Below are 72,089 nucleotides of genomic sequence, written 5' to 3'. Positions count from 1 at the left end.
TAATATCTTAAAAACATATAAGATATTATTATTATTACTAGGCTCGACTTTTAGGGATTTGAACTTTGAATTTCATGGTTTACACAATACTTCATAATGCTACGATTGTCAATTGAACTATTCTCATCAACTCTATAAAACAATTGTTGCTTTCAAAAAAATTGCAAATTGAATATGAAATGAAAAAATTAATTCCCTTGCATAAATTGTGGCTGGTGCTAACCATTAGGAAGTCTGCACATTTACATTTTTACTCCTACTTGTTAAAGGGTTGAAAAACACATAAATAATGGTGGACAATAACTCTTGGTAAGTATATTTTTATTTATATATTGTCCCTATAACTAATTGTAAATATGTTATTTATGTGAGTATGAGTTGTTTTCAAGTATTTTAATTTTCAGAAGTTTAATATTGAAAAACAATTGCTCAAATATCTAAAAAACATGGCATAAATATTGTAATTGTATTAAAAAATTACAACAGAAAAATTCGAGGCAGTTATCTGCATAATATTGTATTGTACAAAGGCTACGATAAGACCTTCAAGTCATGGTCCAATTAAATGTTTGAAAAATAAAATTTTCAATAATGTTGAAAAATAAATATTGGTTTTCAATGTTAAATATTATAACTTGCATTGGTGAAATCTAAACTAATAATAATCTAGAAATAAATAGATTGTTAGAATTCTACCTTAATAAGAATTAATAATATATTAAAAATAATTATAAATAAATAAATAAAATAATTATGTATTTATTATAATTAGGCCGATAGGCCTTTCTTTTGAATCAATGCACCTCTCGTTTTTTCTACACTTCTACTCTCCATTTGACATTTCGCACACATTTTTATGCCCACTCTTCTCCTCTCAGCTTGACACCTTTTGCTTATAATTTGACATCTGTTTCACTACGTTACCGTTCGTTTATTGAAATTTGAGATAAGTACAACGAATTGAGAGTTAGTTTTCTGAAATATACGAAAGGTGTTGACTTATGGGGGCCTAACCCAGGTTCAACGTTAGTTAACCAGACAAATCCCTACACTACTGGCCCTTTCGGCATCAGCCTACGAAGCGTGGGTTGAAGTCTCACCTGAAGCAGTGTGGGGGGATGTTGGAACCAAGTTTCCGCACCCTTGAGATGGTGGTAATGTCGGTTTATTCCAACTATACCTGCCTTCGCGCAGGTTGCTTCGCGCTCTGTTCCACCCTTCAGTACCTTCGTGAAGTGTTATAATCAAATTTTGCGCAACCCTAACCAGGGGCTGGAGTCCTATAGCGCTGTTGGGGCAGCAAACTGTGCTATTTCCCAAACTAAACTAAGTATCTTACTTATCTTATTGACATCTCTTAATTATCTTCGCGTAAACAAATGTTCTCACTTACGTTCACTTAACCAATACAGTTATACACATTCGCACATCATATAAGCATTAGAAGTGAAATTCATATCCAGTATAACAGATGCATAAACAGGAAATAAAGATGCAGAAATGATAGAAACTTCTCTTTATTAATACTTCCAGATGATTATAGACTCGACTCGCCCTGCGCACTCAGCTGCAGACTACTAGGCCTCTGCGCACTCAGCTGCGAACTACTAGGTCTCTGCGCACTCAACTGCAGAGCCTCTACCTACACTATAACCCAAAACTTTTACTTACACTTTAGAGCTATCTCTCATGCATCATATCTTCGTCATGTTGTGTCTTAGATGCCTTTGACTACTTAGAGCTTTGCTCTATTTATACAATCCCATGGGGACCATGGGTAGATCTTCTACAGCCAACATTACATTATCAAAATAAGGGTGGACAACCCTATGACTCTTTAAAAACTACGTGCTCCACGCCCACAAAATGCGGAGTCTTTACATTGGATCAAAATCTGGGCTCTAAGCCCCAAAACTGCCCTTGGGGGATCTCGCGCCCAACATAAGGTGTCGTGATGAGAAGTCATATATAAGTTTAGGAAATCAAATTCAAGCAATGTCTTTGTTTCCGTTCAAGGAAATTTCCATGACTCCGTTGGCACCTTCAGCGAATATTTTCCCCTCTTCTAGTTTAAAGAAACTGTGCTTGTACAAATCGTCATGTCAAGGGTTCGATCCCCGAAATTTTAATAAAAAACATGTTGATGCTAGTCGTTTATTAGAGGTCGGGACTAAAACTTGCACTGGCTAAAACAAACCCTTTAATGTTTTGCAATTTTTGGCGCGACGTCGGAAGAACCTGTGGTTTCCAAGCATTCGGGGTTGTTGTTCGAGAAAAGGTTGGGTGAAAAATACAGTGTGGTATGTCGTGGATTCGAAACTTAGTGTTGAGTACGATCTATTTTATTTTGTTCGGGCATTTGCTAGGGTTAAAACGTGCCTGCAATCTATGTTTTCTTGTTTCTTGTTACTTTGTTAGGAAACCCTAAACATACTGTTATGTTGGTATAAGTTTAGTTAGTTTTGTGTATGTTGTGCGGATCATGAAAATATTCAGATTGGGATTATGCTGCTAGCTCTTCAAATGTTTGCTAAGTAGGCTTCTTTACAGAGATGGATTAAACTTTACAGCTCTCAAATATCTCGCTAGCTATTTTTAAAGTGTTTGCGCATGTTTTTATTCTAAATTAAATAGGTTAAAATAGATTTACAATCGTTTTTGATAAGATATATTAATTGTTGGATTGATTTTACAGTGTATGCTTCTAAGCTTAAAATTAAGCAACTATAACCAAAATTCACAGTGTTAGATTTTGATTTTCCTATGGCGAAGCTAAGGGTTCAAATGTAACTATGTACCTCCATATTCTCATTAAGGCCAAGAGGTCTAAACTGGGGGTTTACGAATTTTCAGTTGTTGCAGTTTGCCTGCTATGAATTCAGGCATAGAAGGTCCAAGGACCCAGGGCACTCTCCAAACTATGGTGAACTCTTAAAGATCTATCTTAAATTGTCATGAAGAATCGGTTTTAAGAAGTGATATTATGCTTTACAGCTATATTTTGCCACATTTGACCTAATTTAGTTTAAATTCACTTGCCAAATAGTCTAATAGAAACCATGTTGAAGTAAATTTTGCCACCTAACGACCGTTTTACATTGCTTGGATATGGGGCACTCTCCCAAATCACCTTTCTCCTACGAGGGGTGAATATTTAAACTCCCATATTAAAGAGTTCTAATGATATCTTGAAATGCCATGTCATCTATTTTAAGAAATTCTATTCTGCTTTACTTTGATATATTCTTCACAAATTGCCTTATTTTAGTTTAAATTCACTCATGAAGCAGCCCAAGATAATATTAATTAATGCAAGTTAAAGCACGTTGAAGAAAAAAAATTCTTGAAATGCTTTGTAGATGAACATTTCAACTCAACGGTTGTTTTACATCAATGGGAAGTTGAGAGTGGGCCAAATTAAAGTAAAGTTGGCAAAATGATTTTTTTTGTTGGTTTCCCAAGTTATAAGGGAAAACCCCAAAGTAATTCCCATCATTTCAAGGATGGTACAAGGCACAAGGTCAATCAACAACAAGGTTCAAAGCCATTACAACAATATACGTGTTAACAATTCAACATGTCACTTGTGGGAATTGAACATGAGGGGGGATAAAAACCATTCCTCCTAACCATTTGAAATAAACCCAATTAACAAAGTTTGCATGATATGCTATAGTAATGCTCTTTACTAGTCTTATTGGACTTTAGCCTTAAGAAATTATATTATCAGAATACCTTAAGCATGTTAATATAATTAATAATTATATAACACGATCTTTCGAAAATGTTATACTCCAGGCCTGTATCAGCTACCTTGGGTAGTAGGTGCTAATTTGATATCAATATGTGAATATTTCTTCTACCGATTCACAAATGTGATTGTTGGTGTAGGATTTAATAGATGAAACTTGATTGTAGGTGGTTTGTATGGAAGATTTAGAGAGAGTGACCCTTAATTTAGCCCAATGTTCTTTGCTATACAATATCTGAATGAGAGTTGGTTTGAATGGATGTTTATTTTGTCAAGAAAATGGTACATGTGTTGTCACCAGAGAATCAATTTCAATAGATGACTTAGTCCTTGTCAAAACACCAAAGGTATGTCTGTCGCACAACATTGCTTACAATTTTATGTAAGATTTTTAAGGTATGGGAGTTCTTCCTACATCTTGCTATTGAAGTTGGAACTAACAATCTGTTTGATATATGAAGGGAAATTGTGCTTTTATGTGTGTTTGTTTGTACAGGTAATAAAGTTGAGGCCATTACAAGCTGCCAGTATTCTTGGAACGCTTGGTCTATTTTAGAATGTAGGTTTGCCTTCACCTTACAAAATAATTTATTTTAGGTCAGTGATTTTAAAGAAAAGACATTTTACAATGTTATTCTTTGAGCTTTCTTATATTATTTATGGCATCTTTGACTTGATCTAAATTTCGTAAGTGGTGAAAGTCTTCAGTATTTGTACTAAAAGTGATGTTGTATTCAATGCCAATTTTTTGTATTTGTATTTCCATTTGTACATGGAGAGGAAATGGAGCAAGAGTGTAAAATATTTTTTGTTTGTTGGTTATAGGAATGGGATGCTGTAATGTTGTCTAACTATGCTTTGGACAACAACTGCATACAACAAGACAAGAACTTAGTTATGCATTGTATTAGGTACTTACCTAGCATAGTTTAATTGATTTAGTGTTGATTGATTATGTTGATATGAAATATTGTAGCCTTTATGGAAAAACCATTGAATATGGAAAAATGAGTGCACTATTAACTTGTACTGTCGAGTACTATTTGTATTTTCTTAGCCGCTTTCCTGACAAAAAATAACATTTTTTGAATTGCATCAACACACAGGTGCCAATTAATATTGTAAGGTTAGTATTGTTGTATAAGATTGACATGTTGCACATATCATATAAAACAGTTTATAAAATTATGCATCTTAAGTAATAAATAGATAGAGAAACTATTATGTAGCAATTCAAGAACATACCAGCGAATAAAGATGAGATTATGATGAATGGTTTAATTGGGAATTATTTATGCTTCTCATCATGTAAGTGATAGTACAATCCCTTGTAGTAATTGTTTCTTAGTAAGTGTTAAGTGTATGATCGCGACATGTATGTAATTGTTTCTTAGGCATCTAAATAATTTTTTAACATTCAATTAAGAATCATAATAGTATATTTCGACATAGTGGGTAGCTTCCCACTATTTGAAAAAGCCTATCACTTCTCATGTGGTACAAGTTTCTTCTAGTTAATGGAAATTTGTATTTTTCTAGTATATTTCATTCCCATTCAAGTGAATTTCCCTTGATTCTCATCTTGTTCTTATCTCAGCTCATATTGTTTGGCATTTTAGCTTAGTGTTGTTGGGAGCGTCCTCTTGGGGCTGCTCCCACTCTAGAACCATGCTCTGAGGGTAACGTCTAGGGAGTACCCTTGGGAGCATGCTCCTTAAAATCCGGATCACACTTTAAGGATCCTTGGCTTGCTCCACAACTTTATCAAGGGCCTTGGTTGATCCCCTATTGAGAAGCTGAAATATACTTTTCTTCCCCACACATTGCGAATAATTCTAAATTTGCAGAAGACACAGAATGTGATTGGATATAAAAGTTCACCAGATAGAGAATACTAGAGGATTTCATCACAATTTAACCCTTCATTCTAATAATTTATTCTTAGTCTGAATGGAAAATATCATGAAGGAAAATTGAAATGAAGCATAGAGACATGATTTTAAGCATACTAACCTTTGTGGGAGCTCCATTCCCTCGTATGACAACATCAAAATTGTCAATCTCTTTTCCAAACTTTGTTTTTAAAAGTTCGCCTGAATTACCAATCACTGCACAACGTCCATACTGCCGTGGGATATAAGGTGGTATATCTAGGAGTACCAATGCAAGCTTCTCCATACAAAGCATTTTGTTTTGACATTTATTACTGCAATATAGTTGAAATATAAAACATTAAGATCAAAACCAACACGTACACAGAAACACTTCAATATAACATCTGAAAAAGAACAAAGATGCCAAGTAGCAAATCCTCATGCCAGGTATCTTTCCTTTGTACATTCCCAAGTCACAGTTCAATTTTCCTCACTCAAGACTCTCAGAATTTTGATAATATATTATTTTTAAAGCTAATCTAGGTTTGATTTTCAGAGTACAAAGGATACATTGCATCTGGTTAGTTCACTGCAACTTCTTCAGCTGAACTTATTAGGAAGTCCAAGTAGATCACTCGACTATTTGGCATGCCATGAGTGAAAGCATGTTCTGGTATCTTTTACATAGATATTGTTATTAGGAACTAATATATTGTCTGGAATTGATATATGCTTCTTCAAAGAAATAAATTTCATGATATTTTGCAAGTGGGTTGTATGGGGAAATGAGTGAGAAGACAATGTACAGAAGAAGCAAATGGCTATACGACACCAAATTTGATTTCTTGTATGTCGAGGAGATCGACCAATTCCAGAGTATGGCAGGTATCATACATTACTATACATTTGTTGTTAAAAAAGGTGGGGGAGAACCTGGATGAAACTATTGTAAAGCAAAGATTTTTCACTAGGCCATTCATTGGTTTAAATCTTTTCAGTTCTGGTTTAACACTCAAGAGGTAGAAAATTGCTAAAAGGCTACTTATTAGCTTAAATATTTAACTTTTTGATCTGAACTGCTGTTGTAAACTTCTTCTATGGCAGTGAGTCATTAAGAGAATTCATTGAGTACTGGTAAGGAACATAAGTATATTTATGGCTATGTTTTTTTATTTGCGAGTAGTCTGTTATTTTTGACATCTGAATTCTCTTAGCAACGAATGTAAAACATTGTTTTGTTGCTTCTTGCGGCAAATTTCTCACAAATTTGTCTAAAGATGACTTGGCCATTGTGTATTTTTACATGAACATTTAACTGTCTACTAAGACAAGATTTTGAATTTTTTTGCTAGAGATATGACAAAGGCATTATGCTTTCTTGTGTAAGGATTCATTGAAACATTTTTTTTTTAAAATAAAATGTAGACTTTGGAAATTTCAAATTATCTTTTTAGTTATGTTGCATGTGTGCCTTTTTGGTTGGCTGGTCCACCATGCATATAATTACCAAACAAAACAAGAAACAACACTAAAATAATAAATTTAATATGACGATTATTATTCAAAACCAAAGTAAAATTTTTCCAATTTAGTAACCCTATCGGCCTCTCTTTGCACCTTTTGGAGCAATTTCTAGAAAATACATGTCTATATTATTTAGATTCACATTGCATTTTAATATTTCAAGAAAAAACAAAATTAGTGTTAGTTGTTTAGATATTATTATATTAGTGGTGATAGTCCTATAATATTTAAATTCAAAATATTTTTGTATAAGAATAAGATTTAAAATTTCGTTTAATTGTGTAGATCTTGTTATATTTGTGGGATAGTGTATATAACAATTCATTTAATCTTATTGATTTATCTTTCCAAAAAATAAACCATACTCTTAATTTTACAATGCTTCCTAGGGTTTGGTGCAGGCTGGATTGGAGGAGCTTACCATTTGCCGTGTGCATGTGAGAAGATTAAAGTTACCCAATAAAACTTAAGTTGAATGAATTCAATGGAATTTTTGATAGATGTAGAATGACACTACCATGAATTGACACCAATACTTTCATTACAGAGTGAAGTGTTTTTGTAGCGCAGCGCTACGAAATGTTTTCGTAATGCTTAAAAAAATTAAAATCAGTTTTCAACCCTTTAATCCCATTATTTTGAGCGCTCAAGTGTCGATTCATAAAGTATTAGTCTTCCTCCTTCATGATGTGACAACTTGCAGTGTTTTTATGCCCAATAGAGTTGTTAAAGAACTAACCCTAATTTTCCCTATTTTCCCTAAAACAAACTTTTCCAGCAAACCCAAATTTATAGTATTCACGTGTAGGAAGGTTGTTGAGTGTCTTGCAACCTTATATTAGAGTATTTCACGATTAGTGAAAGTGTTTGCAGGCCGGAGAGCTTTGCAAGATGGGTCAGTTTGGCCATGTAAAGCGATTTGAGCCCGATGGGATGTATTTTGAAGTGTTCAACATAAACTAATATTAGAAGAGGAGGAGGCAAAACATAACATGTTATGAAGAAGAAAGAAAAAACCCTAAAAGATGACAAAAGTCCACAAAAACCTACTAGAAGGGTGACAACGAGTGAGAACAAGCTAGACATCCTTGCTTAGGTTGTAGAAGACGTGAAGGAATGATCAATTACTTCATGGGGTAGAGTATTACACAAACCCTAATGGTCCCTCAACAGTTTGTCCTACTCAGTTTAATCTTTAAACAATAAATTATTTTTTGATATAATGTGGTCATGTATCAGAGGTTTTTGTGGTTGAGGAAGTGAAAAGAATACAATTCAACATAAGAGGGAACATGTTTACCAACTAAAGGAGAGAAGTGATTTAAGAAGAAATGACAACACTCAGTTTGTTCTTGTTTTACTAACCTTGTTCAAACAGATATTCCCAGCAAGTGGTAATGAATTTAAAAAGAACAAAAAGCATTTTTCTAGGGAATGGGCTGATTTCAAAAAGCCTCTTTCAGATTTATCTAGACCTCATGGTTTAGAAACTACAGAGGAATGTTTGAGGCCTAGTTTTTAGATTTTTAGATTTTAGATTTTCCTATTTTAGTTACTATTTTCAAAAGCAGTTCCAAATAGATGGAGATGAATTTTGGAAAACCATAAGAGGTTTTTGGAGATACTGGATGAATTAACAAAACCTCCCTACATTTTCTAAAAAGTGTCATGTTTTGGAAGATATAAATGCACCTTTGGACCCTATTTTTAGGAATTTGCCAGCTTTTTTGAAATTATGTTTCCTATAAAAAGGCCAAGTCAACAGATGAAGGCCACCTCATTAAATTTGACTTAAAGAGAAGACTGAACATGGGTATTCAGATCCATTTATTTTATATCTTGATGGTTATTGTAATTAATACTTTCCGAAAATTTTGGATCTGAATCTCTCTTGAATTTTCCTATATATTACATGAAAAATATGGAGAAAGGGTTGGTCTTCTGAAAATATATAGTGATATGAAGTTGGATTTTTAAGTAATTTCTTCCTCTTTTCCAAAATCAAATAAACAAAACTTAGGATAGTGTCAATTTTTTTGCAAGTTTAAAAATTGGGTCTTATAATAACAAGTTTATTCATTATCTCTTCAAATCATGAAATAGTCTCCATACGTAGTTGAACATAACACACATAATCCATGAAAGCATAAACAAGAGCAAGATAAAGGTTTGTTGACGAAGTTCACCCCTCCTAGGCTACATCTCTGGGCTTGTCAACATGACTAGACCACTCATATATTTAACATCAATGAAATACATGAACAATTGTTGCATATAAATAAGTGACTATTACCCCTACAAGGTAATGTTCTCCTACAAAGGGCTCTCAAAACAACAACAACTCAAAACATCTCTTTCAAAGATGACATAATTCAACTGAAATGAGTTAAAAACATCATGTGCATGCTTCAATTCCACATTGAAACATATAATCAAAACTTCATGATAAGAGAATTTAAATTTGAGATGAACCCTGCTAGTTACAATTGTTGTAGTATCCTTCTCGAATTGAGAATACCCCCTCCATGCCCAAAAACTTCCCAGAACTGCTTCCAATCCAGACTGATACATACACCTTTAGTCTCAAACCTGCAAAAATATCCTATAGATATGCTCAAATAAGAAAATAGATGTTATCAGTGGATTTAGAACATCCAAAAACCCCTAAGCAGCCTATTTCTAAGCTTAATTTGGAAAAAACTCCAAAAGTTATGAGCTTCTAAGCTCTCTCGTGAATTTTTCTATTAACCATCCTACAATTCGACCTAACCTTAGCTTGAGCGCCCCAAATTTGAAACTGGTGCGCAAATCTGGCCTACAATCTCGCCCGACGAGTGAATTTATCAGACAGTTAATATGTCCTCTAACGCTCAATTATGAAAAAGTAGGGTCACATGGAGGCCACGTGCCCAGTGGTCGGGGCTAACCACTTGCCCCCGCCAGCCGAGCCCCTAGTGGTTGACGCGTGGTCATTTGGATGCACATAAAACCGTGTTTAGCGCCTAAAATTCCGCGTTGAGGGCATAACTCCCGCACTCTCCTTTCTGCTAGCGATGTGATCACATAGCAGACCATGTGGCCTGGGGATGGCCCCCAATTGGTTGGCCCCCCTCCGTTCTTCATTCACCTGGGCATATGTTAGGTCATGTGATCCCGGTGTTGGCCCCTTACCATTCTCTGTCATCGATTATGAGGTTTGGTGCTTGTGTCGTGGGCGGTGACCACGGGGCTAGGGCTAAGCCCTGGCCCACGGTCCTGCCCTGTGATCCTCATGGGCATGGTGACCAGGGCTGGGGCTTAGCCCTGACCCTACCCTCAAAGATGCCAACGTTTAAACTTTAAATAAAATTCGAAACATATGAATGTTAAGTGGCATGGCAGTGGCACAGTGGTTCGGGCATGTGGTTGCTTTATGCTAGGTCGCGGCTTTGTCTTCGGTGGGGTGCTTTAGCTCTCACTCATAACAAATTTTTTCTCCAATCCCTAGAGGCGATGTGGCTCTCCCACATTGGTCCAAGTCAACGAACCTTGCAGCCAATAAAATTGCACCATTTAAGAGCCAATAAGAACAAGACACTTGGCGAAAACCCATTGGTCAATAAAAAATCCGAATTTTTGGACCAATCCGAGAGGCCATGTGGAAGCCTCCCACTGGCCCAAAATGTCCAGTCACTTGTCAATTTTAGACAAATTTTACCAGTTTGGGAATTCGATTAGAACATGATATCAGGAGCATAAGATATTGGTTTTGAATGAAACGAGTTGCATTGGATTCATATCGCTGAGATATACGTACTAGTACAGGTTTCGATCATTTTTGAACAATTTGAATTTTGAGCATAAATTTGATCACCTTATCATATAGTCAATGTTTGTGTGTTTTGAATGCTTTATTCATTTCATTTGCCAATTTCAGTAGATTCTGACCAATGATATAAAGATCCATGCGATAGTGGGTTCTAGTATGTACCCTCTCTATTTTTTTTTTTTTTTAATTTTTTTTTTTTTTCAGTTTCTCCTTTATAATCTCATGAATGTATTCCTTCTGAATGTTTGGAAAATATTATTTGATTTAGAATTCATCTTTATGTTGATGCTCTGAGTTAAGTTTTTCAAAGGTTCCCATTTTGATCCTCTAAAGCTACCATAGGATTCATTGTATATGCCCTATTATAGTGGATTGTTCTTCTTTTTCTTCATCCATCTACAATGAATGGCAAAGGTCTAGGATCTGTTATCCACCTTGCCTTTATCAATCCTAATCAAGCAACCAGTTATCTTGGTAAACCTATATGAACCCTAACTATTTGATTCCATCACCCAATGAGCTATTGATTTCAGGCCCAACCAAACTGTACATTAATGCAACCTATCTAAAGATCTAGCCACAATGTAAAGGTCAGAGAGAGCCCTCTCTGGATTGAAGGGGCTAGCCTTCAATCTATAAGTTGGATTGCAGTAGTTACCTTGGAAATTTATCTCCTACAACCAAGAGAATATTTTTTAGTGATAACAGGTGGGTTGGGTTGAGTTGTATAGTAGTCATTGTTATTTTTATTAATTACATCTGTACACAAGTAATGATGACAAAATAAGAGTTATAAGAATTGAACCAATAACATTTTAAATAAATAAATTTAAACAATATGAAAAAATAATAAAATTCAATTGGTAATGTTAAAATATGGAGGAGTTGCAAATTTGAGTACCAACTTAGATCCATATTAACTCTCCACTGATCCCTCTCGGTGCTTGGTAGATCCAAATTGATTTAAGATGGTTCTAGGCTAGTTTATTTGAAATTATGTATGTTATTTCTAAAATAATGTATGGATATTTTGTAGACAAAACTTTTACAAAGTGAATCAATCATAATTGCAATTTGAATGGATTTAATAATTAAGAATATGCGTGTGTGTTTTTTTTAAGAATATGATTTAAGTCAAAGTTTGAAATCTAGAGGGGTAAGAGTATGTGCACACCCATAATTAAAGAGTCAAATCATTATATGATGGGGTTCCTTGTCCCACAAACAAAGAAGTCTCATACATCAATTTGATATCTAGCTAGGGTGTGAACATACAAGTAAAATAATTTTATTATTTTATTATTATTATTATTATGAATTTGAATTCTTTGATGAACCTTTCACCTTAGAAAAATTCACACTTTTGTTAGATAAATGAGACTAAAATGCATTAACATGCAAATAAGGACCAAAATGAATTTAAAAAACACAACATGCACATCCCATAGAATCTTCATGACTAGTTGCACTACTTTGGAAAAAAATATTTATACAATTAACAACTAAAAAATAAACAAATGATATCTTAACTATGATCATGGTGTAATGTTCTCGGCTTCATTTATGGGGCCGATGGCTAGGTGTTACAATACCACATGAACCTCTGGTAGCTTAAATGATGACCAAATAAGGATTTGAGGTATTCATTGGATATTGTTATGCATTGAAACCACTTTTCGGTCTTGGAGTATTACCTAAAACTGCTTCTTATTGGCTAAGAGCTCTTCCTCTTTGGACAAAAAGAAATAGGTTGACAACCCAAAAGTAAAGGTGTATCGTGTAAGAGTAGTAATTCGTCCCTTATAGACCACTGGTGATTATGACCAATTTTTACACACAATAACATTGTTACTATGTTGGAGTCTTAAAATTATATTAATAAAAGCAATACCAGTAACTTTGAATTTTACAAATTTAATCATACTTTAAAATTTGAAAAAACAAAAATTCTAAAAAATATTTTTATTAATTAAAATAAAAAATACAATATATAAAAAAAAAAAAATATAGAATGTATTTCAAATTACCTTTCATCATGATATAATACTAAAACAACCTGGATCTGGGTGTCTAAATGACTGTATGGAGCATTAATCATCCCCATGATCAATGCACCTAGAGCAATTAATTTAGGGGAATGGTGACACCTTTGGCAAGCTCTCCCCAATGCCCACATACCAAGACAAGCTCGCGGTGGCAAGAACACATTCCTCTGACATTTATGATGTGATCAAGGCTGGTACACTCATCCACCTGACTGCCAAGACAAGCAACATGTTAAGAAGGCCACTGTTAATGAGAACAAAGGTCATAAAATCAACTTGCAGAAGCTCGAAGGTGGTAATTGCAAATGATTTGAGGTAACATTTGTAATATTTGTAGCCACGGTGAGGGAGCGTGATCATCCTCACAGGGGAGGCATAGGAAGGGGCAAGCCACTAGGGATATGAACATTTCGATGACAACATTCCCCATTGTCATTGGCACATGGTAGCAAGCATCGAAGCCTGGGAACTACGCAACACAGGTGACCACCTGTTCTAGGTCGCCATTTTAGGGACCAAGAAGAAGCCACGGTGATGCTCGAAGTCAAATTCTCAACCTTGATTTCTACTTGACTCACGCTTAGGCTACATTATGAGTGGTTGTCGACACTCTAGGCATGTAGCATAAGAATTCCTCTTCACCTTCAAATCACACCATGAAAGATTCATCCTCTTCATCCCTTGTTGGCTCTATCATGCAAGGCACCAAACCTCATAGTTAGTCTCAGAGAAGCACTAGGGAGCATATCTCTTCCATGCATTAGCAACAACACATTGCCACTTGAGGCACTACAATAGATCTAGGATTTTCATGCAGTAGGGGTGCCCATGCCAACAACCACAATGGCGTCAACCTCCCTTAGCCAATTATGCACCCTACATTGGATGGCCAACCCACCTCAACCAGGCATCCCCAACCCGACAAATATGACTACTATAAACCTACTCTCATGGAATGGGAAGATCCACTAGAGTGTTAGCTAGGTAGGTGCATTTTCTCAGGAAGACCTTAACACTGCGATTAAGGACTTCTTATATTCTTCTCTTTTTTCCATTCTCCATTTTGATGTATTAAACTTTCTAGGAGGACACATGATTTCTCCTTATTGGGTTGATTCCCCTTCCTGCATTACCTTTGTGACTATCAATCTTTTTTCCTTTAACTCAAGGCGACAACCGTCAGGTCAAAGAACATCCATACATGTAATCTTTGTACATTTTCTGTAATACAAAGCTTTCTAACTAAAAAAAGAGAAAATATAATATCAAAATAACATAACATTTAAACTTAAGTTATCTACAATATGGATCAAAATGACATCTATTAAGTATGTGTTGGACACCTAATACACTAAGGGTTGGTGCAGTAGAATATGAAGAGTCATTGGAGTCCAAGAGACCTTGGAAGATGAATCCAATGGTCATGGAAAATGTATTAATATGCATATTATTGTGAATAGAAAGAAATTAAGTGCCTTATCTTTCATATCTTGTCTACATTTCCATGTGTGTTTAACATGGTATCACAGTGGGTGAAATCTGGCCTTGCTCCAATTTGAGCTGCTGGTTTTTTGTGGCCTTGCCCAACCATTTATTTTCTGTTCTTTGTTACCCTGTTGAGCTTGTAATCAGAAATGACATCACATAAATTTATTTAGAGCCTCACCGCTTAGAACTTGTCAACAAATGCTACTGTCTCACACAATGTGTCATTACTGTATTACCAGTCTATCATATTCTCCTTCGGTCTGCGTTATTTGTCAACCTGCATTGGTTAGTCTATTCGCTAGTGCGTTTCTTCAGTGGTTCCAACCTAATATCAGTTTCATATTTTTTTAGTGGTGTGTATTCAATGGCATAAATGGTGTGTAAATAACATTCGCTGGTGCTTTTGAAATCTGTGAGAGTTGGTTGGAGTGTTGAACTCTTGGTGCGTTGACCATTCTATTGGGTGTGATTTATTTTATTATTATTATTATTATTATTATTTAATACGATATAAAGCTATTGTTAATTAAACCTTTGTGTTGAATTGATTTCTTTGTCCAACCTTCATGCATATATATATGTGTGTGCTCTATATGAATGTCAAATCTTCATGGCGTTGATTGAAGTCAAGTCTTGTGTGATATATGGAATTGTCAGAATGGTGATGGGCTGAATAATATGAAGGTTGTGTGTTGTATTATGGTGATGTCATATGTGTGTGTGTGTGTTAATGTAAATTTAGTGTGGTGTTTTGAGAATCATTCCGCGTTAATCCATTCTTTAAAGGTTGATATATGTACGTTGAAGTTTGTGCTTTAATATATATTGAGAGCCATTTATATGAGGTTCGATTGAGTTGGTTCGTGCTCTTCATGTATGGGAATGTATGTGTTGTGGATTGAATAGTTTATATCCCCAGACGTGATAACCTAGTTATGAAGTTGACTTATGAAAGTCGAGGATTGAATAATTTATGTGCGTTGAACATTGAATGCACATTGAAGCCGACTTGTGACAGTCGAGTTCGTGCAAGTTATGGTGATTTATGCATGTTGAGCAAAAATATGTGCCTCCTCAACATTGTATTGTATGATTGGAGAGCGTGAATTTGCATTAGTTCATGCGTTGGTGCATGTGTTTGCACTCTCTACATGTGTTGAATGGTAATTTGCATAGTTTGAATAGTTTGAGTAGTGAGTGCATTGAAGCAGTGAGTCATTTGTTGCATCGAAATTGGTACCTGCGTTGTACGTTGCACTATTCTTCCTGTGACTAGGTTTATTTTTTCACAGTCTTGTTGGTAGCTTTCTACTCATCTTACATTTGCATTTATTTAACAGTGGGAGCTATTTATCATTTTATGTGTTTATAGGTGAATTTGTAGTCAAAGCCAACACTATTCCTCTGATTCAATTGTTGTGAAATGGATCGAATGGGTGATGTATTAAAATTACTGAATAATCTAATATATTCCACTATTGATGGGACAGTAAAAATCAACAAAACCTCTCTTTCCGAAATTAAAATTTGCCTACAACATGCATAAGAGAAGATAGAATTTTTGTAGCTCAAATCACAACTACACCGAGACGAGTTACAACAACGTAAGCATCATTATGAACTTGTTTTTTTTCAAAACAATCCTCTATTTGACTTTGAGATGGACTCCCATATGTTGTCAGAGACAAATTAGATTAGTAAAGTTGAGGTTGATTCACATTCAGTGCCCAGTGCAAGAGCAATTTTTCTTAAAAATGCATAAGTTTAGGTTCCACTTCCCAAGCCCATCATCAAACCTTGGGAAGAGCTTGTCGACAATAGGAACATAAACGGTCTTAGATATGACTAGGAGGTGTTGTTTCATACCCCATACTACTCTAAGTCAATTCAATTTCATAGTGTTGGATTTCTTCAAAACAACTCGTCATCACCTATTCCTGCTCCCCATAGATTGTAAAATGCCAACATTGTGATAGAGTTGGTCATGTAAAATATCATTGTTTTGATCTTCATCCATGTGAGCATCTTGGTCAACACACTCATCATTCAAACATATGCTTAAAAAACAAGCCTCCTGCAAGAACGAAGTTTCACCTTAGATGGATCGCTTCTTGGCAATGGGCTTCAAGAACCAAGAAGATATTTTGCTCATACCACAAAATTTTTTCTCAAGTATTGAAAAGTCTTGTAGTTGAAATCTTTTCAACTTCTCACCTTGTATCTGACAAGGGGGTGATTGATGATCATCTACAAACTTCAAATATACATCGAGCAAGCCTAAGCCATAGCCTGAGCTTGCCACCTAAGCCCAGAGCTAGAGTTAGCCATGCCCAGATTCAAAGTTGTAGCCAGAGACATAGAAGCCCCTAAGCATGCCTTTGGTTGGTGGCCTTCCTTAAACCACCACAGGTTGAGACTTCCCTTTTCAGGTTTAGGTTCTCCCTTTTTTCGTAGGTTGAGACCTCCCTTTTCTAGGTTGATGGTCTCCCTTTTCAGAACATTAGGGACACTTCCTCTAGCAGAAGACTAACAACTTCTTGCTAGATTTGGAACTGTTCTGGGAACTGCACTAAGCATTCCAGGTTGAGACCTCAATAGTCTCCCTCTTCAAAGCATTAGAGAGCACTTCCTATAGCATAAGCCTTTAGCTTCTTGCTAGATTTGGAAGATGAATCCAACAACAATGGGAAATGCATTAATGTATATAATTGTGATTAGAAAGCAATTCCATGTCTTATCTTTCATATTTTGTTTACATTTCCATGTATGTTTAACAATATGTACTAAAAATATGAAATTGAGTGAATGACATAGTATCGACTACATATATGGGAATACATGAATTGAATGAAAAAAAATAAAAACCACATAAAATCACCACTTAGTTCATGGAGAAAAAGTAAAAACCAAATAGAATCACCGTTTCAATTTTTGTAAATTAAAAAGAAAAAAACCACATAGAATCTTTTGAGAAGGGTACATTGTGTTTTCACATTTATAATTTTCATTGTGAAATTAAAATTAATATTTTTTATTGTGAAAGTAAAATATATGGAAATCAATTATTGTGTATGTGTTTGCTGAGTAATACTTTTTTGTTTTATAATATTAAGATGATTTAAGAATGTTGTCATTGTTAATGGAGTTGTCTTTAGTGTGACTTTTTGGACTTTCTGGTGCCTGAATCCGGTGGATTTTTTAAGGTGAAATCTTGATTTGTGTATTTTAAACTAGTTTTTTGTCTGTATATATGGATTCAACACCCTGAAAAAACCCTAGGGCACTTAGATTGTGTAGGGGTTATGCAACAACCTTGTGATTTCAATAAATTCCTGCCGAATTTTAGAGAAATTAGACTGAAAAAACTTCCAAAAAGTCTTAGTGAAGACAACTTGATTGTTAATTTTATTATAACTTAAATTAAGAATGATGCAGGTAGGGTTTGTTTAATTCAAGTTACATAACTCGAGTTATGTTATATATTTTTAACATTTAGATATACTTGAAGTTAAAATTGAGAAAGCACAATCAAATTTGTACGTAACGTAATTAGAAAATTTGTGATATTGAGAGAGATCTTTGGCAAAATTCAAATAAAAGAGTGGTGAGAATATTGGTTGAAATGACCCTTAAGTTTGGGCTTTTGATTAATAATAATATTGAGTGGAACTTCATCTCATTTTGTAGAAATTTGGTTATTGGAAGCTACTTTCTTCATGTGATACTTGTTATGGACTTAGGTATCTCTAGCATGATTATAAGCCTATTTTTGCTTCTTGGCATTTCAAAAAGAAGATTTTGCCATAAAGTAGAAGTGGGAAAGGAATTGCAAGATAGGAATGAATGTCTAAAATTGGAAGTCTCAAAGAGTCATTATAACACTCAAAGGGGTCATTACAACAAGGAGCATTGGAAGCCATGAACTTAAAGGCTCCAATGCATGTCCCAATTATGGAGGAGGTTTCTAAAAATCTAGTTAATGAAGACTCCTTTGTTCTAGGTAAGTTAATTCTCCCATTTCTATTCCTTTTCATATGTTGAACATTTTCAGGTTGGAACTTGTGCATTAAAGGCTATTTTTTAGTTCTTTCTCAAACTTCCCTTATTTGGTCCTTCTAAGTAGTTCCATGTCGCTAACCCATAAGTCTTTTTGGGTTCAAATAAACTAGATGGGCTTAAGTCTCCCCTTGTTCCCATCATTAACTATAACATGTCTTGAAATGAATGACCAAAACATTTTATCCAATCCAGTTATCACTCAAGGTCCCATAAGTTTTCCCAATTGCAAGAAAAAGGTGTTGTGAAAGGAGGACTTGGTTTGGTTTCCAAAGAAACATCTTTAGGTAAGTAGGGAATCTAACATTTTCCTTGTTATGCCAAAGACATGTACGGAAAATCTATATAAAAGTTAATATTGAAATATTTTAGTTTGAGTGGACATTGAAATATTTATTGATGCTTATCTTTGAAATATTTCTTTTGTTTTTGTTGAATTTAGGCTTCTGCGATCCATAACAAGTTTTTGATGGGGGTTTCGGTGTAAATCACATCATCAATCATTTGTCGATGCGTTTCGAACCAACAAGTGTGGTTCATCGTCAGGACAAGTTGAAGAACCAGATCATGGCTACATGTTAAATAGAGATATTGTAGTGGTGCATTAAATGAAAACAATATAATAGTAAAACATAATGCTAGCTCAATTAAAAAATTAATAAAATGTAAAAAGTAATAAAAATAATAAATCAACTCAATTCAATATAATTTTTTATTATTAATAAAATACATTTTTTTTTAAAATTCATAATATACATATCACATTAAAATAAAATAAATAAAATAATAATGATTCATATTTATCACAATTATATTTCGAACTTCATATTTAAATTAATTAATAGTCATATAAAAGTATAATACTTAAAATAATTTTTTTTCCAAGTTATACATGTATTGTTAGGGTTTTAATAAAATAGAAAATAAGAATTATATATATAAAGATGTAGAATTTATACAAATATACATAATATTATTAAGAACCAACACAGATCCATCTTAACTCCACATCTACCCAGCGCTAAGAGGAACCATATTTCTTGAGGTGCAAACTTTTCCTCAAGTTTTGCACTAAAAAAGAGGTTTGCATCTTGAGAGATTTGATCCTTCCGGGTGCTTGGTAGATTCTAGAGTTAAGATGGATCTATGTTAGTTATTAATACATTTTTTAAATGCTACATGACAACCTCAATGTTAAATATTAAAGGAGTTACACATCATCTCTCTTACAATAGCATGCGAAAAATCATTTATCAACACAATAATAAATTATATAACTTACGTTGGACATTGAAATATTTCATTTATGGTCGACATTTAAATGTTTTTTTAGTCATACATACCACATGTCAACATCATCTTGAATACAAAAGGAATTTACACATTTCCCTCATTGTAGAAAGCCCCACTTGGTGCAATCATATATAATACGATCTCTAGTTAAAGATAGTTCACAAGGAAAGACATAAAAACTTGGAAATTTGCATCCCAAACACAACTTCCAAATTGGCAGTACATCTAGTGTGGGTAATGCCTTAAAAACCATACTAGCTTTACAATTGTTATGCATGCAAGATTATTCCCCCCTCTCTCAAACCTACTTAATCATAATGCTAATACATACATGCTATCCATAATATTAATATTAATGTGGAACATAATACCATCTAAGGACATGCCAAAATAATAATAAAATAACAATAATCTAATTTTAAGGTCATGACCAACCCATACACCAAATTGGTGTATGAGACCCCATTATTTGTGGGATAAGGGACTCCCCTCCACGTAGGATTTGACTGCTATAGTCTACATAGATGTACATCCTCTACTCCCCATTAGATTTGAACTTGTGACCTCTTAGGAGGAAATACATGTTCTTAACCGTTACGCCCACTCAAGTTGTACATTATAATAATCTAACTTTAAGGTCGTGACCAAGTTAGACACCAAATTGGTGTCTAAGATATCATTGTCTGAGCAATAAGGGACCCCCCTCAATACACCAATTTGGTCGTTAAAGTCTATAGAGATGTACATGCTTTACCCCCTTTGGATTTGAATCGTGACCTCTTATGATGAAATACATGTTTTTAACAACTAAACCCATTAAAACTGTCATGTAAAACATAACTAACAACCACAAGCCAATGATGATCAACAAGGCATGACATAAAAAACATCGATGATGTTAGTACCTAAGTGATGGGAGATGCTATCATGTTAATTTAGGGACTTGCATCTGAAAACTAGTTTTTGGATTGCCAAAATCCTTAGTGCATACATGTCTTATAAACTTTTTCTAATTTACATTTGTTATATTTTGGGATTATTTATACCAACCACTCCCAATGGTTGTGGAAAGCAATATATCTTAATGTTTGATATTAAGATATGTGAATAATCTATTTAAATGAACTTACACTCTAAATGCATTGTAGAGAAAATCAAAACAACACAAATTATAGAACTTATACTGTAGTTATACTTTGTGTAAAACCTAATTTAACTAACTATTTAAATTGTTTTATTAAACAACTCACTTCTTAAAATATGTGTTTGAAAGTTATCTCTTAATTATACAAATAATTGAATTTAAAATTATTATAACTCATATATATGTTAACTTTCTAAAGTAACGATGAGTACTTTTGAAACTATAGATGATCACTAACCAATAAAATAAACCTTCAATTTCATTGTAACTTTATAATCGAAATATTTGAATTTCATAACTTGATTTTTTTTTCAAATTAATTAAGAAAAAGTTACCTCACTATATAACAAATTTGCTTAAAATAAGAAATCAAAGTTTAAATTGATCAAAATTTTAATAGATTATTTTAAATTCAAATTACTTTTAATAAATTATTTAAAAATTCAAATTACTTAAAAAAGAATTATGTGATTATATAGCAAATTTGCTTATAATAATTAAAGTCTAATAAAATAAAAAAAATATATAACAAATTTACTTCTAATTATTAAAATCTAACCAAATAAAAAATCATAATTCTAACTGATTCAAAATTTTAATGGATTATTTTAAAATTTAAACCCATCAAAATTGGACAAAACCCTTTATAAGTTAGAAAAAATAAATTTAATTGATTATTTTAAAAATTAAACCAATCAAAATTAGGAAAAAAAAAAAATAGGTTAGAAAAATTAATTTTTGACTAGAAAATGAAAAGTGGGAAATGTCATTCCCTCACCAAAATGCATATTTATCCCCAAAAATACATAGACATATTTAACCCTTTACAAAAGTAAAAAGCAACATTAAAATATAAATATATATAATGTAAAGTGGGAAATGACGTTCCCTCACCAAAATGCATTCATCCCCAAAAATACATAGCATATTTAACCCTTTACAAAAGTGAAAAGGATCACAAAAATATAAACCACATGCTTAGTTCCTAACCTTGTTGTTAATGATAACTTTGCTTCATGTCAAACATGAAAGGTACTTAAATCACTTCATTTTCCATAAGGGTTGTTTTTCCAACCAGTCAAAATGATCTATTCTCTACCTGTTTTTTCAAAATTCAAGAATTTGAATAATCTTAACCTTTAAAAACAATAGTCAAAATTTGTATAATACATATCAAACTCTAGCTTTTTAATATAATTTTATCCTAATAAAAAATAGAATATAATACGCCTTATCCTGGCCCAATTCGGTCCGTGTCGTTATTGGATTAATAAATGAAAAGGCGCTATCACAACTCGACTAAAGCTGGATTCCTCATACGTCATGTTGCCGTTTGCCGGAAAAGAGCTTCGATTAAATAAAATCTGGAAATGTCCGCGATCCTTTCCTCTTAAATTAGCCCATTAATTATTCGAGTTATACCTCGACTGTCATTATTAGATATTTCTATGGAGGTTATTACGCAGGTGTGGTGCATACTGACTTATGACATATATCAAATAGTAGCAGAACTTTTCAGCGGACATAAGTTCTTTTTTAAAATCGTTTGATGATTCCTTTCTTTTGGATTTCCTCCTGGATTTATGTTATTTCTCCTCAGTTTTGCAAATGCTCGGCTTTCAGTACCGCGACTGCAAAAACGAGGGTTTTCTGTTTTTCTTTTCATTTTTTGGGCAATCTCGGTGTGAATTCATCAAAAAAATGATTTCAGATCGTTATAGAACACTCTAATTTATTGGCGTCAGTATCTTGAACGATTCCGATCGGCTCTCTATCGGCTATTTCAGGGCAAAATACAGGTAAATTTCTAAACATTTCTCGTTTTTAGATGTGAACTGTCGTTTGAAATTTCCCTTTTCCCATTTATTTCAGTAACGGCTTGTCAAGAATGGATTTCAGCTTCTTTTTACTTCGAAACAGAAAAAGTTCGTGTTTGGTAATCCACGGCGAGGTTGATTTTTAAGGGTTTGATTTGGGAATTGTTGGGTTTTGGGTTGGTAAGAATGGGTTTACGTTCAGTGATTCAACATTCTTATTTATGGCTTCATTGTCGTTATAAGATTTGTAATAAGTTTACTTTGTAACATTTTAGGTTCAGATCCGAAATCTCATAGTAATAATTGACTTCATAGTCTCCGTATTGTCGAATAGTTTAATTAGTAACTTGATAATCCGTCCAGTCCAATTCACTGAGATAAGTATTTTTGTCCACTGGTTATCGAGCTTGAGATTGTATTATCATGGAGGCCCTGGTTAAACCTTCGAGTGGCTGCGGATGCGGCGAGGTGCAAGTCCTGCTTGACTTTGATTGCACATAAATGTTCTTCATAGTGCAGCTGCATAGCAGAAAGACATCTGTAAGTGACTGTAGCCAACATTCTCTCTCCCCACAAACAAAAGGGTATCGTGGGAACTTCACAATGCAATCTTTTGAAGTGTCTACCTTTGAAATTACGTCATTAATCCCGCTTCAAAGACGATTGTCGATAGAACAAAGTAGGTTGAGATCTAGCACAGCAATAGGCATTGAGGTCTTTCGACATCCGAACTAAAAGAGACAAGACTTTCAACAACCAAGTAAGCACACTTAGATCTTGTAAGCAGTTTTGAACTCCATTACCTAGCTTATCAAACCAGAATCTCAGTATTAAAATATCTATTGGCCAGTCTATAATTTGTTTTATGCCAGGTTGATCGTTTGAGCAATGCTATTGCTTGAAATTCCATTGGGAAAGAGCGGTCAAAGACCTATAATGACTTTGTTTGACAGTGTCCGGTGACACAACAGAAGAATTCTATATGACACAACAGAAGAATTCTATATGAACATATCTTCGTGTAGATACGTTAGTCAAGTAAATGTGAGTGGCTATCTGTAAATCTTCAAAGCGTATCACTTGTTACCTTTTTTTTTTTTACAAGATCGGTTATGGTTTTATATATTCCAAAAAAGAGAAAGGAGCAAGCTCCTGATACATATGGGGCTGGAAAGAGTTATGCTGAAGGAGAGAAGGTTTGGAACGCAGTCCCAGGATCCTTTAGACATGAATCCAAAAATTCCAGAGATTCCAACTACATTTCTAGCATACTGCCTTACAAACTGAGAAAGTAAGAAAATACACTTATATAACATAACTTTCAGAAACTAAGAGACTTCAAAAACACTTATGGTGCAATTTAATATTTGTTTACAGATTGATCTTGCTAAGAACGCTGTTTACTGCTCTGGTAGTTTGAGTTTTCTCCCTCCTAACTCATAGTATTGTTTTAAAGGTAGCTGACTGTCTCCTGAAGGTGAGTGCACTTGTTGGTGAGGGGGTCTATTTCAGCTTTCTGCCTCTCCAATTGTCTCTTCAAAGCACAGTTTTCAGTTCTCATTTGAACCTTCAAGTCTTGAATTGTCTCTCTTATCTTGACGATCATGAATTTGTTAGCTCTGCATGCAGCACATTTCTCATTTTGGGAAGCTTGATCTACTGGATTTAAGTCCATTGCTGAGCGGTCTTTTGCTGTCCTTTGATTTGAGATATGATCGTCTATGGTGTGCTGGTTCTTCCTGGTATCTCTGCTAGATGAAGGGCTTGTTATTGTTCCCCTGAGCTTGTTAGAGTGATGCCTATGATCCTTCTTGCTGTATGGGCGAAATTCCAACTTCCTATGGATAATGCACCATTCTACTGGCTTGATTCGAAACATGAAGCAGAAGAGATCGAGCCTTATAGCATAGACAGCGGAAGTGGAGGAGATAACAAAGATGCCAGTGGAGAGAGCTGAAAAGCGCATAAAGCCAAAGGGAGAGCAGAGCGATGATGTGAAGCTCACAAGAGGATTGCGTGCATGAGGATAGCAACAATCCATAGGCTGCGATCTTGGAGTAGGCTTGGGATTGCAGAGAGGGGGAGCGAGAAGGCCCAAGAGGGCCGAGGGAAGGGAAGGAGGGTGGAACACGGGTTGAGAAGAAGGGAGGGGGCAACAGAGAAACAGGGATCTCGCTGGGAGAGAGATCAACAGGTAGAATAGGGGACGATCAGGGGCTGAATAGAGGAGAGGGAGCCCCGAAATATAAAGGAGAGGGGGGAGTGGAAGGAGACCAAGTTAGAAGAGAAGAAATGCTTACTTGGGGGAGCTCGATTGGAGGCTTATTGAAAATCTTAGAGCTGGTAGATTGGCAGAAAATGCGCAATGAAATTTGTGTGGAATCACGAGACCTCCATGCTTTGTCAGTAAAAAAGAAATCACTGCAGGGATATGTATGGGCACTGCAGATCACATTTGCATTGAACCATGAAATATAATCGAATGAAGAGATTTTTGACATGATTTTCATACAGGGACAATAGGACTAAGGAATAGGTGTGAGGAACACATCCTCAGCTACTCTTGTTTCCCCTTCAAACCTGGCTACTGCCAAATTTGCATGGTGGTCCGCGGAATTGTTGTTTTCCTGCAATATATGTTTAAAAGTGACATTTCCCAGGTCTTCCATATTTTGCCTTATTCTTTTGAGGATTCAGTGCATGGCAACATTTGGAGGGTTTCTTCTACTGATCATGGCTTCAATTATGATTGCTGAATCTCCCATTATAATAGGGTCTTTGATTTCCTTTTTTTTAGTATCTTGGTTCCCATTAGCAGGCCATAAGCCTCTGCCTTATTGTTAGAGGTTTCCCCCAACCCCCACTCATAAGTGACTGGATTATTCCCCCCTGGTTCAAGGAGGATCCCTCCTGCTCCAGCTCTACCCGGATTGTTTTTGGAGGCACCATTGAAGAAGAGACAATGCTTGTTCAAATTTCCTTTCCATGTTGAAAATTCTTCCTTATTTAATCTAATTTTCCAGTTTTGAGTTGGAGGTCTAACATTGGGACTGATATTCCAGTTACTTCTGATAGTTGCTTGGTTGATCCAATTCCTTTCTTCTTGCTGGAGGTTGCTACTGTCTATTGCTTTTAAACCTTTCATGTTTAGAAATTTTGAAGTGAGTCCCCAAGTTTTTGACAGAACTCTTCCAATCTTTGGGGTTTGGTCTTTGAAGATGCTTTTATTTCTTGAGAGCCAAATCTGCCAACAGAGAAATGATGGGAGACTTTCCCAAAACCTTTTGATGGTTTGCTTGTTCTTCAATGAGTAAGGGTAATTTTTTTCCATTCAATAAAGAAGTCATTAAAGGTTATGGAGAAGTTGAGCTCCATTTCCAGAGGACTAGTAAGCTGCTTCCAACACTCTCTAGTAAATGGACAATCCAAGAAGAGATGTTGGATGGATTCTTCTTCATTTAGGCACATTGAGCACCTTGACGGGCCGGAGAATCCCTTTCTTTTAAGGTTATCAGCAGTAAGAATTCTTCCTTTTAGGAGAGTCCAACTGAAAATTTTAACTTTGGGGAGGCTTTCTGTCTTCCATATAGATTTCCAGGGGGCCCAATCTTGTTCATCTTGCTGAGCCTGGAGAGAGTTATATCCGGACTTGACTGAGTAGGCACCCCCACTAGGATCCCAGATGACTGTGTCTTCATCTTCCATATTTGTTGGGGCTGATCCTTTGAGATGGAGGACTAAGAGATCCCATTGGCTTTTTAAATTTGGAGGCAGATTTGGAATGTGCCAGTCATGCCAATTTCTGTTTTCCCATCGAGAGATAGAATGCAGGGAGGTTAGCCCCTTAGCTTGCATCCATTCGCCAATTTCTGTTTTCCCATTGAGAGATAGAATGCAGGGAGGTTAGCCCCTTAGCTTGCATCCATTCTCTTATCTCATGGATACCTGGGTAGGTTGATAAAGGCTCTTTCCCCATGATTCTGTCTCCCCATACCTTGATACTTTTGCCATTTCTGGGCATCTTCGAAGTGTACTTGGTGATAGTAGGTAACATTTTTTTGACTAGTTTCCATACTTGCGAGCATGGCCTTATTGGGACATTTCTTCCAGTAAGTGGGTTCTTTGATGATTCACATATTTTAAAGCTAAAGTTTGTTTCCACAGCTGTCCTTTCCGGTTATCATTCTCCATATAATTTTGGCCCTTAGGGCAACATTCATCATTCTAGGCAGCCTTATGGATAAGTCTCCCTTCTCATAAGGCAAAATTACTTGTTCCCAGTTTACCAAGTTGAACTTTTTGATCTCCTTTTTCCTTCCTTGCCATAGAAAGCCCCTGATTATTAATTCCATTTGTTTGTGGATGCTGGTTGGAGCCAGAATAGTGGCATATTGGTAAATTGGCAGTGTAGTGAGCATGGCTTTGATTAGGGTCACCCTACCTGCAATGTTCAACCACAACACTCCCCAACTTTGGATTTTTTCCTTCATCTTTTCAGTTTGTGTGTTCCATAACTTAGCCTTTAGATTTTCTTTAGATATGGATAGTCTTAGGTAGAAGAAGTGATTCCAATTTGCCTGTATGGGTATCTCAAGGATCTGAGATATTCTATTGCGGGAGGGAGCATTCCAACTATATATTCTACATTTTGCATTGTTTAAGAGACCACCTGAAACCTCCATGAATTTATCTAGGACTTTTTTGAATCTTTGGGCAATAATGCATGAGGCTCCACCCATCAACAATGTGTCATCTGCGAACAAGGAGTGATTAATGCTTCTTACACCATGTGAAATGTGCAAACCAGTTAGTGTTCTTTCTCTCCTACTCTTTTCCAAAGCTCTACTTAACGAGTCTGCCATTATTATATATAAGAAAGGTGAAAGAGGACAACCCTGCCTCAACCCTCTGGAACTTTGAAAGAAATCACTCGGTCTTCTGTTTATCAACGGGGCTATCCATGGTCCCATAATGCAGGCACTGATTACCTCAATGATTTCGTTTGAGAAACCAAATTTCTTTAAGACAACAGTGAGGTAAGGAAGACTTACACGATCAAAGGCATTGGCCATATCCAATTTTATGATGATTCCCTGTTCTTTTTTCAGCATGCTTGAGTGTAGAGCTTCCTGGACCACCAGAACATTATCTATAATCTGTCTATTTGGAACAAAGCCTCCTTGGTTTTCCGAGATAATCTCAGGGAGAACTTTCTTTATTTAGTTGGCTATGATCTTCGTTATTATTTTGTAAGAAGAGTTGCACAATGAAATAGGTCGGAATTTGCTAAAAGTGGAAGGCCTAGCATCCTTTGGAATTAAAGCCAGATAGGAGGATTTAGTAAAACCTCCCATTTTTTTTAATAAACACATTCCTTATCATTCTTACTAAATCATTTTTTATTATCTGCCAGTGCTTCCTGTAAAAAGCAATTGTGAATCCATCTAGACCCGGTGCTTTATCTGAATGGAGGCCCCAAATAGCTACCTCGATTTCTTCTTCTGCGATTTCTTGCATAATTTCCGAATTTTGTTCAACACTTATCTTGTTTGGCACATGCTACAAAAAGGTTTCGTAGTCCGCTCTTTCTCTATTTGCTGTTAGGAGGTTTTTGAAATGTTTATGAGCTTCTTTTTTTTAATTCAGCAACTCCTCTAATTTCCTGCCCCTCTATTTGGATTTTGTCGATCGGATTTCTGGCTCTTATGATTTTCATAGTATTATGAAAAAAGGCTATGTTTTTATCCCCTGCTTTTAACCAAAGGCTTCTTGACTTTAGTCTCACCACTTCCTTTTCTTTCCAGTTTTCTCTGTATATTTCCCAAAAGAGAGTCTTTTCCTGAAGATGGTCCTTTTTGGTCTCCTCGTTTTCTTTTGCCTCTTGAAATTTCTCCATTTTTTTAATAACTCAGCCTTTTTTTTTTGTTTGCTTTTTGTTTTCTATGGCCCATATTTTCAGTTCATTTCTCAAGTTTTTTAACTTGGTTTCCCACACATAATAGGGGGACCCCGTGACTTTTTGAGACCACACTTCCGTAATTTGATTTTTGAATTCTTCATTGCTGTTCCATGTTGGCAGTATCTGAAAGGTATTAGGCCTTGATTTTCCATCAGCCCCATAGTAATTACCACTGGCTTGTGATTTGATGATGTTGTGTGAATGATTCTTGATCTTGCTGAATTGTAGTTGGAGATGATATTGTCTTGAACCAAAATCCGATCTAATCTTTCCTTTATATTGCTGCTTCCTACCCTTTTGTTGTTCCATGTATACTTACCATTGTTGGGAGGGATGTCTATTAGATTGTTTTTTTCCATAATGTTTTCAATGGCATCCCTTGAAGGGTCTGAATGGTAAACCCCTCCAAATTTCTCCTCTACATTAAGGACAAGATTGAGGTCCCCTCCCAAAATTATTTTTCTGTTTTGAGTATCATTTAAGGTCTCTTGAACTGTATTCCAACATTGTTCTTTTTCCCTGAAGTGGTTGGGAGCATATATGTTGACAATGCAGAATTGCTCATTGGTGGTTGTCTCTTTTAGGTCTGTTCTAATCTAGTGTTGTTCCTTTTTTTGTTGTAGCAACTCCCATTTTCCTTTCCTCCATAATGTGCAAATTCCCCCTGAGGCCCCTATAGCTTGTTGAGTTGTTCCCTCATAATTTTTTAGATTTTTGATCATTTTTTCCGAGTCTTGGCAACTAGTTTTGGTCTCCTGAAGCATTAGAATATCTGGGATTTCCTTTACTAGAATATCTTTTGCTGCATTTACTTTAAAAGGTGTCCCCAAACCACGACAGTTCCAGGAGACCACAATCATTATTTATTTAGTTGATGGGTAGAGGGTCCTTTCCCTCTTTGATGATTTTGGTTTTTCTCATTGTTCCTGGAGCTTTTCCCAAAAAAGGAGTCCATGGGCTGTTGCATTCCTAAAGCCATCTCTTTTGCTGCCGCTTCATCTCTAAGTTCTTTGTTAGATTTTCTTCTTGCTTTCTTTTGGTGATCTAAGGTTTGAAGAGATTCCTTTGATTGGTTTCTTGTCAGAATTCTATCAACTGAGGGGCTATCAACTGAGGGGGGAGGAAGGCTGCGAGGGATAATAGGAACGGAGGGGGTGAGGATATGGGAAGGAGAGAGATGAGGGGAGGAGGGGTGGGATGAGGGAGGAATGGGAGGATCATCAAGAGGTCCAAAGGGGTTGGGATTGATGAAAGATGAGGAGATTAGGGGAGGATTGGCTGGGGGGGGAGGAATGATGGAGAAGGATCAGAGAGGGGAAGGGGAGACTGGAGATGGCTTGATGAGGAGAGGGGTTGTTTGTTTGCCGATTTTTTCTTTTTAACTTGTTCCCATTTTGCTTCAGACTCTTCTAAATTTTCACTTTCATGTTTTTTTGGACATTTATTTGCAAAATGACTGTATTCATGATATACCTTGCATTTAAATGGTATTTGCTTATAGTTCAGCTGTTGTGTGTGCATCCATTGATCTACTTTGATCTTTACTGCCTCCGGTAAGCCCTTCCCTAGATCCACTTCGACACATATCCTCGCACATGCATGCATGTTCTCTTTTGGTTTGCATCTATCAATACACATCCCCACTACATTCCCGATGGTCTTGACAGATTCATTGCCCCAGCAACGTAGAGGGAGGTGAGGGAGTCTTACCCAAACTGACACTATGCTAGGAACATCCATTTCAGGATCGAAGTTGGGGGTCCATCTGTTTAAGTACATGCCTGGCATGTCCATGAAGTATGGGCTGTTTCTAAAGATTAAGTCTCGATCTTCCTTTGTTTCAAAATGAAAGGTGTAATACCCTCTTCCACAGAACCTTATGGAGATTTTTCCGTTTATTGAAGAGGACTAGTTCCTTTCAACCCATTTCTGAACCGAACGAGGTGAGGGCCAAAGTCCTGTAAACTGGCCTACCAAGCCCTTTTTTGATAGAGACAGAGCCCCGCCCGACGGGGAAGAGATGGGGGTAGAGAGATCTCTAGGATGTCTTCGAGTTTCTTCACAAACTTGGATATCGAATGTTTGGTTTTTGGATCAGAGATGCAAAGGCATCTGCATTTTCATCTTGCTCAGAGGCCTGTCTTCCTGGAGGAGGATCTCCATCCTCTGGTGGATCCGGTGGTTCCATGATCACAGCAAGAGGCCGCTCTGGTCAGCTCGATGCTCAATTCAGTGGAGGCCCTCGAGGCGCACCAAGGAGGAGCTCACGGGGAGAGCGCGTGCAACTCTTAGTTGATTATAAATTGTATCACTGGTTACTTTAAGAAAGGAAAAAAAACACACATTTTATTCATTTTTAATTGGAACCATTTTAACAAAATTAGATAACAAATTTGCATGCAAAATAATGAAAACTGGGAGGAAATTTGTATCTTAATCCAATAAGCATGGGGGAGTGTTGATAAGATGAGTGTGTCGTGAAGTTTTACAGGTTCAGATGGAAATTATTGTTGGTAATGTTTAAACTATATTGGCTTATAGTTGTAAGTGTCATCACATTCTTACAAAAGTAATATAGCTGTCATATCACATGGGGTACCGTTGGAGCATGATATTTGTTCTTTTCATCTCCTTTGCTCCTTGGAGTAGGAAGTCCAATGGATGCAATTTAGCTATCACCATTGTTATATGATATATACTTATGATTCTTGTAGCAAGATATCTAGGCTCTTGAAAGCTTTCGATTTTCACCCCATATTGTTTTTGCTTGCAATGGCTCTATTTCTAGTATTTTCGGGTCTTGTTGAACTCAATTGTATAGGGGCATTATTCTATTGGCCTCTCAAAGTTATTAGGCGACACAATTCCAATATTGAAAATTTTGAGCTTGTTTGTCACTCTATGATACAACTTGCAATCACAACATAACAATCAATATGTGTATCTTGAAAGATTGAGTTATTTTAGCAAAACTAATAATGTTCCCTTGCTTCAAAAGTTAAAATATAAATCTATCTGCAAAAGTTTCCTTCTTTGTGGAAAGACAAGAAATTAGAGTCCAAAATCCTCAAGAAAATGAAATGAACAACTAAATTAGTGCTTTTATTTGTGTGTATTTTTAACTAGATATCGACAGGTAGACAACCTTTGCTCTCTATATAGAGACATGCTTTAAGTTTCCATCTCTTACATGGACGTAATTACTCGATTGGGTGGAAAACCGACTTAAGAAAGCTAGCCCATGATAAATAAGAATGAGACAATGAAAGCCATTTTTATATCGTATACGAGTCTATCAAATCCTCTTAAAACTTCTTTGTTATGCAGAGAAGCTTGTCTCTCATATCCAAGACATCTTGTCCAAGATCTCTCATGGATTCCATTATCCAGTCCATTGCTTTCTACACTTTACGGGTTTGGGGACCTTGTTTGTTAGAGGATGGGTGGGGTGCAATTGGGAGGGCACAAACTCTTCACCTTCAATGCTTCATCCAATGCAAATAGATAGAGACTACATTCATCATCCTTGTTGACGCTAGGGCCTAATACCTCCGTCTTGAGACTCTTTTAAGCTTGGTCTCACTCCTATATTGTAAATAAGAATGAGACAATGAAAGCCATTTCTATATCCTATACAAGTCTATCAAATCCTCTTAAATCTTCTTTGTTATGCAGAGAAGCTTGTCTCTCATATCCAAGACATCTTGTCCAAGCTCTCTCATGGATTCCATTACCTAGTCCATTGCTTTCTACAATTTAGGGGTTTGGGGACCGTGTTTGTTAGAGGCTAGGTGGGGTGTAATTGGCAGGGTACAAACTCTTCTCCTTCAATGCTTCATCAAATGCAAATAGTAGATAGTCTATACATTCATGATCCTTGTTGACGCTAGGGCCTAATACCTCCCCTTTGATACTATTTTAAGCTTGGTCTCACTCCTATATTATATTTGGTGATATTTTGACTCAATAATGAGTTGGGATTGGTACATGTACTTCACCTATTGCTCTTCAAAGCTCATTTCTTTGGTTAGCTTCCTATGATGGTCTCATGGTTTATTTGTGCATGTCTTAGATCTTTTGGAGCATGTGGATGTTGTGAAAGGCCATCTCCCTATGTTTTGATACTCACTTAATTCACTTGGCCACCTCCCATTTCTCAGGAAGGGGTTGAACAAGACCTCGTGGGATGACATCCAAAGGAAATATGCATAGATCACTTGGATAGATCCATTAGGTTGGTTACACCCAAAAATGGCCCTTACGTGGAGCTTTTCTATGGAGTGGAGGGATAGACTCATTGTTTGGCCTCCATACACATCTTAATGGCCTTCTATGTGAAGCTTTTTTATGTAGTGGAGGTACAAACTCATTGTTTGACCTCCATACACACCTTGTCATTGGATGCATGCTCTATAGATTCCCCTAGGCTAGTTCAAGGTGGGTTCACATAGACTTCAGTGGAGGTAGAGCATTGACGTGATTGATTAGATAAGATGCGACAACCATGCCATCTTTAGGAGGTTAACGTTGAGGAGCATTTCATTTTTTGCTAACCCATTGATTATGAGATTCAAGTGTAACTGCACTCTCTATTTAGGGAGCCATGAATGCTCTCCACCTTATTTTGGTATTCCAATCAATGCTCCCTAGCTCTGTACATGTAGGAAGTCCTCAAACTTCAATCCTAGGTCCTCTGGCCATCCCTTGGACTAATGTCCACTCAATTGGTCACTTAATTTCGTGCTCCCTTATAATAAGGGTGCTATGAGACATATTTTTAGCAATTTGGCTGTTGGTTCTAGATCAGCCTTGACTAAGGGCAATATCTCTACTTTCCAGAGACCCCATTGTCATTTTTTCTTTAGATCCCTCGCTAACAAAATTAGACAAGACCACCTAGGCTCAATGGCGAGCGAACTTGTTTATGCAATGGTACAATGCATAGTGCAAATTATCTTTTATCTTCTTGTTTAGACATACTCTATCCAAAGTTTCCGTCCTTCGGCATTGGATGTGAGGGGAGCTAGTCCTAGGGGATCTTGATATGATTGCATTATTCATAGTCTAGATTCTGAGTCCATTTCTTCCAAATCCGTCTTCCTTGATGCTTTGTTTGTCTTAACTTAGAGTAGTACTTTTTGCATCTTACTTTATTTAGAAGTCTTTTACCATGCTTCCACTATGTATTGGCGCTATTGTACTCAGGAATCCCATTGACCAGCTTTTGTGGTCATTTGTTGGACATTAATTAAATTATCTTATCTTCTCTTGTCTAGTCTCTAATGTCTCTAACCAAGAGGTATTTTTCTTTATTAAGAAAACATAAATACTTGTAAATTGTAATTTAATATGCTATGTAAGACATTCTAAGACCATTCATTCTAGTGGCTACCACTTGTTTGGAGGTTTGATAAAGGTTTTGAGCACATAGGCAATGTTACTGCTCAATCTGTCATTGTGGAAATGTAAAAGTCCTATGCACCCAAATAATACATTGATGTAACTAGGAGCTTGGCGACTATCACCTCACCAACTCTCCTTTGTTCTCCTTGGGCTTGAGGGAGGCTTCCCTAATTAGGTTTGCTGGATTTCTAAGGCAATGAAATGCAACAATGGCTTAGAGAATAAATGTTAACAAAATGGATTTACAAGTTGAAAGAAAATGGACAGGATGGTGGACTAGAGATTAGTGCCTACTCTATTGGGTGAACGAGGTCACAATAAAGGCACAAATGGGAGGCTTTTCTGAAGATGAGAAAGAGATAATATGGCTGAAAGTGCAAACCAATAATACTCTTTCCTTGCTGCCCTGTATTGCAGAAATACGGCCAAGAGTATTACATATGTAGACAATACCCAATACTTCAATATACTACAACTCCCAATGAAAAATTTACTTCAATATACTACAACTCCCAATGAAAAATTGTCTTAAAAAATTCCAGATTTTCTGTGTGCCAATTTTTATCTTTTTAGAATTTTATTTTTTTAATATTTAAAAATAAATCTATTTTATATTTTAATTTTTGTTGTTGTTGATTTTTTCCTTCATTTTTCCAATATCCTAAGTTCATGACCCTAACAAATTGTAGGGGATGTTGATGTTTGTGACATTTTTCTATATTATAATAAGAGATCTTTATATATATTTTCCTCTTCTTCCATTACCTCGCGCGCTAATTTTGGGCTAACATCATCGTGTGTTTTAGCCTCGGCATTGTGCATTAGAAAAACAACTTAGAAATGGCCTTGTGAATTTTGTGGTGATTGATTTCATTAAATCAAGGGATTAAGGACTAAGTTGCATGATACGGGGAAACAAATACATGTTTCTGATACGAAAATGCACCGGAAACATGACACACACACACACACACACACACATATATATAGCACATTATATTGAAACTTGGAAGAAATCATTATGAATAAATGAGCAAGAACATTTAAATGACAAGAAATGTTCCAGTGGTCCAAAACTATTTGAAGATATTCCAGTGGTCCAAAACTAGCTCATCATTCAAGGTCAATGAATTTTTCCTCTGGATCTGTGCCAACATATCAAGGGATCGAATTTTTTAGAAGCATCTAGCCATGGATCAAGTCAAGCTAGCTGTTTTTCCACTTGGAGGGGTCTCATCCTCTCATTTTTTTTATATAAAGAATCTCTTGCTCTGCATTATATAATCATGAAATTTGTAATCGAGCTCTAAGAAAAGCTCTACTGGTATGTAATGCTTTTCTAGAATAATAAAGAAGTCTTCGGGGTCAATTCATGGTGGTGTTCCTCTTCTATTTTCTATGGTAAATTCTTTCTGAATATTGTTCTTAATGCTCTACTGGGTTTAAATTTAATTATTGTTATTTTACTAGCCAGTATTGGATTAACTATTTGTACAGGTATCTAGCATTAGTTCTTGAGCTTAGAAAAGTACTTTAAATTTTATCGATCTAGCAGGTATCTCTAGATCTTTGGATTTATTGTGTTATCTAACTCTTTGTGATCTAACAATTTATCTGAAGTGTGTAGAGATGCATCAATAATTTAGATCTTGCGTATTAGGGGACGTCTTTGGTTGGACCAACCAACTCCCAAGACATAGAGATTGAAGAGCCCACCTTGTTTGGATTTAAAGACTTATCTAAGGAATTATTTTGTAGGGTTTCTTGGCTATTTCTCATCTAAATCGATTCATCTATCTATTTGTGATTTAATTGAATAGATCTAGCTAATCAAGAGCTTATCTCTACTGATCTAGGAGCAAAGTTGTACTCACACTCTATAGATCTAGTAGATCTGTAATTTCATAAATAGATCTTGTATATATTTTTCTTCTAACCCTTGTATATTATTTTGTTCACCTCAATTTGGGGTTTCACTTCTTTGTTTCCTTGCATATCTAAAGAGAAGAGGCAAAGGTCTTGGTTTGAAATTGTTTTGCAGGTGGATTTATCTCAATGATCAAAGGGAAATCAATTTTTTTGAGTCCAAACCCTCACCTAGTCTAGATGGCTAGGGTTTTCAGTGCAACAACTATTTTTTGAGGGCCGTTTACCTTAGAAACCCTTCCTCTTGAGAAGCTGCGTGCATAGAGGCCTCTCTGGCCTCTTTAAAAGATGGATGTTAGTTTAAAAATTTGGGTTTGTGGCTTGTAAAATTTTATTAAATCATTTTTGGCTGGCTGCAAGCCTCTGAACTTGATCTTCCTTATGGTGTCATTTATCTAACCCTTGAAATTATTCTGCAGAAAAAATCGTTTTGGTTTTGAAGGGTTTCTTCATCAAAAAATTGACAAGGATTTGCTTTTTGTAGGATAATTATTTTGAGATTATTTGTTGGAGAGAAGCTGCAAGCAAATCCTTTATTTTATGGTGTCATTTATCTAACCCTTGAAATTATTTTGCAGAAAAAATCGTTTTGGTTTTGAAGGGTTTCTTCATCAAAAAATTGACAAGGATTTGCTTTTTGTAGGATAATTATTTTGAGATTATTTGTTGGAGAGAAGCCGCAAGCTTTGGGATGCATCTTTCTTGTAACTGGCAGCTCAAGGAGGGCGGCAGACCCTTATCAGATCTGAACCATATTTACTTGGAGGGATATCGAAAATTTTAAAGAGGTTTAAAGGCTTAAAAAATTTGCAAATTCATCATAAAAATTTATTTAAAATTTCATGCCTCCCCCCTTGCAATGCTGAGAGCTTTTGATAGTTATTTTTATCAAGGCTGTGGCTGTTAGAGGCTTAGAGCAAGTTGTTTGCCATTAAAGTTTTATCATCTATTGACTTGTAGCTTCTTCTTTGATCCATTGAAACTTGAGGAGAGATTTGTTGTTGTAAGGTTCTATTCATTTTTGTAAATCTCCTCAAGATTTGAGGAACCCTTCTCACTGTCTAAAGGGTCTCTTCTTCCTTTGTAATATTAATAATAAAAGTCATCTTCTTGCTTAAGGGAGCTTGGAACTTGTTTCCATGGTATCCCTCCGCCTTATTTAAAAGGGAAGACCTCTTATGCTCTTAGTTTAGTTTTCCTTTACATTTTTCTTAGATTTGAATACTAACTTTTCTTCTTGCTCTCATTTGATTGGCTGGAGTTTGATTGTCATCATAGCTTAGATCTAATCTTTGGAGTTACATATCTTTTTGCTCGTTATATTGGCTATTTGATATACTTGTTCATCTATTTAAAGTAGCCTTTCCATCTTCTTGTTAGCAATCTCATTTGCCATCTCTTACTTGTGTTTTCATCATATAGTTCTCACTTGTTTTAATTGTCACAATATAATATAAATGAAGAACATCTTAAGAAGCACAATTGATTAAAGGCATTTGAGCTATACATTTAGGTCCAATTTGTCATATTTTCATTTCTCTTGTTTCAGTGAGTAGTCCTAATTTGCTTCATAAATCATTATCATAAGACAATTATAATCTTGTGTTTTAAGTGATCATTATAAATCTTGATTATAAGTGGATTGACATTTATCTTACTGAAGCATCTTGTTATCATTGAATCTCATTGAAGCATTTGCATTTGCATTCTAGATCTAGACTTGCATCTTTAAAATTTACCTCCAAGCATAAGCTTGGTCGATAGAAAGTTTAGGACAACCTTCTCCATCATTCAATTTAAGGAGTTGGACTCTTAAACAATGGTTAAAATAAGCGACCTTGCAGTTCTTTTGTGGTTGGGTCCCTTGTAGGAACAACGACACTTGGGTTGTTAGAAGTCCTGGGTAGGTTTCATTAATGAGGCCTTAGCCTCCTTCCCCAACACTTCTCTCAACAACCTTGTTCTAAGACAAGTTTTGATAATTGAGGAGAAGGCATTCACCTTAGTTTAGGCATATAATTAAAAGTAATGAAGATCTTGCATCTCACATAGATAGATCTTGCATTAATTTTGCATTCTCTTTTAATTGATTATTGTAATTGGAATTGTGGGCTCCTTAATTACTTGCAAGCTTTACTTTGTCTCTTGAATATCATATTTGTAGCATCTTTACTTGCGAGTTTAATCTCAGGTTCTATTGCTCATAATTATAATTGCTTGATCCATTGTACCAACATTGTCTTGCAACATTGCTTATCTTGTAACTTGATATATCCTTTATTGTTGTGCAATTATTTAAATTTATATTTGAGCATTGTTATTAAGGCACTAGTCTCTCACCTTTTTATCTCATCAAGTGTCATATTGATTTAATTTGATCTATCTCTAAGTAAATAAGGGTGTTTGAGGTACTTTGGAAGTAAGTAAATCAGAGTTGTGCACAATGAAGTACAACGTGAGAGGGAGTTGGTCATATTGTGAGTGAAGGGTTCACTACAATGTCGAAGTTGCAGGCAGGTATCCGATATGAGGACAGATTGGACGGGTTGTCCAACTATATTCATGGAAGGAAAGGATTAAGTTGATCTCGCAAGTTAACAAGATTTGGGATTTTGCCAGGACAGAAATCAAGAAGCCAATCGACCCTAAGGAGCTGGAAATATGGGAAGATTTGGATGCGAGGGTGAGATTGATCATCCTTGATGGTGTGAGGGATGCCCTAATACCTCATTTGTCTAGGAAGAACACTGCACATGAGATGTGGATGGCTCTTCAGAATTTGTTCCAGAATAAGAACGAGAACCGGGTACTAGTATTAGAGGACAAGTTGAAGGCCACCAAGATGATTAAGGGTGAAAGTGTGGCCTCGTATCTGACGAGATTGTCTTAGGTCAAAGATGAACTTGCTGCCATCGATGTGACTGTCTCAGATGGAGATATGGTAAGGATTGCCTTGAAAGGGTTCACTGAGGAATGGAAGCCCTTCATCAAAGGAATCGTTGCCAGGGAGAAGCAGCAGACTGGGATAGGCTGTGGGATGACTTCATTCAGGAAGAGTTGCGAGACGAGGATCTTCAGCCGAAGCAGAAAGCTTCAGATGATGACGTGGCACTTGCATCACGAATGAAGGGTAAGCACAAGAAGGACTTGAGTAAAGTCAAGTGTTTCAACTGTGGCGAGATGGGTCATTTTTTGTCGAGATGTCTGATGAAGAAGAAGGGAAATGATGAGAAGAAGAAAGGAAAGCAGGCCTCCGGTGTTGCCGCTTCAGCAAAGATGGACGATCTCTCCAAGAGATTGGAAGAGGAGGACTTTGCTATGATTTCTCATTTCTCACAGAGTACTATCACTGAGGATGGATGGTATGTGGACAGTGGTGCGACGAAGCATATGATAGGGTCACAGGAGGTTTTTGAGACTCTAGCTGGATGGGACTCGAAGTTGCACATGGTGTTGGGTGACAAGAGTCAGTTGGAGATCCGAGGATTGAGTGTTGTGCTATTCAGGATGGAGACAAGACGTATGATGCAGGTCCAGGATGTACTATTTGTACCATGACTCAGATATAGCGTGATTTCTGTCTTGATGATCGAGAGGAAAGTCTTTGAGGTCTTGTTCCAGGATGGGAAGGCAAGACTCGGGCTTAGAGGCTCTAAGTCCGATGGGATTGTAATCGGAGTTAGAGAGCATGGTCTCTATAGGTAGACAGGCAAGCCTGTGGATCATGGAAAGAAGTAGGAGGAGCAGGTGCAAGTTCTAGAGAAGCAGGTCCAGGTGCATGCTTCAGAGGAGAAGGCACAGGTTCTCGAGAAGAAGGTACAATTTCCCGAGAAGGTCCAGATTCCAAAGACACAGAAGGAGTCTAGTTCGAGAGGGAGCTTGCGGATTCAGAGGGAGACTCTGCAACCCAAGAAGAGCGCGTGTTTAGTGGTGAGCAAGGGTGCTCCTACAACTGCCAAGAAGGAATCACGGAAAGAGTGGAAGACATTACATGATAAGAAGAAGAAGCAGGTTGCTTCCAACAACGACAATGACACTTCCAAGGAGGGCGTAGTTCACCGTACAGGGATTGCTGTGATTGTGAGTGCCAAGAGTTGGGCAAGTGTTGCGAGTAGTGATGATGATGACGAGATACTTTGTAGTCTTGGAACTACCTCTCTCACTAAGACGGAGTGTTGATTTGTGTAGCTTGGGAGGTACTCCAAGCTCGAGGGTTCAGAGTTTGGAGGACAAAGCGCCACAAGGGCATCTTGTGGGCTTGGAACCCAAGTATGGGGTTTTGGCACCCATTGTGTTTTGGGGCAAAACCATGATGGATTCACGACATGTGATGGATGAGGATGATAGTGCTTGAAAAGACGATTCCAACGCATCGAAAATCATCCGAATCTGAATTGTTGTTAGAGGAATGAATTTTTGAAGTCGACATAATTATTATCGGATTTTTCAAGTAGGCCGAGTTGAAGTGAAATCCAAAAGACATGTATGTCTCTTCATGTGATTCGTTGGAGGCTGTAAAGGCTATAAATTAAGGACTGATTGGAGTCATTTGAAGCGTCCATTTGTGAGTAATACATCTCCTAGTATCCTCTGAAATTTCGGTGAAGCAAGAAGACAAAAAGGACAACGTGGAGAAGCCCTAGGAGCAGCGTGGGAGATTTCAGGTGGCTGGAGTTTCAACGTCGAAGTCTAGGGCTACGTGGGTGTTAATTTGGTGTTGTTCTTGGGTGTTATTGCAGGACAACAAGGCCGAAGGTTAGAGGAGGCTAAGTCGCAGCAAGAGAGGGCCAAAGGAACAACGTGAAGGAGCTTAAGGAGTAGCGTGGCATTTCTGTGGAAAGGCCGAGTTGCTGTAGGTTACAGCGGGCTGCTTTGAGGCTTGGTTGAAGGCTATCTTTGGTGCGGATTGCTGGGCAAGGAAGGCCGCAAATCTGGAGGAGAAAACAATGTTGTTTAAGGGATCTTTGGGTGGTGTATAAGGGAGCCACAACTACAACTAGTTGTTGGGCTAGGCCGCAGGCCATTGCCAGCAGCTAGAGGCCACCTAAGTGCTGCGTTAGCGGTAAAACAAGCAGACAAGGGCAACGTAGGAGTGGAGGCATATTCCCTTGGTGAACCGCAGTCTTTGGAGGCTGCCTTGTTGAGATGTGTGGAGGTTGAGGGCAGCGTGGTGTGCCCTAACTAGTGATACAGTGACAACAATGCAACAAGGTGAACAATGTTTTGGAGAAGTGTATTGGGTCAAAGGAGTTGACCAGTTTTGGATCAGTTTATCTAGCAGCCTGTTGGAGCCAATTGGAAGACATTCCGGGGAGGGAAGTTGTCTTCCTAGGAGTAGAGATTCAGCAATGAAGTATTGGGTGTTATAGTGCTAGTTGGAGGGCAGTGTGTTGGCTACCCAAAGTAGCCCTAGAGCAGCAGACAAGAAAGACATTGTTGGTGCGTGTTTGGGTGAAGGATTTTGCAACCTTATGTGCAACATTTTGATGGACGAAAGTGACTGCTAGATTGGCAGATTGGAGCTCGGGAATTAGGCCTACCCAGAAAGCAGTTTTATGAGCTCATGTTTATTGTAGCAGACATGACTTGCAGCAGTGATAGGAGGCAACGCTCTTGAATTCTCGATGTGTTGATGCCTTGATGGACTTAGACACTATTAGTGAGCAGTACGAAAGTGAAGGACCGACATGACGAGACACAACATAGAAGTTGCAACGAAGTTTGTCATTGTATCTTGTATACCATAGACTATTGTATTATTCAATGTTGGTTTAATTTAATGAAGATTTGGATTGTACATATTGTACAATTTTGTTTAAAACTGTGTATATTGTGCATATGTGATTTACTGCTTTATATTTCTGTTGTGCAAAGTAGTTTATGGTTGAGATTCTTGGTTTGGTAGCATCAGTGATTTTAAGACTCTAACATAGACCCAAGGTCGTGGAAATTTAACATTCTGGCCAAGAGTTTGCATAGAGGGGGAAGGCTGAATTTCTTAGTGCACAAGGGGGCCATATAGGTGAAGAAAAGGAGGCCGATTTATAGGTGAAGGAGCCGAGTTTCCTTGGGTCAAGATTTTTCTAGTGTGTCGAATTTCTAGTGGGCTGAATTTCTCTAAAGGTCAAAATTCAAAGGGGGTTGAAATACAAGTTCCATATTGTGTGGTATTTTTCTGTGTATTCTCTATGGGTCAAGGCCCTAAAGTGAAGGAGAAATGGTTGGGAAAATATCTCTACTGTCTCTTGTGGCTGATTTTTCTATTTATTTCCGCTAAAAATTTATTGGTGAAGTTAAAAGGCCAATGGAGTTATTTTCAACAACTTTCATAATTTTATTGAGCAAAATAATTTCTAGGTATAAAAGAATTGTTGAAGAAAAATAGATCAAACTTGATATTGAAAGTAAACATGGTGTTAGAGCATTAGAAACTCTCAGGGGAAGATTAAATTATCACAAAGTTTTACAGTAGCAAATTATTATTTTTCTAGTAGTTATATTTTCGGGGGTTTTGAGTATTTGATTTGGAGGTTTGTAAGGATCGCTGCAATAGGGTTGTGGTTGGAACGCTAGTTGGAGGGTGCATACAACTACAGTCCTTAGAAGGAGAGGGTAGCATTGGTGTTGGTGGAGAATGGGATCTAGAAGTTTGCAGATTAGGAACTCACCCTTCTTATCGATGTTGCGCCATTGAACATCCATAATCAAGAGGATGTGAAAGCCAAGAGAATCCTTTTGGACGGGGTGAAGGATCATGTGATCCCTTATGTTTCCAGAGGGAAACTTGCCAGGGAAATGTAGTAGGTTTTGACTAAGTTGGATCAAAGTGATAATGAAAACAGGAAAATCGTGTTGGAGAAGTTGAGAAACACCAAGATGTCCAAGTAAGATACAATTGCTACATATCTCACAAGGATCAAACAGGTCCAAGATGAGTTGGATGCCATTGGGAAGGCTGTGTTAGATCTAGAGTTGGTGAGGACAACCCTCACCGGGTTTCCCAAGCATTGAGAAACCTTTGTCAAAGTGATCATAGCACATGAACACCTACTTGGTTGGGAGAAGTTATGGGATGACTTCATATAGGAGGAGATTCGATAGGAGTCTTTTCATGGGAGCCACTTTAAGGGCAATGATGAGAGCCTTGCTCTTGCCAATCTAGCAAGGAAAAGCAAGGGGAAAGTGAAGAACCTAGGAGGAAAGAGTACCTCAAGAATTGGAGAAAAGAAGGACACGAGCAAAGTGAAATGATTTGCCTGTCTCAAGTTTGGCCACTATGCAAGCCAATGTTTGAACAAGAAGCACAAGGGGAAGTCAGAAGTTGTTGCATTAATAGACTCATAGGTGAGCAAGGTTGCTAATAGGCTTGAGAAAGAATTCTCGTTGGTGACATGCCTTTTTGGCACCATTGGAAAAGGTGCATGCTTTGTGGACAATGGAGCATCTCGTCATATGATGGGATTGTGGGATTTATTTGCTAGCCTAAGAGAGGATGACCAAGATCTTATTGTGGAGTTTGGCAACAATGCCAAGTGTGCAGTAAAGGGTGTTGGAACAATAGAGTCTAAACCAATGTTGAAAAAATTGCCAATTTTTTAGCTCGAAAAAAAATTGCGATTATTTCCTTTAGCGATTTTTTTCGATTTTTTGGTAGATGTTTTTGAGAAGATGTTTTTTGGACCCTCATTTTTTTTTTTTTTGCGGATATCGATTTTTTCGACACTGGTTTGAACGAGAGTCAAGTGAACCCATGGAGGTTATAGATGTTTTATATGTTACAAGCCATATAAGAACCTTATTGTAGTCTCAGCCATCGAGGACAAGGGATATGAATTTCTTTTTTGAGATGCACAAGTGATTGCCAGGATGAAATCTTCCAGTTCGAGTACAAAACGAGTCATTGGGAGGAGTGGGTAATATGTATATATCGAGAGGTCTCCCAATGAAGGTCTTGGTTCATGACAATGACAACTTGTGTGAGTTGTGGCATAGGAGGATGTCACATTTGCTTCATAAGTCTTTACGTATACTACATGAGATTGTCATTAGTCTTCCTGAGTTTAGCGTGGAGCAATAGGGTGTTTGTAAAGGGTGTGCTTTGGGCAAGTATGCCAAGATTGCTTTCCCAAGCAGTGATTATAAGTTCAAAGTGTTGTTGGATGTAGTGCATTCAGACGTGTGTGGTCCTATGTCAGTGGGGTCCTTGAATGGGTACAACTATTATGTTACCTTTATTGATGATTGTTCTAGGAGAACTTGGATCTACTTCATGAGTACCAAGGATGAGGTCTTCAGTGGATTTCGAGAGTTTAAAGCTCTCATGGAGAACCATATTGGGAGGAAGGTCAAGGTCCTTAGATTAGACAATACGGGTGAGTATACGTCTAGTGAGTTCAAGGAATTTTGCAAGGAAGTAGTAGGCATCAAGAAAGAGTTAACAATTCCTTACAACCCGCAGTGGAACAGGTTAGCTAAGAGGAAAAACAGGGCCATTGTTGGGGCTACTAAAGCCATGATCCATGATCGGGATCTACCCATGTTCTTGTGGGCATAGGTGTGTAATACAACAATCTACATTCATAGTAGGAGTCCTCACAAGGTCTTGGGGGACAAGACTCTTGAGGAGATGTTTACAAGAGTGAAATCGGAGGTGGGACATTTTCGCATTTTCGAGTTTATGGTGTATATACATGTATCATAAGAGAAGAGGACAAAGTTGAATCCCTCAGGACAAAAGAGCAATTTTGTTGGGTACAGTGAGACTCTCAAGGCATACAAGGTGTATAATCGGTATTCCATCATAGGGGAAGACTGTGGTGAGTAGGGATGTGAGATTTGAGGAGCATAGAACCTTGAGGAAGTCACATGATACCATACCAGTGGCAAATGATCAAGAATGAGAGGCTTCGAAGGTTGTAGAGAGACCAACAACACCAACGACAACAACAACAAGGATTTAATCTTCAAATCAGGAGAAGGAGTTGGAGTCTCCTACTTTTGTCAGGAGGAGGCCGAGATGGTTTGAGCATAAACTGAGGGATAGTCAGGAGCATGTGGAGGCTTCTAGGAGCACTTTCAGGGAGAGCATATCACTTAGAGAATTTCCTAGTTATATGGCACTCATGGGTTTGAGCCTAAAAATTATGAGGAGGTAGCAGGTCAACAGGTTTGGAGGGATGCCACAGTGGAAGAGTATGCTTCTGTCACGAAGAATGATATGTGGGATATTGTGCCTAGGCCAAAGGGGAATCAATAGTTAGTTCAAGGTGGATATATAAGAGCAAGTATCTTGCAGATGGCAACATAGAAAAGTGTAAGGCTAGGTTTGTGACGAGAGGGTTTTCTTAGGAGGGAGTGGATTATGAGGAGACATTCGCTCTAGTCACTAGATACACTTCTATCAATGCTGTTATGTATATTGCCTCAAAGATGGGATGGATGATACATCAGATGGTCGTGAAGACAACATTCCTTAACATAGAGATTAAGGAGGAGGTATAATAGCCATAGGGTTTTGAGGTGCATGGGAGAGATTCTCATGTATACATGTTAAAGAAGGCTTTGTATGGTCTCAAGTAGCCACCTAGGTATCTGCTAAACATGGGCTTCACCAAGAATGAGGTGGATCCTAACCTGTACTATATACTAGTTGGTGATGAACCACTCATTCTGGTACTTTATGTGGACGACCTCTTTCTTATAAGGCCAAATAAGCTCATAGAGATGTGCAAGAGAGACCTAGTTGTAGAGTTTGAGATGACGAGCATTGACATGATGCACTACTTTTTGGGGTTGGAGGTGTGGCAATAGACATGTGAAATCTTCCTCGGATAAGGGAGGTATGTAGTTTAAATCACGAAGAGATTCAGGATGGTGGATTGTAGGCCTATGTTAACACCCAAGATTGGTGAGAAATCTAGAGGCAACTAGATTAGGTGATTTCTCCTTTTCTTGATAACTGCTTGTGATATATTTTTACTTAACTTGATTAACTTCTTCTTTCACTTGTTTATTATTACTGTTCTCTTCATCAAATAACCTACCAAAACATAAAGAACAATAAGACAAGAGGACAAAAAATATAGGCTATCAACCAAGGCCAAAACCTCTCCAACTGAGAGGAAAACTGGTGTAGAGAACCCAGTTTAAAGGCAATCCAACAATCGGGTCTGGATTCCGTGCTTATACCCACATAAAATTTTTGGAAGCGTTCCCATATAGCCTAAACCTTTAAAATCATGGGCTAAACACTTATCGGATTTTCTTTACATTATCGGGGCTTTAACATATGTGTTCAAGCCTTAGATCCCTTGGCAACACACAATATAGAAATACACGGGGAAACCTTGGAAAACTGCACCGCACTCAGGTTCCGGAACTCAAACTCCATAAACCCGCTTGTATATATCTTTTGGGTCCGCCGTTCCATATGCTTCATCGCATTTTTGCCGATCTCCACTTTACACATAAATACAAGGAAATCCGCCTATAACCGAATAGGCCAGAACTCAAATATTGTTCATCCGCATATATAAATATGATCGGGTCCGCGCTTAAGTCGCTCGCCCCTCCGATAGGTCCGAACTCCGGCTTCCCCGACTGCCGATCACCACAACCCCCGATCGTTGATTGGCCTATCGGCGATATCGCTTATCGGCCGTCGACACTTCACTGTCCTGACTCTCCGTTATCCTTTGCTTTGCTGACACGCGATTGCCAATTAGATCTCAACCGTCGATCTGAAATTGATCTGATGGTTGTGATTTGATCACACATCGCTTGTTGCCATATTTAAGAGAACTGTCCCTTTATAAAAATGATCCGCCGATGCGATATAATAAGCTCCGCTCTGGCCTTGGGTTTGATCTGAACCGTCGATCTACGGGATCCGATGGTTCCTGTACATCATTTCTGTTACTCCTTTCTCAACTTCGTTTCATTCGCTATGGGTGGATTGCTATATTAAAGCACATTACTCTGTCTAACTCGGGTTTCTAAACACACCATTTATTTATAACAGTCCTTCAATTTATCAATAGCTCCCCATCGATCCTACAGTGATTGGTGGTTAATTGACACGCCTGCAAATGGAAATTTAACTATCGGCCCATATAATATACAACATAACTCAAAGACGCACAAACACACAGATTCACACACCAAAACCAATTTACTGTATACAATTATCAATACATATCTACACTTCTAAGTTCTTTGTCCTCCTCTGGCCTGATTCTTCTAATTAATGGCCTTTTCCCCTTACGTTGCCGTAGGCTTACAATGCTTTTCAATCCTCTTCCTCTCTGTCTCTCCTATCTCTCTAACTCTGAATTATACAAGAAGACACAATTTATACAAATAAATGGATTCATGAACCAATTCTAGTTCAGAACCAGAAATCTCTCAACCTCTCCTAAAAAGTCTCTTCAAACCCACTCTTTTGTAAACCAATGCTAAATCAAACTTTTAAAATTCCTCATATTCTATTCTAGCCAAATAAATCTAACTGTTTGGGTTGATCTCCACACTGGGAGGATCAATCAGCCACATATACCCTTTCCTCATATTTAACAATAAATAAACACTCTCATATATTTAACCAAATAAAATTAATTAAACTATTATCTTCCAACCCCTTGTTAGTCACAACATGTGACCATGCTGTCACATTGCTGACTAGGCCTGAATGCTGCTGCATCAAAAACCCACATGAATTCTTCTCTTCTTATAAACCTTCAATTGACGAATACCAAGACCTATGATCCTTGACTCCAAGGCCAAGTCAAATCTTTCCTGCTTTCCAACAACTTCTGCAATTTTGATCCAGTTTTCTCTGCAACTTCGACCTCCCAACAGATTCTTCTCTGCCTTTTTGACTTGCGCAATAAATTTTTTTGCCACTTCGACCTGCGCAGCAGATTCTTTTGCAACTTTGACCTGCCCAGCAAATCCTTCTGCAACTTTGATCTACCTAATAAATCCTTATGCAACTTCGACCTGCCCAACAAATCCTTCTGCAGAAACCCTAGCCCTTGCACCTGTGGTAAATTCTTCTCCTTTCCTCTTCACTTGAGTTGATTCTCTCTCCTAGAGAGCTCGATTTGCAAGGTGTACTTCTTGATGCCCTAACGTGACTTCTGCGACTCAACCTTTACTGCTGCAATAGGTGCCTTAGTTCCTTCCCACGTGTGGAGAGAAATAGCCCAAAACGAATCCATAAATCTCGCTTTTCTTTTCTTCTCTTTGTCCATCCTTTCTTCACACTTCTTTCCCTTGCTTGATCGAACTTGAGAGAGGTGAGTGTATGTCCAAAGCGAGGTCAAAGTCTCTCTTATATATAGGGTTTCTGCTAGGTCGAATTGCACCCTTTAGGCTGACTTTCTCACTTGAGTAGGCCGACTTGCTCACTTGAGTAGGCCAACTTGATCTTTGCAACATGACGAGCTCTTGGAGGGTCTTTCGACTCAAATAAATTTTTTGCTACAAAATGTAACATGCCCAAATGGGTTTTCAATACATGACAATGACTCAATTGACTTGTAGACTACATAACAAGCCCTAGAAGCACTTGATGGGTGCTTGACCTAAAAATAATTTTTTTTGAGCATGAAACCCATGACTCAAGAATAACAATAATAATTTTTTTTTTTCTTTTCATTAAATACATAAAATCATGATTACATATGTCATTATGAAGATCGAACCTAGTTACATATTTCAACAAGGATACCAGCTTGAGGAAGTTGAATGCTTTTGAATTAAAATTGGTGGATCCTACATTGTATAGGCAATTGATAGGTTCTTTGATGTAATTGGTCAATGCTAGGGCAGATATATGCTTTGCTATGAACACATTGAGTCGGTTTATGGTGGAGCCAAGAAGGGTTCATTGGTTGACAATGAAGCATGTGATCAGTTATCTTCGAGGTACTTTGGAGTATGGACTTAGGAATGTTATGAGTGGTGGAGTGCAATTAGTAGGCTATATAGACAAATTAGGTTGGGAGTGGAACGGACAGGAAGAGTACCCTTGGGTGTTGTTTTAGTTTGGGGTCAATAGTAATCTCGTGGTTTAACATGAAGTAGTCTTCTGTGGCACTTAGTTCAACATAGTTCAGTGGAGTTGGAGTATATGGTAGCGGGCTTGGTGAGTTGTGAGGCCACTTGGCTACGCAAGATCCTCATAGGGTTATTTGTTCTTGAGTTGAATGTGACGATGATTCATTATGACAATCAAAATTGCATCAAGCTTTATAAGAATCCATTGTTTCATGACAAGTCCAAACACATAGAGATCAAATACAACTTAACTAGAGATAGGGTCTAGAGGGGAGCTCTAAAGCTATCCACAAATGAGCAGGTTGCAGATATTCTCTCCAAGCCCTTGTGAAGGGGAAGTTCATTTTCTACAGAGATAAGTTGGGGGTGGTGCAAAATATCTTCCTTGCTAGCAGGGAGTGTTGACGTTTATAGCTCAGACGTGTGCTTTTGTATAGGCTAGGTGTCAAACATGCAAAAGATGCCAGCTTGCTTATTTAGGTACTTGCTCATGAGAAGTAAGTGACTATTATGATTTCTTTCCTAAGTTTCACTTAGGAAAAATACATTAATTAATTTATTATTTAATGTTGACTATTGAACCAAGTTTTTAAGTATAAATAATTTAATTATTTAAGTGACTTAGATCTAATCTCTGTTGTTGATCTCAAGTGAGGCTTAGGACTTAATCCTATCCATTCGTCACTTATGAGATCAGGGTTAGGAATTTGGCTTAATAAAATTATAAAATAAGGCTAAGGAAGAGGTGAAAGACACATTGTTATTGAGAGAGCAATTTTCTCAAGGAGTGAGAGACTCAAATACTGAGAGATTGGAAAGGTGTGCAATGAGGTAATTTCAGGAGAGGAATTCAAGAAGGGTGAGCTTGTGGAGGAGGAGGTTGAAACCAGTGAGATGCCATGTTTTATAGCTAAAGTTTCACAGAGGAGGAAGGCCGAATTCCTTAGTGCGTAAGGGGGTTGTGTACAAGTGAAGAAAAGGAGGCCAATTTATAGGTGGAGGAGCCGAGTTTTCCAAGGTTGAGATTTTTCTAGTGTGTCAAATTTCCAGTTGGTCAAATTTCTTTGGAGGTCAAAATTCAAAGGGGGCCGAAATCCAGGTTCCATATTGTGCTCTATTTTTTATGTATTAGGCCCTAAGTTTCCTTAGTTAATAAAGTGAAGGAGAATTTGTTGGGTAGATTTATCTACTTTTTCTTGTTGCTGATTTTCTAGTTTTTTCCACTGCACATTTATGTGTGAAGTTAAAATATTAGTGTATTTATTTTAGCAATTTTTAGAATCTTATTGAGCAAAATAATTTATGGGTATAAAATAAATGTTGAAGAAAAACATATTAGACTTGGTATTGAAAATTAATAATCCTTGTGGAAGTCAATACATCCTATCTCGTTGGGCATGTAGTAGATCTTGATGGAGCCCTTTATTTCCTTCAATATTGATTTAGGGAAAGGATCCGAGGGATTGATTCAACTTTTAGTAGGACCACATACATTTCTAAGACATTTAACAAGGAAAGTAATAGACACTAGACGTGTAAAAACCAAAATTTTGGTGTGCCCACAAGCTCCCCTTTTGGGAAATGAACCCTTTTTGGAAAACATGTCTCACTTTTTGGGAGTGGGTGCCCAGAATCCCCCCTTTTGGGAAATGCATCTCAATTTTTGGGAGTGGGTGTCGAGTCGTTGACAAACCCCCTTTTTGGTGAAACACATCTTTCTTTTTAGGAGGGGTTGGCCACAAGCCCCCATATTTTGTGAAATGTGTCTTGCAACTTGACAAAATGTTTTAGAGTGTTTTGTGGACTTCCACAAAAGGGGGGTAGTGGTGAGTGATGGGGCCATGTCCTCGACCTTGCGGGGAGGTCCTAGTGGAACATTGCTTGATACCTTCTATCTCTTTGGGCATGTGGTAGATCTCCCATATTACTTGATGGAGCCCTTTCTTTCCTTCAATGTTGATTCAGGGAAAGGACCTAAGGGACCAATTTAACTTTTAACAAGACAAGGTAGTAGACATTAGACGTGTAAACACTAAAACATTGGCGTGCCAACAAGCCCCCCTTTTTGGTAAATACATCTTGCTTTTGGGTGGGGGTGCCCACAAGGTCTTTTGGGAAGGGGTGTCCATAAGCCCCCTTTTTGTGAAACACATCTTGCAAGTGGACAAAACGATTTAGAGTGTGTTCAATGGAGTTTCACAAAAAGGGGGGTGGGGGGCCCTATGGCAAAGTTGCATGGAACAAGAGTATTTTTTAGAGAGGGAGTATTGGGAATGCCATTTTCCAAAAACCCTCAAAAGCAATGTGTCCTAGGAGCATTTAATATATGTATATATGCATGTATTATGTATTATGTTGCATTTATATTAAAAAAACATCTAGAATACTAAATTAGTTATAGATTATATGAAAACATGGATATTTGTACATTAATGAAGATAGACATGGCATTCATAGTACATTAATGATTAATCGTTTGAGCATCAACCATTTGGAATCTAGATTCTATCAATTACAAATATACACAATTTTAAGTCATATAATAAAAAGTAGACCTTTAAATTATGGAATGAAATAAGTTATCTAGCAACTGTCAACAATAACATGACCAAATAGTTACGTTTACAACTATTAGGTCATATACACGCCAAAATATGAACGCTGAAAGGTCCAAAACAATAAATTGAGCTAGTTGCTAAACACTTCTTTACAAAATAAGTGTTCACCATTGACCAATTGTGAAATCACCCATGTTATCAAATGTTGTAGTTGTGGGGTAACACTGCCATGCATGTTCCACCACTCCTTAACAAACAATATTCTACCATCGCTTATATTGAGATTCTCATCATTAGTATCATCCTTCATTCTTTTCCTCTTGTCTAGCCTTTGCCTCTACCTTGATCCTCTATGGACATCAGATGACACAACCCAATTTTGATGAAATTGCCTAATCCAAGCTTTAAATATGGTATAATGATTAGATCATTATATTGTTTGTCATCCATCTCGATGCTTTCAAAGTGGAAAAAGTGGAGGAATCAACTCATAAACCATTCTTACTAATGAGAACTAGTTTGGAAAATTGAGGTCTGAAACGTTCCAAGAGCATTTTGAGGCATCAAATGGCATTTTTTGGCGGTAAAACTTTGTTGCTTTAGTGCCACACCTTTTTTACCCTATTCTACACATAACAACCTTTCCAACGATGCACAAATTGCCTCAATTGAAGTCCATATGTAAAAGTTATGCCACTAAGAAGTTGACGCTCCTGTTTCAATCACCATAGTTAGAGAAGATGCCACGTTAGCTCCCGTTACTCAAGGAAAAGGGGCTAGCGATGTGATCATGATGAAGAAGACTCTAGAAGATTCCAAATCGTAACTCTGGTTAAGTGTTGAGGGAATCAAACCTAACCACTAGTAAGCTATCATGTTGTGTTATAACTGGGCCACTAGGAGGAAAAGGGTTCCATTCTTTCGAGGGCATTTTGTTTCGTAGATGCGCAGAGTCGCTGAGAGGGATGGGGAGGGTATAGAGAGAGGATTTGTGCATTATAGTAGCTCACGGGCCATAGGCCTTACTTTGTACTCATGGCCATTTTCTATTTAGAGAAAGAGAGCAGAGCGACCTCACCTTCCAACTAGTTTTTCTCTCAAAAGGGTTTCCCAGGATATATCTTATGTCAATGGTGGTTTGTGAGTTTCTATTTTGTTGTTCTCTATTTTTTGCACAATTATAATTTGCATGCATATGCAATAAACAATAATTGATAGATCCAAAAATCTAAAGAGAAATAAACCCTCGTAGTATAGATTTCGGATTTTTCAGTAAGTTTATTAGATCTGTTGTGACGAACTGTCTAGTGGAATATCCATGATAGTTTACAGATCATATTGGTATCAAAGTAAGTTTTTTTGATATATTGTGGAGATTTGTAGGGGATCTAGATTGGCTAAGCCAAAAGTGATAAAGCTCTAGTCATGGTTGACGAATCTGTGAATAACCCTCGTGATATTATAGAGGAGAGGTTTTCACAGCAAGAAGCACAAGTTGCAGATATAAACTGTAACATGAATCTCCTCATGGTAGCCTTGGCCAACAAGCTCGCACTATTCAGAGAAGATGAGTGTTCTAATGTAGAGGTTTGATCATAGGGAAGATTAGGAGACCGGGAAGAAACAAAGAATGAGCCAAAGAAAAGATCCGAGAAAGATCAATCTAGTTCGAGTGTTGTGGACCATTCACAGTCCCTATTCAAAATGGAAGTGAAGGTTGATGTCAAGCCATATCAAGGTGAGATTGATGCTCTCAGGCTAAATCACTGGTTGCAACAATTAGAAGTTTATTTTAGTGTCCATATAAAGGAAGAACAAAATATTTCATTTGCGGCACTAAAATTAGAGGGCCATGCCCTGACCTGTAGGGAAATCTACACAGAGACCTTGACGTTGGAGGGAGATCTTTTAGTGACTAAGTGGGAGGACTTTAAAACCCTCATAAAGTCACAATTTTACCCCATTAGGTATGCAGAAGACTAGTGGATTTGGTGGCAAAACTTCAGACATAAGCAGGTGTAGAGTGTATAGGAGTACACTGAATTTAGAAAGATGGCCATATTGATAGTAAAACCACACAGAGACCTTGAGGTTGGAGAGAAATCCTCTAGTGACTAAGTGGGAGGGCTTTAAAACCTTCATAAAGTCACAATTTTACCCTATTATACATGTAGAGGACTAGTGACTCTGGTGGCACTATTTTAGATAGAAGTAGGGGTAGAGTGTATAAGAGTTCACCACTGAAAATAGGAAGATGGACGTACTATTGGATATCTCCCCAAACAACCTAGATGTACTCCTCAAGTATCTGGGGGGTTTGCATAGCCATCTGCAGAAGCAATTGATGCTGTTCAAGCCCAAATCAGTGGATGAGGCTTGTGTAAAGGCACAATACTTGGAGAACATAGGCCTAAAGAAAGGGCAATCAAGTAGATTGAAGCAAAAGGAGCACCAAGATGCTTCTAAAGAGGGGAAGAAGAAGTGGAAAGATAAAATGACGGCGGCCACAACACACTAGTGCAATGATCCCATCAACCACTGCAACCACTGTAACATTGACGATCATACAAAGGAGAAGTGTTGGAAGTTACATCCAGAGCTTAACCCGAAGGAAAAAAAGAAAGATAATAAGAAGAGGAATCTCATGGCCACTGGTTCGAGCAACTAGGTTGAAAGCAACTCAGACATGGATGAGAAGATTGTCTGTACATTAGTGCAGAAGGAGATGAATTTGAGTAGCCTTCAACAATAGGATGAGAACAAAAAGACTAGGCTCATTCATATAAAAATATAGGTTAAAAAAACCAAGATTGATGTGCTGTTAGACTCAGGATCACAAGCAAATCTCATTGCAATAGAGCTGGTGGACAAATTGGGACTCAAAGTTCATGATCATCAAAGCCCATATCCATTGGGATGGGTAAATAAGGATGCAAAGATCAAGGTAACAAAACAGTGCAAAATTGCTATCAATGTTGTATTTTATTGATGAAGTAGAACTAGATGTAGTTCCCCTTGATGTATGTGGGGTGGTGTCTGGAAGTCCTTATATGTATATGTGGGATGTGATCTTTATGTCGAGAGCCAACTATTATCAGCTCATTGAGGATGGAAAATCATTTGTCATCAACATGCACAAAGACAATTTGAAAATTTTGTTGGTAAGTGCCAATCAAGCGAAGAAACTTATCAGTTCTAGCAAGAAGTATGTTTTACTATTTTTAAGAGAAAATCAATGTGTAGAAGAGTCAATAAGAGAAAAGGCATCACTGGAGGAGTGTACTAAAAAACAAAAACAACAACTGAGAGAGTTGCTATAGGCATACAAGGATATGTTCTAGGAGCATAAAAGGCTACCACCCAAGAGGGAAGTGGGGCACGAGATTCTTATTATTGTTGGACTCCCCATTGCTAAACATTGTGTTGTATAGACAATTTGTTATAGAAGCAAGTTGTGAAGAAACAATTGGAGCAACTATTGGAACATGGTGTCATTCAATCGAGTACTTCACCATGTGGGTTACACATCATCATTGTGCCAAAAAAGGATGGGACTTGGTGAATGTGGATAGATTACTGGGCATTGAACAAAATCACGGTTAAGAACATGTACTCGTTTTCTAGAATAGATGATCTGTTGGATCAGTTACAATAAGTAAAATACTTCACAAAGTTGGACTTATAGTGTGGATATCACTAGGTTCGAGTTAAAGAAGAAGACACCTGGAAGTCTGTCTTCAAAACTAGGCAAGGTTTGTATGAGTGGTTAGTCATGTCATTCAACCTTATGCAATGCATCAACTACATTTATGAGGTTAATGAATGATATACTTCACCCTTTTATAGATTCATTTGTTATTGTCTATTTGGATGCTATACTGGTATACAATGCTACCTGGGAGGAGCACATCTCACATTTTGATGTTGGTGTTAGAGACATAGGTGCTAGCAAATCTCAAGAAGTATGAGTTTGCACAACAATCTTTGGTGTATTTGGGGTATGTGACAGGTGGAGGAGAGCTGAAAATAGATCTTGCCAAGATGGGTGCCATCATGAAATGGTCAGTGCCTACTAATGTTTCTAAGGTTAGGAGTTTCATTGGGTCGACTTAGTACCTGAGGAAATTCATAGCCTCATTCTTAGTGGTAGCAACACCACTCCACGCCATAACAACAAGTGGCAAGAGTTTCCAGCAGGGAAGATCAATCAAGCACCAGTCTGGGCATTATCGAACTTGCAACAACCCTTCGAAGTGGAGACATATGCGAGTGGATATGCTATGGGATCGGTCTTGATGCAATGTGGAAGGCCTATATGCTACCATTCTAAAGTATTTCACGGGACAGTTCTTAACTACCCTACCTACGACAAAGGGCCCTATGCCCTGGTGTAAGCTGTGAAGAAGTGGAAACACTATTTGATGGGAAAGGAAACAATAATCCACACAGATCATCAACCACTACGGTACCTGTAGGCCCAAAGTGAGCTATAACATACTAGACATTACAAGTCGGTGGGTTTTCTACAACAATTTCATTTTGTGATCAAGTACAAGAAGGCAACACAAACAAGTTGGTCGACATGCTTCCAAAGGCCACCCACATTAAAGATCACAACTTTGTGAATTGTGATGCACATGGAGCCATTCATCTATGATGCATACAAAAGCATATTCAGAGGATGAAGGCTTCAAGGACATGTTTCAACAATTCCAGAGCACAAAGAGAGAATTTGTGCACAAGCCTTACTTCTTTGTATTCATAGCCATTTTCTATTCAAAGAAAGAGAGCTATTCAGAGGAAGAGAGCAGAGTGATCTCACCTTAGTTGGGTTTTTTCTCGAAAGGGTTTCCTAGGATATATCTTGTGTCAATGGTGGTTTGGGAGTTTTTATTTCGTTGTTCTCTATTTTCTGCATAATTGTAATTTGCATGCATACGCAATAAACAATAATTTACATATTCAGAAATCTAAAGAGAAATAAACCCTCGTAGTGTAGACTTGGGATTTTTAAGTATAATTTTTTCAAATTTGTTGTGATGAACTGTACAATGGAATATCCATAGTAGTTTACGGATCATAGAAAAAGCTTAACATGCTTGATCAATAATTTTGGTTTGAGAGAAGGGTACATTTTTGCTAAGGCCTTGATAAAGGAGTTCAACAATCAACACCACCAACATTGAAGTACATATGAGGTTTGGTGCTCTTGATTAAATGCCAATCACGTGCCCTTATACATGATATGGTTCAATGAAATGCTGCAATTGCATTGATCTTGTAATCTTGAAAAATGTGAAGTTTTTTTTGAATGGGATATGAAATTTAATTTTTCCATATGAAGTTTGATGAGGTTGAAACCACTCTCAAACATCCTAAAACAATTAATGGTAATGTTAAAATTTTAATTAGAAGGATAGGGAATGTCCAGGGAGTGCCTTGGGAGTGTGCTCTTTGTCTTTGGGAGCGCCACATTCCCAAATTAGTAGGTAGCGTGCCCGAAAGGTCTAGAGTGCACTCTTGCTCAAAGTATGATTCTGGGGCTTTTTTTGTTGGGGGCGGGGGAAGGGATCCTGCAACATTGCCTTGCGGGAAAAACCTTGTGGAACATTGCTGGATTACTCTTATCTCCCTTGGGCATGGAGTAGATCTCACATATTACTTGATGGAGTCCTTTCTTTTCTTTAGTATTGATTAAGGGGAAGGATCTAAGGAATCAAGTCAACTTTTAGCAGGCCTTCTAAACTTTAAAGACATCTAACAAGGCAAGTAGTAGACAGTACGTGTAAAGTTTAAACACCAAAACTTTGGTGGTTTTTTTGAATTTCACAACCAATGACATGATTCAAAGAATGAATATGTTTATTTTTTTACAATTTTCTCTATTACATATTTGCCGTAATTGGTTTGGTGTTGTCATGGATCCAAAAAGAATGCCATGAAACCTAAAATTCTGGTCTTGTTCAACTTCAGACCCAGATAAATTAATTGTTGAGAGCTGACTAAGACAAACTTTATTGGATCTTTCTCGTAGTCATTTTGGAATCCGAAGCCCTATTAAGAATCTAATAATATATGACTTCGTTTATCATCTTATCTTCTTTGGTCAGTGCCAAAAACAAGTCCCACTTCCAACAAGGCATCCACAGTGGATGAATTTCACTGGATCAATATTTCTTTGAACCCTATCCTGAATGCTGAAACACAGCCATATCCTGGTTGTTCAAACCTAATCAGGAGGAAACTTCTTACCCTACAAACCTTTTGGTTCAAGACACCCACTTAGGTTCATAACAATTCGATTAAAACCAGGAAGAAGGGAAGCATCAATAACAGAGAATAATACTCTGAAAAGAATGGAAATGTGGACCAGGTGCTTAAACTTGATTCCTATTCCAGGCCTTGTGGGCAATGCCAAGTAAAAGGGACTCCGAAATTCGAATAGCGTTGGCAGAGATCAAATTCCTCAAGTCCAACCACCATATGCTGAAAAATCACATATTAAATAGCCTCATGTCTCCTGGAAAGCTGTGCCCTACATGCTATTCTCATTCTGAAAATAGAAATATGACTCTGCTGTACCTTTCAATTATCTGATCATAAGTTCACTGCTGTTCATCCACGACACCGGTCTTGAGACCAAAAGGAAGGGTGTGCTCCTCTGGCTGATCGAAATAGTCATGCTAAGTTTCTGCTACTTTAAACCTGAACTTATCCTTCAATTAGTGTGTTCTTACTTGCATGAGATAGCTCATGGGCCACCATATTCTCAGCCTCTCACTTTGATCTATTTCAGCAAATCTGCAAGCAGTGCATAAGCGAATCTGAACCAACCCCTAACTGATCTGTCCACAAGTTTCCGGCCACTAGTCTACTTTAACCTAATCTCATTCAACTGTCTCCTATCCACACTAGTGCGTCCTATGTCTCATGACAGCAGAAAAACTTCCAATTGTGAACACACCATCTGCTGTACCAGAAATAAAAAACTTCTCTTAGCTGTGCCTCCTTGCACAAAAATTAACTCAAGATGACAACCATCCATTTGCTGTTCCAGAAATAGCACATAAGTTTACTTGGCTGCAACATCCTTCTAGTATCTATCAATAGTAAAAAAATTCTGAGAATAACACACTACACAATGCTCTTCCTGCTGCATATAACCACTCCTTGGCTGGTCCTCTTTCCTGTATGAATGATAACACAAAACAGTCACCATGAAACATGCCTTATTTTGGAGTTCAAAACAGTAGAGTTAGTGGTGGCAAGTGTGCCTATCTTCAAGCCTAAAAGCATCAAACAATGACTCCTATTTCCACCAGCTGTGGTAAACCCATGGTGCTCCTTCTCTACTGTCATGAGGACACAGTGAGCTGAAAAACACAGGTGTCAGCAACTTCACTCTGCTATTCCACCTCCAGAATCTACTACGTGAAACGCCTTCTTTATGAGCAGCAACAAAGTGCCTTTTAAGTTTTTTTCTACACGATTTGCTACTGCTGTTGTGAAATACCTCTTACAAACTGCCTTCTCTATCCCTGAAATATTTTCTATATCACCTACTTTTAGACATCAAAAGAAATGATCCTGTGCACAAAATATTGGCATGTAGACTAAGCATGCTAACATTGTGTAAGTCATGGGAATGAAATCTCAATGGTGTAATTGAGAGTCCTAAATGGTTTGCCAACATATCCAGACTACAGTCACCTCATGAATGATGCTTTTAATTGAAGAAAAATTCAGCACGCAAAAGGCCATCTAAGCCTGAGATGTTTAAGTTTTTCTCTCTCATGGAAGGTTGTCGTAAGTATTAAGTAGATACAGACTGGATGACAAGAATGATAAATTGGGATTTATTTACTCATCCAGATGCCAGGGAATTGAATTTGACCACATCCCTAGCAGAAAAAACATATCTTTTTTAAGATGGAAGGAATATATGGATTATTCAGATTCATGGATTTCTTATTATCAATGGAAGAAGCAAGAAGAAAACATGGATTTGTAGATGTTATCAGCAGAATCTTTTTCCAAACACCATTGGATAGCTTGTGATGGTAGTAAGATAGAATCCACCTCTACTTTTCCTCCATAAAAAGGAATCATCCTTGAAGAAATAGGAAAGGTGGTTAAAGCAGCACCTTTAGTCCTCAAAGATGACTCAGCCATAGGTATAGAGGGAAGAATACAAAGAGTCAGTGAACAAGTAAATTGGACCAATACTGCTTTGAAAGGTTTAGATCAATGTTGCAGTTATTGTTATTGGGATATTATTGGCAAGGGGAAAAAATCGGAAAAAATCGTAAAAATTGGGAAAAAATCGGTAAAAATTGGGAAAAAAACGTAAAATACAAAAATATTCATTTTTTTTTTCAATTTTTTTAATATCTAAAGCATTTACAACATAAAATAAATAAATTGACACATAAATATGATAAAAGAACTAATACATAAGATGTGTAATATCATTTCTAGTGCTACATCACACATAACAGTGAATCATGTCCTGAATAGTCAGTCCTGACTCCTGAGTCCCAACTCAGCCTCAAAATATCAACAAAAAATATAAGAATGTATCTCATATCATGAGTCATAATGTCCTTTACAATGAAATGAACCAAATAACTAATACCACTGATTTCCTCTGCCCCTCTTGCAAGAAAATGCAATAGCTTTCCCTCTAGATGTTGATGCTGGTGGAGTTGGCAGTGGACTCTGCTGTGCTCTAGAAGCTGAAGAACTAGGAGCTACAGGAGGTAGGCCACGTCCTCTACTCGTGACAAGGGTAGCCTGGGTAGGTTGTGTCACCTCCTCATCAAAAAATCGGCAAATATATATATATATATATATATATATATATATATATATATAATTTTTTTTAATCGCGATTATTTCAAGTTATCGTGATTTTTGCAAAAAAAAAAATAATGTAAAAATCGGGCGATAATATCGCCAAACTCAAAAAATCGCGATTTTCCTATATTATCGCGATAATATTGTGATTTTCGCAACACTGGTTGAGATATGCATGCCTCAGCATTAAATGCACAAAAAGAACAAGTAGAGTCTCTGCAAATAGTATAAATAAAAGCCTGAATGATTTCTAGTTTTCTGTTTTTACAATAGAAGGATTTGTAAGAGAAGGTCATAGTGAAACAAGAACATTGTCTGCAAAAATAGATGGACAGTTTGAGGAATTTGAAAATGAAATTTACAAAGCTTTTGTGTTGACCCATACAAAGATTGAAGAGCTTTCCTTTCCTCACAATTGGGAAAATTGTCTTCTACGTCCAAAGATAAAGACATTCCTTCTTCACTATTGTTTAGCCATCCTGTCCCTGTACATTCTATCCAGAAATCAGTAGATAAATTTCCCAGTTTGTTTCCTAAAGAAAAATCAGAAAAATCAGAAACCTCATTTGACTCTCATCTACTGCCAGTTTATGATCCATTGCCCAGCTAGTTACTCAAGATATCCTGCTCCTGATTTGAGTGGTAAGGGTAAGCTGCCAGAATCTCAAACATTTTTCAATGATGCACATAAAGAATGGAACATTGACAATCTAAGTTCCGGTCAGATAAGACAGATGATTGATCAAATGTTCATTGAATATAAGCTAATGTGCATGAGGGGTAAAAGTGAAGTAGAAGCCTGTAAGACACTAATTCAGTGTTTTACTGGTACACTCAGAAGATGGTGGGAAACAGAATCCTCTCCAGCATTGGTAGATAAAATGGCAGAAGAAATAGTTAAAGATGAAGCAGGGGATGTTGTACATAATGAAGATGGGAATCCCCAAAATAACATGATTGGAGCTCTGACATCATTCATCCTTGAACACTGGTGTGGTGCAAAATCGGAAATATCAGATAAACACTCTCTGATATTAATGAATCTCAAATGTAAAAAAATGTCCCAGTGTAAAGACTTCCATAGGGATTGGATTCAAAGAATCTATGAAGTAAAAGATAGCAAGAATCTCTTACGGAAACAGGTGTATCTTGCATCTCTGCCTTATAAATTTATAGGTTACTTGAAAATTTAAGAAGTCTCCCAAAACCCCTATGAATCTTATACTTGGGCGGAAATATATAGTATCATAACAAAAGCCTTGGTTGGACTATGCACAAATATGAAGGTGAATAAATCTATACAGAAATTGTCCAGGCTACTTGACAGTAGATCTATCTGCAACAAATATGGTCTATCTATAGATGATCTTGTTGTACAAAAGAAAAGGGTGAAGAAGGCCCTCAAGAAAATCTCAAAAAGAAAAATGAACCATCCTGCAAAACCCCGAAGAATAAGAAAAACAAAAGGCTACTACAAAAGAATTCCGAATTCCCACTATTACGGTCCTCAAGATATTCATCTTAGGACTCAAAAAAGAAGCCTGGAACAGGCTCACCTGTTGGCTATGTGACAAAAAAGGACATACTTTAAATAATTGTCCACGGGGGGGGGGGGGTGGAAGAATAAAAACTACACAGAGGGAAAAAGTCCCAAGAAAATGTTAGAAAATACCAACAGGATAGGCAAAAAAAGAGAAGAAAGAAACCCCTAGTCCACATCCAGTGCTATAAATATGGTTCCAAACTACATAAAAGTGAAAATTGTCCCAATATTCATATCAAAGAAGAAATACATATTATGGGACAAAACTGTTGTGATTCTACAGAAACTTCCAGTTTCAGCAATTCTGACACAGAATCTGAAGATGATCATGAAGCCATTTTTCTTGCTGACTGTTGTGACTGTACAAATTCAGAAGAATGTCATTGTTAGGACTCACAAAAAGGAAGCCTGGAACAGGCTCACCTGTTGGTTATGTGACAAAAAAGGACATACTTCAAATAATTGTCCACGGGGGGGGAGAATGAAAACTACACAGGGAAAAAGTCCCAAGAAAATGTTAGAAAATACCAACAGGATAGGCAAAAAAGAGAAGAAAGAAACCCTTAGTCCACATCCAGTGCTATAAATGTGGTTCCAAACTACATAAAAGTGAAAATTGTCCCAATATTCATATCAAAGAAGAAATACATATTATGGGACAAAACTGTTGTGATTCTACAGAAACTTCCAGTTTCAGTAATTCTGACACAGAATCTGAAGATGATCATGAAGCAATTTTTCTTGCTGACTGTTGTGACTGTACAAATTCAGAAGAATGTCATTGCAAAGGCTCAGAGTCAGAATCAGAATATACTAATATAGCACTGAAGATGAATCTGCCTTACAGCAGAAATTAAAAATATGCATGGCACATAGTTAAGACGATGAAGAAGCTAAAGCCTTGGCAGGCATTAAAATGCTCCCTGAAGGAGAAATCAAAGAAAAGCTGATGGATATGTTTCTGCAGACTATGATAAAAAATCAAGGGTCTGCTTCAACTCCTTCAAGCAAAGGTACTATCCCAAAGACCCTCTTTGTTGATGCTTCATATGAGAAAGACACTAAATCATTCCAAAGAAGCCATCAGCAAGATAAGCAGAGAATACTCACATTAAATGAAGTCAGCCATGAAATAAAAAATTTGAAGAAAGAGATTAGTGAACTTAGAACTCAGGTTTCCAGAATAGAAAAGGGGAAAGAAAAGGGGATATTCATGTTGCTTAATCCTGAGAAATCATCTGTCTTGGTATTCTTTTTGAAAAGAGGCTGTTGTTCTGAGATATAATCTTCCTGCTTTTCTTTCCCCTTTTCTATTTTGGAAACCTGAGTTCTAAGTTCACTAATCTCTTTCTTCAAATTTTTTTATTTCATGGCTGACTTCATTTAATGTGAGTATTCTCTGCTTATCTTGCTGATGGTTTCTTTGGAATGATTTAGTGTTTTTCTCATATGAAGCATCAACAAAGAGGGTCTTTGGGATAGTACCTTTGCTTGAAGGAGTTGAAGTAGACCCTTGATTTTTTATCATAGTCTGCAGAAATATATCCATCAGCTTTTCTTTCATTTCTCCTTCAGGGAGCATCTTAATGCCTGCCAGGACTTTAGCTTCTTCATCGTCTGAACTATGTGCCATGCATATTTTTAATTTCTGCTGTAAGGCAGATTCATCTTCAGTGCTATATTCTGATTCTGACTCTGAGCCTTTGCAATGACATTCTTCTGAATCTGTACATTCACAACGGTCAGCAAGAAAAACTGCTTCATGATCATCTTCAGATTCTGCGTCAGAATTACTGAAACTGAAAGTTTCTGTAGAATCACAAACTCTCAAATCTATACCAAATCTTTTTAAACATATTCAGACTACAGTCACATCATGAATGATGTTGTTAGATGAAGAAAAACCCAGCAGTTTATGTACTTGAATGATTATTCTGCCACAACCGTAACCACTGACTCAGCTTTATTTGCAGATTTTCGATCACTTTGCATTGACCAGAAATATGCAGCAAGCCAATGTGGGTTTGATCACCGCCAACTAACTTTGATTTTTGTTGAATATGATGATTGGTCTGATCATAAAATGCTGATGTTTTACATACTTCAAAATAGTTATTACAGGCTGCTTTAACAGGCAGAGTGAATACTCTGTAATAGATTTTAGGCAGCTCCCATCTCCTCCTATGATGAAGGATAACATGCCAAAATTATCGAATGCCATACTTCAGTTAAAACCTTTTCAAAACGAGTGACTATGCATGAGACTGCTGTCCAAAAGTCTAAACTGCTGATAGAAAATCAAAATCATAGATGTAGCTGCCCTGTAAATCAGCTACTATGATTTGGGGTGGATTTTATGTTAGCACTTAGCCAGTGTATTTGTGCTTATCAAGTGCGATGATACCATTGCAGGTGTCAAACATTCCTAACTACTGCTAACTATTCTAATAAGATTGGGTCTAGCTATATAATCATTAATGATTAATGTATCAAGAGCATTTGTAGTCAAGTAGTTTCAGGTCTAGTATGGTATCCTTATTTCAGTGGTGTAGGGGATTTATAATTTCAGAAGGGGGATCAAAAACTTCATGCACGAACGTTAGCTAGCCACCATATGTGTGCATATCAAGTGTAATGGTACTATTGCAGGTGGTCAACATGCCTAACTATGCTAAATGTTTTGATAAGATTGGGTCTAGAATATTTATAATCGAGTAGTTTCAGGTCCAGTATGGCATCCTTATTTTTAATGGTGAAAGGGATTTAGAATTCTCAGAGGAATGGATAAAAAAATTCATGATCTATGTGATGCTCAACATTTGAAATGTGCGATTGAATTTTACTTTGACTGCATGCTTACTTTTTTAGTAGCAGCATGGAGTTCAAGAAACTATTGTTTTGACTAAATTTGGTGTTGTCTTGAGTTTGAGGAACTATTTTTATTATTAGGTTAATTTTACAAGTTTTAGGTTAGGTTGGACGTCTCTTGCCAGAAATTGACTTTTAAGTCTAGTTTTGGTTGGCACAACCATGTATGTGGATTGATTCTCTATCAGGAGGGCAGTATTCCTGATCCTTGCTCGAATTACCCCGTGTTCAAATTTTCTGGGAATTAGAAACCTCCCACCTTTGAGAGGAATAGCTATTTGTTGTCAATCCCCTTAGCCTCAGAAATGTAGGTTTTGGAGCACTTTATGGTGATTACATTGTATCTATCCTTTAGGAGTTGCTGCTGGTGCAAATGAGAAAATTCAGAATTGTGTAATCTTGTGATTTCTATTCTACTTTATTCATGTTTTTTTTTTGAAAATGAAGCAATATTACTTCAGAAATCAATCTACATGTATATCAAGATTGACACATCAAGGAGCCAAAGAACAGACAATTGTGCATTGATATTTAATGTCTCATTGGATGCCAAATCTCCTAGGAGCTCTAGTTGGAAAATGCTAGTTTCCTCACTTTGGTGATTTCTTTTATTATGGTGGTTGCTTTGGTTTGGTGGGAGGGCCTGCTATTCCATGGGTTAGGCACTAGCTTCTGCCATGTGATTCCTCACTCCCAGAAACTCCATGCTGGACTTGTCTCAGACACTGTTTAAAGCTGATCTGCTGGGGGTAGCTTAATTCTACCTTTTGATATCTAGCTTATTTCCCTGATGAAATACATGGATAAAACTTGTTAAGGATTGGGAATTTCGAATTCTGAAATGCTTTGGCACTCTTTCATTTCTTTTGCATCTGCTATCTTATGACATATACAGAGTTGTGTCTATTATTGAAGATTGTCCCTGTTGCAGGTGCTTGATATGGAGTCTGAATCACTGTCATCACACATTTTGTCCAATGCTGCTCAGGAAACTCCCGAGTCTCCTGCCACTGGAGAGGTGGATGACGTCCCTCGTCATTCTGGTCAGGCCAGTTTCTGGTGCTATCTTTGCAGTAAAATTGTTTTGGCAGAACCAGAAAGACCAGGAGACAATCTGGAAATGGTATGCTCTGATTGTCGCAGTGGCTTCATTGAAGCTATGAACACTTCCCAGACTTTGCCTGATGTGCATCGTTCTAACCACCGGAGGCGTCGCAGGGGAGGAGGCAGTTCAGGTCACAGTGTGGAGAGTCTAGAGAGTGTGTATTCAAATCATATCTCGCAAGTTTTTCATCGGTTGGGGCAGACTTCACGTGATAACTCAGTATTTGATCAAGGGCATCGATCTGATCAGGAACAGGATGTGAGGAGGGTCATGGTGCAAGATGATCTGCCCTCTCATCCTCCTATAACCAGATCCTACAGTCGAAGAAGAGCTGGATCAGAGATTGGGAGTGAAGGGTATGACAACATTGAATCCTTTTTAGGTGATAGTGATACTAACAATACCTTTAGTGGGTATGGAACAATTTTAGGAGAGAGTGATACTAACATTACCCTGAGTGGGCATGGAGGTTACTCAGATGCCTCAGGAGATGTGCATAGTTTTCTTGATGGTGATTTGTTTCTAACTCACCGGGATGATGAGAGCCATGTAGATGGAGATAGTGAATCTGGCCTTGATATGATGCGTGTAGGTCTCTATGAATGGGATTCTATGGATGATGATGAAGATGATGGAGAATGGGAAGCAGGAGGCGAAGAGGATGATAATACTGAGAATAGAGAAGGAACTGGAGAGACAAGAGGAGCTTCAAGTGCAGAAGAAAGCAGTGAACAAGCTGATTACCGATGGCGGTTGCGGTCAAGGAGAACCAGATGGAGGGATATTCGCAGGCATCAGAGGATAATGAACATCGAATTGAACTTACGCGATTACATGCCAGATGTCTTTCAGAACATTGGGGGAAATAGTCGTGAGTCAAGCTTGGAACTTCATGATAGACCATTCTATGCTGGGAATCCTGGGGACTATCTTGATGCAAGAGGTTTTGAACAGCTATTACAACATCTTGCTGAGACTGACAACTCAAGGAGAGGTGCTCCGCCTGCTGCACAATCTGTTATAGAGCAGTTGCCTTTGATTATTATTAGGCAGGCACATGAAGAGGATGGGAGTTCAGTTTGTGCCATCTGTAAAGATTCTCTAGCACTTGGGGACCAAGCCAAGCAGCTTCCCTGCATGCACTTGTATCATCCCAACTGTATTTTGCCATGGCTAGGTGCTAGGAATTCATGTCCTGTGTGCCGTTATGAGCTACCTACAGATGATCCTGAATATGAAGAAGAAAAGTGCAATGCAGTAGTTAGTAGAACTAATCATAACTACCCTGGGCAGAACTTCAATCAGGAAACTTCTTCTGAACTGTCTGCTGACACACAGGAATTGGAGAATGTTGGTCTTGAGCAACAACCTGATGCAGAAAGTTTACTCAGAGTGTCTAGAGCACTTGGCAATCCTAGTGGGGCAGATATTGTTGAAGAGATAGGTAGAGAGGGAATTACTAATCATGAGCAAGAACAGGAGCATCTTGTTGCTACAGAATGTGCTGTTGCACAAGAGACCAGCCATGAGACTGCAGATGGTGTTGCTGAAAGCACCAGTGGAGCAGTGTCTCGAACACCAGGAAGATGTTGGTTCCTTTTTGCTGCAGGACCCGTCTTAAGTGTTGTAGGCCTTGTTTTGGTTTTATGTTTCCGAAATCGTTTAACAGGTACCAGGAGTCAGCAGAATCGCAGGCAACTCAACAGGGAGCAGTATCACCACTCCCAAGATTTCCAAATACAGCAAGTGATTGGTCCAAATATAGTCAACAACCGTAGGAGATGGAGATGGTGGAACCCCTTCGGCAGGTGAGATAAGAATGGTCTTTGTACTATCAAGGTACCTATTTTATGAAATTTAGATGGATATACTAACGTTTGATTGAGGATTTACCCTGTGCGTCTATTGTTTCTTCTAACCTGAATGTGCTTCAGATGCAAGTCGTAGCCTGCAGTGATCTTTGATTTGTGGGTACTAGATAGTGTCTAAGTTTCCCATCGTCAGGAGATTGTATACAGTTGGATTGTATGATTTCTTGTTAATGATTAATGTATATTATATGCTATTTCATAAAATTGGTACATGTCCTGAAAATGGAAAGTTTCAATGCGTATTTAGATTTGAGGGCATATGACTATTTCTAATGGTTGAGATGGGGCATTGCCATGACATTGACTTATATTTAAATCTCAGTTGAAATAGAGTTTTGATCATGTGTATTAGCTGGTTGAGATGGGGCGTTGCTATGATATTGATTTAGATTCAAATCTCGGTTGATATAGAGTTTTGATCATGTGTATTAGTTAGTTGAGTTTGAAGGTCTGAATATTAAAAATGAGTTTCACTGTCATAACGTTCTAAGTTAGGATTGACAACACTCCGCGAATGAAAAATAAGAGTTTAAACATCTAAAATGCATTATAACTAGTCCGCATATTAAAATTTACCTTTATTGCCATAATGCTAAGTTAAGGTTCACAACTCTCCCAGAACGAAAATAATTGTTTAATAAAATGCACTATTGTAATTACACTAGACAAAATTGATAATAACTTGAAAGGAAAATGTGTAAGTACATGGATAGCAGGACAGTTGACTGGACCATGTAATTATTAGTGATTAGTGAGCAAATGACAGTTAAAAATAACTGAAAAAACTAATTTGAAGGAAACACAGCAGCACTGGAACATCGATAAACAAATAATCAAAATACAATATCATTTATGCATAAATCCAATACGTGCGGCAATATCCTGTGTGGCTGGGACGGCGTGCTATTTGCCTCCCCACCCGGGTTCGACCCACCATTACATGTGCTGCCGTCATTGACGCAGCTATTGTGATCATCAGGACCATTGTATATAATGTAAAAATTGTGCTATGGGGTTAATATAAAAAAGCTTCTTCAGAGGGACTACCCCCCTCATTTAAAAAAAATTAAATATAAACCCCATTTAGGCTTTAGTTTCATGTGTTATTGTTTGATTGACATATTGTATAGTGCTTAAATTAGAATTTAAAACATGGATTACTGATAATCACAAACTTGCATTAATTTATGATGAACTCAAAGTATTTGATCACTATTATTATTGTAGACATTTCCAAGTGGTATCATTGTTTTTCATTAATATTATGCATACACATTGCAAGTTGTACTGCAGTCTTTCATTTCTGTGAACATTCTTCAGTTTTTCAGTGTAGTGATTTAGGCCATTACCCACACTTTTATTTATATTGTGGGTATTTGTGTATTGTCCGTTTCACTTTATGCTATTTTTTTAAATTCATTTTTATTAGTAAATATAGTTCTTATTGCAAACCTTTCTTTTTGTTTATTTTCATTTGTATTTTAGTTTAAGTTGTCTGTTTTAAAAACCATTATTTATTTTTGATTATCCATTTTTGGCAACCTGTGGTTTTGGCTGTTATCATTATGATTGTTCTTTTTCCCACTCGTACCCATTTCTCACTTAAAGCTAGCTATAGAATGCTTTTGTAGAGTTGCAGCAAGAAGTTACACAACTTTAAGCTAGTTTATCAGCCTCTCCATTTCTGTTTTTGTTGTGAACATCAACTTTCGGGAAAATTTGGTAGAATTAATCCAAACATGAAGCAAATCGAATAATAACTCTATAACAAAGACAATATCAAATGTTCATCAATCACCTATTTTTTTTGGGTATGGTATGGAGTTTGTTAAGGAGGTCTGACCTATTTTTGGGTATGGTATGGAGTTTGTTAAGGAGGTGTGTCAAATTACACTTGATTGATAGGTTTTTGCTACCTATACAAGTCACCTATTTTTGGGTGTGGTATAGAGTTTGTTAAAGAGGTGCGCCAAATTTTTCTTGATTGATAGGTTGTTCCTACCTACACAAGTCAACAGAAATGGTTAGAATCAGAGAAACAAAATAGAAACAAACAAGGCTGCATTGAATCATTAGTGAACAAGTAAAATGGGGCACAATGAATCTTTTATTAAAAATGGATGGAGAAAATGGTCTCCAAATAGACACAAAGGAGAATGTTGGGCTAGCCTTTGCTATCCTCCAATGGAAGGTTCTCCTTCTCCTTTTGCTAGCACTCTCCACAAGTAGTAGTAAGTAGCTCTAATGGTGGTTGCCCACAATTTGCAAAGAAAATGCTATAAGATTTGAGAATTGTGGTGAATTTCAAAGAGATTTGGAAGCATAACCTTGTATTGCTTCTCTTGTGTATATGGTTTCCCTAAGGTTGCTATCTATAAGTAATTACAAGGCTCTCATCGCTGCTAGTTCATTGAATGAGTGGAGATGCCTCTGTGTGCTCCTCATTCTTGGGGGTACATGAGGAGCCCTTTTGGGGGCTCCAAGCACCCTCCCTCGAGTATGCGGAAAACTAAAAAACTTTATACTTTGGTTTTGACAAGTCTTCATGTATCCTTGCGTCGTTGCTTGATGTGCGGCTACTTTGTACGAATCCGCGTGATCGTCGAAGGGATAATTGGACAGATCCACACAAATCTCGAATGATCTCTTCATATGGATTAATAAAAACCCAAATTGTAATGTTTAATCGACTGCTTTTGGTCAGTTGATTAATAGCATGAAACCTTTATTTTGCTGATTTAATGATGTCTTCTAGTAGTCACCTATGTAGTTGCGTGAGTGTTTTTTAGGTGATAACATTGGGTTTGCATGGAAAATCAATGGTGGAATGCTCATTGTGTGTGATTTACCTTATGTTGAAATATGGGAATCCTTGCACCATGTCTTTCTAAGAGTGGGAGAGTTTCGTAGTGCAAGTGACAAAGGTGTTTGTGCTAGAACTTGCTTAGTGTGCCACTATTATGCACCAATACCTTATGTTTTGTAGTATTAGTGAAGACCCTATAAATATCTCCTTTTGGATCCTATAAATATCTAGTTTATGCACTTTGGCCAAAAAAGTGAGGAAGTTCTTCACTTTAGTCTTTTATGGCGTGCCATTGTTTATCAAACTCAATTATATGCAACATATTTGTAATTACCTGGACAAGAAGAAGATTTTTTTGTTAATCTTGGCACAAACAAAACATTATGCAAACTGTGAATATCCCTGTAATTGGAAGGAGATGGTGTTGATTCTAGATATGCCATATGTAGCATCATCACCCAACCCCACTTGTATGCTTACGTCTCGATCTCAAAATTTGTTTATCTCATATGTAGTGATGCTCCATTGTCATATGTAGACATGAAACCATATGGAAAGTAGTTTCAAACTCAGGTGCCAACTCCGCATTCTTAAGAAAGTATATGCATTCCTTGCGCATTTCTTTCCTAGATGCATATCATTTCCTTTTCTTTGGGCACTAATTATCAAAGTACAATTTCTTGTGACACTTATCACATGGCTTTGATACTTGGTAGCATGATCTAATGAAGACGCTTCATCCTTCTGACCCTTTATAGGATCCCTTTATTGTCCACCTTTCCTCACCTTCTTGATAAATGTAAGGTCTTGGTACTCTTCTCTTCGTGTTAATGTTGTTTCTCAACTTGTATTTTCTCTTGGACAACGATGTTCCAAAATTTTTAATAAGTTTGAAGGTTTGCTTGGGCACAAATCTTAAGGCTTCCCAAACATGAGAGAAACCATTTTGTGGAATAGGCACTAATTTTTGATCATCGTGCTTCATACCACAATACCAAAGCATTGATCTTTAAGCTTGGTGATCTTCATAAGATATCTCCCCATGGTGTTTGAATTAGTCATGCATGTTTGAGTAAGCTTGTTCTTCAAGAGCATCTCCATGGGAATACTAACACTAATACAAAGTTGTGAATCCATTGTACACTTTGCTAATTTCCTTGTGATGTGAAGAATTAGGGGGTCCTTCATAGTGTCCAAAAGAATCCTCTTTGTCTTAACAACCCTCTTCATGTGCGAAGATAATTGTTAAGCATTGATAGGAGCCATGACTTTGCCTTGGACTCTGTCCCAATGATTAACCCCCTCCCTAAACATTTGCACCTTGCACTTCCAAGG

The 72,089-nt window shown here is 37.3% G+C and overlaps 1 protein-coding gene across 2 annotated transcripts; it reads left to right on the top strand.

Moving 5' to 3' along the window:
• The first annotated feature begins 22,350 nt into the window (after window positions 1–22,350).
• On the top strand, window positions 22,351–68,290 carry LOC149197954 (uncharacterized). 2 transcript variants are annotated; one of them, XM_089406038.1, is made up of 3 exons: window positions 22,351–22,782; window positions 36,732–36,876; window positions 65,904–68,290. In XM_089406038.1, exon 3 carries the CDS (start codon window positions 65,913–65,915, stop codon window positions 67,887–67,889), a length of 1,977 nt encoding a protein of 658 aa, XP_089262164.1. In that variant the 5' UTR covers window positions 22,351–22,782; window positions 36,732–36,876; window positions 65,904–65,912; the 3' UTR covers window positions 67,890–68,290. The 2 variants fall into 2 exon arrangements, with proteins under 2 accessions (XP_089262164.1, XP_089262163.1); XM_089406037.1 differs by lacking the exon at window positions 36,732–36,876 and having other exon boundaries at window positions 22,353–22,782.
• Window positions 68,291–72,089: the final 3,799 nt, after the last annotated feature.

Source organism: Pinus tabuliformis, chromosome 2_2, assembly GCF_031772625.1.
Source record: "Pinus tabuliformis cultivar Carrire ecotype Pingquan chromosome 2_2, CPIR1, whole genome shotgun sequence".
NCBI lineage: Eukaryota > Viridiplantae > Streptophyta > Pinopsida > Pinales > Pinaceae > Pinus > Pinus tabuliformis.
Note: the sequence above shows the minus strand (reverse complement) of the source record. Positions and strands in the feature narration are given on the sequence as shown.

Excerpts from the sequence above, each read along its gene's own strand:
- LOC149197954 (XM_089406038.1), top strand. The coding sequence starts at position 65,913 with ATGGAGTCTGAATCACTGTCATCACACATTTTGTCCAATGCTGCTCAG.